Consider the following 59898-nt stretch of genomic DNA (forward strand, 5'->3'; position numbering starts at 1 on the left):
CATAAGCAGTTCCGTTATTTTTTCCCTGCGTTTACAGTGTCGTCTGCGTTCTCTTTCTACGTTGGATCTCTTTCTGGCTTTCCTCAAAGGAACATGTTTCAGACAGACTTGATACGCTTCCGAAGTCAGTTTTTCTATTCCTTCTGTAGGACTTGTATTACTTAGAACAGTTTCCCATGGAATGTTTGTAAGTTCCCTGTTATTATCTCCCAGTCTATCCTTTTATTATTAAAATTGAATTTACTGAATAGCCCCTCTCGCTTTATCAACGTTTTAGGTCTATTCTAAGTATTGATGGTCGTTTGCACTTCAATGAGCTTGTGATCTGAGTATGTGGTATCTGATATCGTAATGTGTCTGATAATGTCTTCATTGTTCGTAAAGACCAGATCTAAAATATTTTCATTTCTCGTTGGCTCCGATATCTGCTGATTGAGTGAAAATTTGTCACAGAATCTAAGTAGTTCTCTAATCTGTGGTTGGTTAGGTCCTGATAGATTTCCTGGTATAATATTATTGTTTGCTATTTTCCACCTTAGACTAGGCAAGTTGAAATCACCTAGGAAGATAATATCAGGTATCGGGTTCTCCAAATTATCAAGGCTATTCTCTATTTTGTTTATCTGTCCTTGCCTAGGGGGACTAATATTGTAATAGTCGGATGGAAATACACGGTATTTCATTAGGATTTCATGTTTCCTTTGGTATTGGGCGATAGGTCCTTCAATCTGTTCAAGGTTATTAAAGAAACTCAAGTGCTTACAAATCAAGACAATTAATGTTGCTACTAAAATATAAAAAGTCTGCCCTTTGAAGCTTTCAGTTGCAACGTTTTCTTTTCAACGAAGGATTTCACAGAGCACGCAGTAGTTATTATGTGCAATATAACAGGCAGACACATGGTTATCGTCTGTCTAGGACAAAAGTGTTCTCAGTGCAAACAGCAACTATCAGATATGTTGTCTCTCACAATGAAAAGCGTATAGAACACGTAACAAAATCAGCAGAAAATCAAACTCAAATCAAAATCCTATGAAGAAACTACGTAACTGGTGTCGATCCAACACAATCAGAGAACCAAAGAGTGAAGCCCAAATCAACCATAAAAAGCTTAGAAAGAAGAGTCAAACACTTGTAATGTGACGTAAACGCTCTCACAGACGATATACCAAACCTGAAATCAAACGAGACCAAATAGAAACAACTGCTCCAAAGTTTTCAACATGTTCAACAATCAGTGTTCAAATACAATATTCATAAAAAGGAGAATCCACACACACAGTTTCAACTGTAGATATTATGGAGCCCCTACCACATGACAGTTGAGAGGCGGAAACAATGAGCCGAAACTCAACCCCTGCGCAAGCACAATTATACAAGTCGAGTTAGGTCAGCTGACACAGGGAATGACGAATATTGTAGTTGTGGCATTCAGATGCAGCGGATGTTGTAGTAGATGTTGTATTATTTGTTGTATTGGCTCTTTCATTGCTTGCTGTAGTAAGTTTTAAATTAGTTGGTGACAATGTTATTACAATTGTTTGGTGCAAGTTAAATATAACAACTGTACTTCAACTCTGAAACCAAGTAACGTTTAACTCTCAAATGAATGTACGTCTTTGTGTGTGTGTGTGTGTGTGTGTGTGTGTGTGTGTGTGTGTGTGTGTGTGTGTGTGTGTGTGTGTGTGTGTGTGTGTGTGTGTGTGTGTGTGTGTGTGTGTGTGTGTGTGTGTGTGTACTCACCTAATTGTACTCACCTAAGTGTGCTTGCGGGGGTTGAGCTTTGGCTCTTTGGTCCCGCCTCTCAACTGTCAATCAACTGGTGCACAGGTTCCTGAGCCTATTGGGCTCTATCATATCTACACTTGAAACTGTGTATGGAGTCAGCCTCCACCACATCACTGCCTAATGCATTCCATTTGTCAACTACTCTGACACTAAAAAAATTCTTTCTAATATCTCTGTGGCTCATTTGGGCATATATATATATATATATATATATATATATATATATATATATATATATATATATATATATATATATATATATAATATATATATATATATATATATATATATATATATATATATATATATATATATATATATATATATATATATATATATATATATATGTATAAACAGTTTTCCGACCTCTAGGCTCCCCTCCCCTCCTTCCTTCTCAATCCCATCACGCACTTCTCAGAGTAAAAACTCGTTCAATTTAAGAAGCACGTTGAGATATGTCCAAGTCGCTGGTCGTACTATGTGCCCGTGTCAGCAGCTGCCACACTTCTCTCTCAGGTCCGGGATCGTTAGGTTACTACTTCTTGCAATAATTGTGGCAAGAAGCTAACTGTCTATTGCCTCCCTCTCGTATTCACCTGTTGAGCACATCACACCCAACACGGGAACAGGTTTTTTTTTATACTAATGCGCCAATGGGACAGACCTCAAGGATGGGGCAGACCTCTAGGATGGGGCAGACCTCTAGGATGGGGCAGATCTCAAGGATGGGGCAGACCTCAGGGATGGGGCAGATCTCAAGGATGGGGCAGACCTCTAGGATGGGGCAGACCTCAGGGATGGGGCAGACCTCAGGGATGGGGCAGACCTCTAGAATAGAGGGAAAAAAATCCTCAATTTGGTATACGTGGTTTAAAATAGAATCAACGAATTAATAAACGAATTAATAAATGCCGTCACGTAGCAACCATAGTGAATGCTAAACAGAGGATCGCCGGACATTCCTGGTCTCGTCTCCATTCTGCAACATGTTATGTAAAATATTGTCCTGTGAATCATGTCATATGTGTGACATGTAATTCCTTAAATACTTATCATCAAATGCTGAGCCAGATAGAATAACGAGTAAAAATTATACATTATAATTGTTCAGTTTATACTGTGTTATTCAGTTTAAACTGTGTTATAATATTTATTATATAAATTATGGTTATAATATGAACTGGCTTTATATGCCATGAATTAATACATTTATTTATTTTAATATAAATATATTTAACACGCCATCCTTAAGACCCTTACAGTACATATTTAAAATATATCAAGATGGCGAGACACAATACGTATTCCTCTGTTCTTATTTCTATAAATAAGCAATAACACACAAACGTACGATGAGAACTAGAAGACGCCTGAGAACTGAGAACTCTTGTTCTCATGTCTGAGAACTAGAAGACCATTTTTCCATTGGTCTATCCTATGCAATAGAAAACGGCCTCTGGATACATTCCTGTCTGCAGCTGACATATTTCGACCATCTTCCACCTATATCTGATAACACTGGCCCATATCAGCAGCCTACCTCTCTCTCTCTCACATCTCTGGAGCCACTGATACAGATCGGCCTCCCTCGTCCTCTTACAAGTTAGGTCATCAAGTGAATGAAGTAATCATTAGAGTAAATTAGCTTCAGAATGTAATCACGTTAAAGAATGGCCATCAGTTTTGCCTGTATACGATTCTGATAACGTGTGGAATCTCGCTTTGCTCAGATACTAGTGACATATCTTGTGATCAATGAGAAATGAATCATGAAAAACATATTTTGGAGATGAGTATTCGCACCCTTAATACACATCATGTATATGTTCAGCAGAAGTAGAAGTAGCACTACTAGCATTTGTAGTAGTAGTAGCACTACTAGCAGTTGTAGTAGTAGTAGCACTACTAGCAGTTGTAGTAGTAGTAGCACTACTAGCAGTTGTAGTAGTAGTAGCACTACTAGCAATTGTAGTAGTAGTAGCACTACTAGCAATTGTAGTAGTAGTAGCACTACTAGCAATTGTAGTAATAGTATTATTCATAGGTGTAACAGTAGTAATACTTGTTGTAATAGTAATTCTAAAACAAGTAGTTGTAATAGTAGCAGTAGAGCTAATAGTAGTAGCATTAGAATGATTATTACTAGTAAAAGTAGTTGCAGTTGTATTAGTACTAGTAATACTTGTAATATAAATAGTATATCAGAAAGTAGAGGCATTTAAGTGCTAACAGTTGCAGAAAATAAAGTTATGATCAACATTTTAATCATCATTTGCTCTGATAATTGCATTTAAAGTAATTAATATATACATAAATATATTAAATATTAAAAAATCAATGTTACAATATTGATTTTGCATATTATTATGTTCATCTGCATCAGCTTCAAACAAAGCAATACTGACCTTAACATCAGATTCAAACAAAGCATTACTGACCTCAGGATCAGGTTCAAACAAAGCAGGATCAGGTTCAAACAAAGCATTACTGACCTTAACATCAGGTTCAAACAAAGCATTACTGACCTTAACATCAGGTTCAAACTAAACATTACTGACAACATCAGGTTCAAACAAAGCATTACTGACCTTAACATCAGGTTCAAACTAAGCATTACTGACAACATCAGGTTCAAACAAAGGTATTAACATCACACTGCACAATGAGAAAAGTTCTTGCCCGAGATGCGCTGTCTTGGCTGCTGATAACTAAACCCAGATATTCAACGCAACAATATCTTGTTAAACAGGTTTCACGTGGACATTCTTATATTAAAACTAATTACAGTGCATCTTGTTCCCACGATTTTGACCAGGTCATGTTTGGAATGCTGTTTCTCTCCCGCAGCGTAAGAACCCAGGACACCTAGTAGCATTAGTCCGGCAATGGGCTAATATTGCTTTACTATAAATTTTGCTATAAAAAACTGTACTATCAATTTACTCAAAAACGCCCCAGAATATTTGCAGGAATCGTCGGTAGGTTCAGAATTGCGGTGCAGTAGGTGTGAGGACAGGTGTTGGTAGCCTAAAACAACAGCTGAAGATAGATAGATAGATAGATAGATAGATAGATAATTGGGGAGAAAGCGTCAAGCCTTTACGACTATATGGCACTGGGAAAGGGGTCAGGATAGGGATTTGGGATGGGACGGGGGGGAAAAGAAATGGTGCCCAACCACTTGGATGGTCGGGAATTGAACGCCGACCTGCATGAAGCGAGACCGTCGCTCAACCGTCCACCCCCAAGTGGTTGGGGTCACGGCTGAAGATGTAAAAAAAGATATATAAATGACAAATGATTCGGTTTGGTGATAATGGATTATAATGTGTTTTATTAAGGCTTGTTCATCGTATATTTTGATATATTTGTTATTTTCGTACAAAATCATTATTAATAAAGTTATTTTTCCAAAATGAATGTGAATCATAATATACATAAGTGAGTTTACAGTTGCTTTACCTCCGGCTTGTGGAAATATAAAAAACTTTTATTGTCAAGAGCAGCAATTAATGGAACTGAGAAAAAGGGAGTTTAAATCAAGTAAAGAAAAAAAAGGGGAAAGGAACTGGACAGAGCAGGAGACGAGGGTCAAGCAACTGGTGAGAATCGTTCAGTTTAGCATGGTAAACTTACCTCTAGTGAGGTAAGCAACCCACAGACGAACACTCACATTCAGTGCTTTTGTAATGCTTTTTGCGCTACCGCTCACAGGATGAGTATGGGGTACACAATAAACTAGTCGCCTCCGGCGGCAACAATTCAATTCACGAGGAATATATTTCATTTAAAACTACACCGCTGGTTTACCTTATCCAGCCACCTGAATTGGTTAATAAAATCACGGCCTTGTTGCTTCAATGGACGGGGTTCGATCCCCGATAATCCAGGTGGTTGCTTACAGGGCGAGAATTTGATCATCATGTCCCTTCCAAGTATTTTATTCTCACACAAGTATATTGATTTATTTTGATAATTATCTTACCTTCACCTACTTTACCTGGCCAACATTTCCCGGGTACAAGACTCCTGCTAGGCTTACCGAAATTCTCCTAGTTACGGAAAAGCCTGTCTGAGCGATCACCATTCAGTCCTGGTCAGACACAGTGGTGCTTAACATGACTAAGAGAGAGACAAACACAACATAATTTGCTTCACACTTATGTCTCCAACTTCATAAGAACTTGAAAAAACAATTAATTCTAAGTACTTGAGGAAGAGAGAACGTCTCCCTGCACTATATACCAGTGCCAACTCAAGTATCCTGGAAGTTGCTGTGCTACAGCACAGAACTAAACAGCCAACATAACATGGCACAAATCTGTGTCTCTCAGTTCGGCGCAGCTGTGGTATAAAAACAAGAAAGTCGTGTATATCTTGATACTAAAAACCATTCCTGGTTCGTATTAGGACTGTAGGAATGAGCGTAGAGCTACCAGACCGTGTCCAGTCGTGAATATTCAAAATGCTTAGTTTTAACTTCAACCATGTAGAGTGCTTCGAATAATAACTTTCCATGGACTCAAAGTTTTAATTTTTGAATTGCTTTGCAGTTGACTCTTGATAATCAAGGCAACGACAAGCAATTGACACATGTAATGCTCACAGGTGTCACTTCGATTTGTGTTTGACTATAAAGAGACTAATCTGCTGCCATTAGTAACTTTTTTCTAGGTTTCTTGGGCTGCTACTAAAAATTAAACATCCGGGTGATCTGGCTTTCACATTTTTTGGACATTAGGACACCTGCAAATTTGTTTTTAGTGCTTAACGTAAATGTTTAATTAATTTTAAGTGATCACTAGCACCAGTGGAGCCATTCCTTTAGAAAGGAACTTGAACTATATTGACTGTTATGTATAAGAATGTATTTTTATTTGTGATATACAAATCTCTCAGCTAACCTAAAATATGAAAAAGAATTGTTTAAGACGTATTTACCTTCTAGGTGTTTAGACCAAGAATGGTGTGAAATAAGGAAGAATCGTCGCTATGGGTAAACTACCCAAATGCATCTGTGTGCAGCATTACTTTTAGGAAGGATAACGTCCCATTCGTAATCCTTATCCTGACCCCTTCCAAGTGCTATATAGTCGTAATGGCTGGCCGCTTTCTCCTGAGAGTTCCCTTCCCTTCTGGGACGGATAATGGCTGACATTGAAAAAGGAAAACAAGCGACTTGTTTTATCTGTAAGCAACGCCTCTTATTTACGGCAGCGTGAGGATGTGGACCTTTCTCCAAGGATGACACATTTTATGTACACTAAAGTGGACCGGTTACTCAAACCACTTACCTGTCAGCTTCCGAGATCTGTACCCTTTATCTCTATCATGGCTTCTTAATCCGTATTTACTAAACAGTTTACGAGCACCCGAATACTAAGAGGTCGTCCTGTACCTAAGTTTATTATTGTGATGGACGACCTCGGACGTTAGTGCTGGTCAATGAACGACCTCGGACGTTAGTGCTGGTCAATGAACGACCTCGGACATTAGTGCTGGTCAATAGACGACCTCGGACATTAGTGCTGGTCAATGGACGACCTCGGACATTAGTGCTGGTCAATGAACGACCTCGGACATTAGTGCTGGTCAATGGACGACCTCGAACAATAGTGCTGATCACTGGACGACCTCGAACACTAGTGCTGATCACTGGACGACCTCGAACACTAGTGCTGGTCAATTATTAGATGTTCATTCACGTTCATAACGAACAAATAAATCTTCGACGAAATTTAGTTTCCTAGGTCTTAGACAATATTTTCCCCTAACAAGCGTACGAAATTAAAAGTAAAAATTTCCTCTAACATGATGGCACTCGCAGGGAGATATCAACTTCATTGTGGTAATAAGGGACAGAGGCTTCCACGTATCACTGTTGCTTCATGTGAAAGCATAGAAATCTTTGCAAAGGTTGAACAGAAGGCTAATGTTGTACACAAACTTACGAGAGAAAAATTCAGCAGACACGAATTTACGAGCACTGAAAAGCATAAAAGTCAATTCCTTATGGAAATGCTTAAAACGCATGAGCTCTGGTGAGATATGTTCCATAAATGTTAGCAAACAAGGGAAGCAGGCACCAGTTAAAGACAAAGGAAGAGTTACTGTAGGACAAGGAAAGTGTGTGAAGACAAAGAGAGAGGTACGAGACGCCTGGAATGCAAAAGGCGGTCTCCCATTTCTTGGGAAATTCCTTCTTTTAAATCGTATGCAGGTAACTAAAGCAGGTAGCATAAATTGTGTGCTTGGGCAGTAAATGTTTCACGTGTATGTGTGTGGTTTACCTATTTGTATTTACATATTTGTGCCTGCAAGATCGAGTTGTAAGCTCTTGGACCCCGCCATTCTAACTGTCAGTTGTCTGATGTCTCACGACCTATTTTATTTGTCATATCTATTAAATATATTTTTCTCACGAATATTCCTCTCACAAATATTTCTCTCCCACACAGTAGCAATTGTCTAACTGCCAGGTACCCATTTGTTGCTAGGTGAATAAAGGCATCAGGTAAATGTTACTCTGCCATTTGTTTCTGCCTCAGCCTGGATACGAACCTGGATTCGTGGACTGCGAATCTCGAATTCTGTCCGCTTATCTTTTTGTGTGTGAATATGTGTATGTATATGTGTTTTGTGTGTGAATATGTGTGTGTGTGTGTGTGTGTGTGTGTGTGTGTGTGTGTGTGTGTGTGTGTGTGTGTGTGTGTGTGTGTGTGTGTGTGTGTGTGTGTGTGTGTGTGTGTGTGTGTGTGTGTGTGTGTTAATTAACGAAATTTAAGTTGAAATCATTCCACCTAGGTCAAAGTGCTATAAATGCCGTCTACCAAAGCCACAATGAGACAGACGCCGTCCACCAAAGCTACAATGAAACAGACGGTGCTCACGAAAGCCTCAGTCATACAGATAATCCGCCGAATTCCAAGAACGACAAACCCCAAACGAAGAAGCCGTCAGGAACTCCTACAAGCCGAGTTCTACAGCGTGGATCATACTGGCTCCTGACTCCCACGGCTCACTGCCCAGCCACGTATTCTTCACCGCAGGTATGCCATGACAGGTGGCAGTGCCGAGCTGCAGTCTCTTCTTGTGCTAATACCACGGATCACAGCACACAGTGGAATCCCCATCACTGCCTTCACGGCATTGCTCTGGCTCATCACGTTCACTGCTTGGCGGAGACGTTATGCTAATGGATATATATCAATTTCATCTCTGAGTGTATTGAGTATTTACGGTATATCTCATTAATCATTTGCTACGGGTTTGTTAAGGTGGTTTTCCATGAGTGACTATCGGCCTGATTGTGGGCATGATGCCAAGTTCCTCAAAGAGAACGACTGTCATAAATAGCTGAATATATGATTATATGAAATACATGCACCAAAATAATAATAATAATAATAATAATTGGTTAAAATTATCGTCGTGCTGCTGCATAGGAGAGCGACAAGTAACCAATCAAATGGAACCTTATTGGGAATTATATATAAATCACATACACATACACACACACCCACACACACGCACACACACACCCACACACACACACACACACACACACACACACACACACACACACACACACACACACACACACACACACACACACACACACACACACACACACACTTTTTTTTATTCAGTTGGGTACGGGAATTGACGACTTCTGACCGCTGTTTTAAGACTGAGAGCTTTCCCTTCCCATAGCTGATGGTAAACCTTACCCACTAGTTTGCCCTGGAATACGACCCGCCAATCAGTTAACAACCAGGTACCCAGTTACTGTTGGGTAAACAGAGGCGAAGTGTTCAAGACTAGCCAATCCAGGAGCAAAAACAGTAGCGATTTAAGGAGTATAAGTGAGTCTGTAGCAACAAATTGCGAGAAGATATTTTATATTTTCAAGCGGCTGTTTGATGGAAGGATTTATATATACTGGGTGAGCTTGGTAGTTACCTAGACACAGGTATACATTTGAAACCCAGGCTTTGCTTAGTATACTCTAGATGGAGTAACGTAATTGCACTCTACCTCTGAACTTTACGTTTAGTGACCACGAACGGTGAGTGAGGAAACAGCACTCTGAGGAACGGCCGAATATGAGTGCGTTTATGATGCTTTAGTGACTAGAGCAGCCTACACTAGAGTAGAGAGTGAATTCGAGTGAATTTGATGGAAAGAGAAGATAGGCGGACATAGGAGTGTGTTAAGAAGGGAAAGTGAACAACTTTCGGGGTATTTTATGGGATTACTCTGAATGGAAACGGAGCGAGTGAATGAATATCTTTACTAAATTCATGAGGATCATTGATTGAGTAATAAAGATTAAGCCACCCAAAAGGTGGCACGGGCATGAATAGCCCGTAATGAAGAACATTTTACACTTGGTCATATCAAGCGGTTGGCTGCTGGCTGCTGGCTGCTGTGGATGTCTGCTGCAGTGAGGTGGAGGTAATTTATCAGTGATGCTATAGGGAATTATGTCATTAATTGAGGAACAATAATAGTTTTGTTTACTCAGTTAATATATGTCAACTTATATTTACTCTATTGATCATTTCTGTCTCCGGGCTGATGCCTCCTGACCCCAGGCAAGCGGAAAACGGGTCATTGGTACACTATGCTTGCTGTTATTAAAACTTTATGTTATTATATTAATGATAGACACATGGTAGACCATTCCATTCCCTCTTTACACTCACTATTCCATAACCTTGCTGTCCCACTATATACTCCTTCTTTCCGCTCTCCATATCCCGTTCCTCCCAAAATCCCTCTCCCTCCCATCGCCCTTTCCACCCCTCTCAGCTACCTGACCCCTCCATTTTTTTCATCTTTCCCCTCCGTCTTCCCTCCCTGTTCCACAACCATAACCCTTTATCCAACTCCCTATCTAGCCCCATCAGCTTTCCCCTTCCCTCTCCTCACCCCCAACTCTCTCCTCCACAGCCCCATGTGTGCTCTGCAGCATGGCAATAACCCGGATATTATGGCGTTGCGCCCGTAAGCAACACTGGACCCCACTGCTTATGTGTTTTTACCTGACATGGCGCTTGATTCACCACTTTAGAACCGGTCTTCTTTAGTGGCGAGCTCTCGCAGTGTGTGTGTGAACTTCCCTCGGGAGAGTCATCCCACGCTCAGCTAAATTTTTTGCTAAATTTTGCCCCGAGGGGCGAGTTTATTGGGCTCAGCTCTGCTTCAACTACTACTGTTCTGGGCTTGTTGATGGAGTACACTTTGCTACGGGAAAGAAAGACTCTTTCTCATAAATATAGACATAAATCATAAATCTAAGTACTGAGGTACTTAGATTTATGTTTATATTTAAAGATCCCAGCTGCAAGTAGAAGCACTGAGTCTGGTGGTCAGTACGGCACTCCAAGTACTGACTTCACGATGGAGTTGGGATATGAATTTAGTTCTTCTCATTGATTTAAACGTTTTTTTTTAATTTCATCTTCAAGGGCTTTTACAAATGTTATTATTCTTGTTGACCAAACCACAGAGACGTTTCGGTCCGTCCTGGACCTATCCTGGACCGTCCTATCCTGGACCTATCCTGGACCGTCCTATCCTGGACCGTCCTATCCTGGACCTATCCTGGACCGTCCTATCCTGGACCTCTCCTGGACCGTCCTATCCTGGACCTATCCTGGACCTTCCTGGATCAAGTCTACTGTTCCACAATTTGACCTAGATTGTCAGTATGTATACTGACTACTCCTGTGTTCTCTCTCTTTAAATGCTCCTGTATTTAAAGAGAGAACCGGTTGAAGAACTCATTGAAAGCAGGTCACATTTGTCCGGTTATTGGTGGTACTTTACCACTGAACAACATATTTCTCAACTACGTGGATGGCTCACAATAAACCACGTGGTTGGCTCACAATAAACCACGTAGTTGGCTCACAATAAACCACGTGGTTGGCTCACAATAAACCACGTGGTTGACTCACAATAAACCACGTGGTTGACTCACAATAAACCACGTGGTTGACTCACAATAAACCACGTGGTTGGCTCACAATAAACCACGTGGTTGGCTCACAATAAACCACGTGGTTGACTCACAATAAACCACGTGGTTGACTCACAATAAACCACGTGGTTGGCTCACAATAAGCCACGTGGTTGACTCACAATAAGCCACGTGGTTCCACCAGGGATACGTTGCCCCGTACTAATAAATACGAGCATCAAGATCACTATAGCTCCAACTCCTGGAATTAATTTCTTTTGAATATCATATTTCCTTGAAATGAATTGACAATGTATTTAGATATTTTGCTAATACCACACTTCTATCTGAGGGTAAAAAAGGGAACAGCTAATACCTCAATAACTATCATGAATCATTTATTGAAAATTACATTTTAATAATACCTATTTCCATATAATCTAAGGGTCCCAAGGCAATTGCAATGCTACAATTTTTGTCTCGCTCGCCAACGACTGGCTGAGCTGGTCTGGAGGAGTCTAGCTTAAGGTCGGACTGGTAGAGAACATTATCTCACGCAACAGGCCTAAGAATTTGTAATTTTGTTCCAAATTCTGGTGTATTAAACCTGGTCGCAGACCGGGTCGCGGGGACCCCATTGAACCCCGGAATCACCGCAAGGTATGAATATTGTTATATATTACCATTATAGCGAGGCGTTACACAGTCTAAAAGAATGTTGCTGGAACGTAAAAATTCAACACCATAAGTCAAATAATGAACAATATAATATAAATCTCTTCCGGTATGCGACAGGATACACACCATAATCAACTAGAATACCTGCCGATTTTACGGTCTCTTTTTTTCGATTCCGGTTACTGCCATTGTTACAGGTTTTTCTGATGCGTCTGATCAGACGTTCAGGCAGACGAATAGGCTTGTGCTAGCTTGTTGTCAGACGCACTCCGAGACGCGACTGCTAGTGTGTGCGTTTCTGTAGGCTGCGTGACCTGCAGTCATGCATCTCAAGAACGGAGAGGATTGTATAGTATCCTTTTGTTTTTAAAATGCAGGAAGTACGAGGCCGTGGATGACTTGCGTTATCTTGAGGTTATCTTGAGATGATTTCGGGGCTTTAGTGTCCCCGCGGCCCGGTCCTCGACCAGGCCTCCACCCCCAGGAAGCAGCCCGTGACAGCTGACTAACTCCCAGGTACCTATTTACTGCTAGGTAACAGGGGCATTCAGGGTGAAAGAAACTTTGCCCATTTGCTTCTACCTCGTGCGGGAATCGAACCCGCGCCACAGAATTACGAATCCTGCGCGCTATCCACCAGGCTACGAGGCCCCTACGAGGCGTTGCTTTAGCTCTGTGAGTGCATTAGAGGTGGGGCGAGCACGACCAAACGACACCTCGTAAATGATACGTAAATCTGGATTTTTACAGTGCACAATTACACTGATTACGTGTTACGGTGTTATTATGACTTTTCTAAGGTAAATAATGTAGAGGAATTTTGTGTAAATTAACTCAATTACAAGATGACAAACAATTATGAATAGTTTTATGAATTTGAGTTTGAGTTTGATTTGTAGAAGGTAGAAGTTAGCGACGTATTTTGAAGATTCTTGAATGTGCACTTTAAGACATAAGGGAAAATTTATGAAAGACCCCTGTTGATGATGGATATTAAAAAGAAATTAAATATTTACTGACTTTGTAATATGATTATGTGAAATTACCCCTGAAATGCTCTTAAGCATTCAATCTTTTCTTTATATCAAATATATAGATACAAGACTTGCTTAACAACTCTCTTTGTACGTCTCATGTAAATTCCAGAATTATGTTTTTTCATATTCTATTACTGAACGTAATTTCAAATTGTTTTGTATCTTGAGATGATGGCACGCTGTTGCTAAAAAAAGAAAGCTGAATTTCCAATTAATCATCAAACTGGTTTTGGAGGAAATACGCCAAAAAAAGAGAGAGTATAAACTGGTTTTAGAAGTAGATGACCACGAAATCTTTCTTGAGAATGAAGAGGAAAATGTTTCTCCACATATTATACTCGCAGGCACATACATACAGGCAAAGCACAACATTACGCAAGCAAGGCCATGCACGTAAAAGAGATACACATAAATAATGACATAACAATACAGGGAACCGCAGAAGGCAGTTTATCTTTAATTCATAGTATCTTTAACATTGTCTTTTCCTTGTGTTTCATTGTCTGTTATACAATGGTAGTTTGTTTCCTGTATGAGTGGGTTCTAGTAGCTTTCTCTCTTTCTTACTCTGCCTCGCTCTCTGTCTATTTAGCTGTCTGTCTGTCTATTTAGCTGTTTGTCTGTCTGTCTGTCTGTCTGTCTGTCTGTCTGTCTGTCTGTCTGTCTGTCTGTCTGTCTTTCTGTCTGTCTATCTGTCTGTCTTTCTGTCTGTCTGTCTGTCTGTCTGTCTGTCTGTCTGTCTGTCTGTCTCTGCTTTTTTAGCATTAACTCAATTGCTGAAAAAAAATCAGATGGGAATGCTGAGAATCACTTTTGATATTACCTAACGTTACCTAATTCAAAACGTTCATCACACTTGCAATGTTGGTAATAAAAGACATTTACGAACTGTGGAAGGTGTAGAGAGTCATTAGGGTGAAATGACTGCCTGAGATAACTGGTCGCACAGTGTCTAGGCCAATGATCATTAGAGTAAAAACAGGATATGAACCCGTGGATGACGCGCGGGTCACTCGAGCAGTCAGGTTCAACACATTTGGTCTGATCAGATAGAGAAGATAATAGATAAATAGAGAAAAACAATAAAGGAACCTTTCCAGGCTCGCTGCCGTGACTTGCGGTTACCATCATGACTCGTATCAGACAATCTTGTAAAAAAAATTCACCTCATTTTTTTTCATTCATCCGCTTAAGTTCCGCCTGGTTAAAAACAGCAAAAAATTAAAATTTGATCATCAAATGAAAATTTAGGCAAGGAAACTGGTGTTAACAAATAAAAATTATATATTTTGTATTTAATATTCTGCATTTCAATATGAAAAATAAGTGAGGCCGTAACTTGTCAAGGTAAAGAAAGTTTAAATGTTCCACTCTTTATTTTAAACTGCATCCCCTGATTATCCCGTGTGTGTGTGTTCTTATACTTTCTCCTTTTTTGTCCAGTTTTGGTTGAAATGCATAGTCACAAGGCTCCATACACACACACACACACACACACACACACACACACACACACACACACACACATGGAGTCAGCCTCCACCACATCACTGCATTAGGAAGTGATTGGATGGAGGCTGACTCCATACACAGTTTCAAATGTAGATATGATAGAGCCCCGTTCTTCTCTCAGTTACATTCCACTTGAACAAATATTACGTTGAGTAATAGAATAGGAAAAAAATATAATTCTGGAATTTACATGAGAAGCAAAAAGAGAGTTGTAGTGTTACATTCCACTTGTTCACAACCCGTACAGAGTGCGTTTATTTCCTTACATTTCTTCGACTCATTTGTTTTTCCAGCTTCCAGTCATGTCCTTTTGCCCTGCTTTCTCTAGCCTTATAGAGGCTGAGCTTGAACACCCTGCGGACTATTATCATGTGCAACAGTTGATATTTTATTCTGATGGGATCCACATAACTGAACGTATCTCCTGCCTATCTTCGGCACCGAGAAGTTGCTCCACAAGTACCAGAACGTGACCTTTGCTCCCAAGGGAAGTGTTTTTGCGAACCTCAGTACCATGTTCATATTCCCAAAAAGGCCCAAGGTGGCATGAAGCCATTTTCTAAGGGGAATTACTGATTAGATTTTTGTATTGTTTTCTATCCATCTGTGTTTTCATATGCTTTTATTATGTTCAATGATAACTGCAATTCGTAATGGTTTGTTTTATCAAATAATAGCTTACAATTTTTTTTAAATATATTGCATTATATTTCTGATTAAAAAATATTTTGCATAATTACTAAGAAATATATAACTAAAAACTGCATTACATTCCCCGTAATGGTCATTGTGAATTAATTACATGTAGATAAAATGAATGACAAACCTGAAGCTCACTTACTTACTCTTAGGAAAGCACATTGATGATGTATGAATGAGTGGGTGTGTGTAATATTGTATTTATACCAAGGTAATTGTTCCCTCCACATCCCACAGAGAATGTCTCCTTGCCTTCATCAATGTCTGCCAAATTGTCAGTCTGTTTATCTGACTATTTCTCTCTCTCTCTGTCTGTCTCTCTCTCTCTCTCTCTCTCTCTCTCTCTCTCTCTCTCTCTGTCTGTCTCTTGACTTAAAATTATTATTCATTAGTAGGCTTACTGAAAGTAATATATATGTCTTGTACATTTTTTATTCATTCTTAGGTGGTTAGCCTTAGCAAATAAATATTCTGTAGTTTCTTAAATAAAACAAACAATAAATATTATAAATAATAGTTAATAAATAACGACTAAAAATATAAAAGTTTAGGCCTAAACAATAAATAAATAATATATTTACAGCATAACTAATACATATTATAATACAATTCTGGATACTATGTGGCGTTGCCATTGCAAATAAGCTTTAAAAGTACTCTCTAGTGCAAGTTAAAACATCTGAAGTACGACATCTACTGAAACTGATCCTTACAATAAAGTTATACAACTCAAAATACAACTCACAATAAATCTGCTTCCTACAGCTTGTTACAATGTTCAAGATAAAACTCCGATAGATAACACCACTTCCTACAGTTAATTATATAATAAATTTTACATATAGCTTTCCAATTGCTCCCTACAGCTAATCCCAACATTCACACAACATATTACTCTCACTATTCTTCAACAACATTCACAACAAATAACATCTTAATGTCTAACATTCACAACCGGCCACTGTTTTTTTTAACGATCTGGGTTCTAAGTTCATCGAAACAACAAAAAACCCAAGAGTCACCAGCCTCGGTATGGCAATACAGAGGAGAGAAACACACACAACATCCATGCTTGCTGCCCGTCATCTGAGTAGCTGATGAAACACGACACCTGTAACTCCTTTGTACCCTGTATGTAACCAATGCTATAACCTATTTTATGTAATCAAGTTTCAAATTAAATCATTATAAATACATATATATATATATATATATATATATATATATATATATATATATATATATATATATATAAATATATATATATATATATAAATATATATATATATATATATATATATATATATATATATATATATATATATATATATATATATATATATATATATATATATATATATATATATATGTATGTATATCACGAAAGTAAACACGTGATTAAAAATGTGACAATGTCAGACCACGGAGGAAAAATGAAACAGGAATTTCCTTAAGTACTTTCGTATATTAATACATCTTCAGAAGGAGTGATTTTACAGATCGAGTGATGGGTATAAATAGGCAGGAGAGAATGGTGAAGTGAGGTGAGGTACAATACGTGGACAGCGCAGACGGCCCATTGGCCCATGAGATGCAGCCAATTGGCCCATCTGATGTCGCACAATGGCCCATCTGATACAGCACACATACGCAGGCACAATACATAGATAATTATAGCAATAAAATGGTAAATATATACAATGAATTAGTGAGACAAATGCGTTCCAACGATCCTACTTAAATCGTCCTTTAACTGATCTATTAAAAATGGATCTAAGTTATATAGACCACTGCTAATATTCAAATTACTTTCTTTTGTGATCTGTATCAAAGCAGATTCAATTATGTTTCTGTTATAGGTGCTTTTACAATTTGTTATTGAAGAAGCACTCTCCCAATCAATTTGGTGAGCATTTTCTGACAAATGAACAAACAAAGCATTAGACAATTGGCCATGTCTTACAGAGTATTTATGTTGCGATATTCTACATTTTAAATCTTTAGATGTTTGCCCGACATAGAACTTATTACATTCCTTACAAGGTATTTTATAAATGACGCAAATATCACTACGAGGGCTGTTCCTAACTAATAGCTTACCAACAGTGTTTTCGTAGCTAAACATTACATCTATATTAAAAAGTTTCAAGGCCTTGACAATATTCTCAAACCCAGAGAAATATGGTAAACATAACACATTCTTTGGGCGAATCCTTTCACTGCATACATTATTATAATATTATTATTAAGGAAATTCCTGTTTCATTTTTTCCTCCGTGGTCTGACATTGTCATATATATATATATATATATATATATATATATATATATATATATATATATATATATATATATATATATATATATATATATATATATATATATATATATATATATATATATATATATATATATATATATATATATATATATATATATATATATATTTTGGGATGCACGGAGAAGACAATATGTGAGCGCAAGTCGGAGACCCTTAAGGCTAACCCCGGCTGCTGCTGCTACCTCGTTGGTGGAGTGCATATTTCCAGATCAAGTCATGACGTGTACTGAAGCAACAAAGACGGCTAATGAGGAGGACGAATACAGGCTGAGAAACATGTATCGGCCCTCGGCATGCAAAGTGCGCATGACTTGCCCACCACAGAGTCGCTGGACAACTTCCGTTTCCCCATGTACTAGGAGAAAGCTTTCGCTGCACTCTGAGTTGCTGGGTACGTAGGCACCCCAGATTCGCAGCGTGAGACCCTTGTTCCCAGTGGGAGCCCGAACGCGCCACGTTGAGATCCAGTTACGATTACCTTGAAAGCCCAGAATCGTGACCGGAGCACCCATTGCAACATCCCATACACCCTGAACTTCTACTCTCTCGTACTGTAAGTTGAACCCAGTCTTGAGGCCCAAACTACTACCGGAGAAGGTTACTGTAGCTGGGCCGTCCAGCTGTATGTAGCTTGGTAACTGTAGCGTACTTACGGTGATAACACGTTCGAGATCTGCAAGAATCAGGGAGTCCAGTTTTGGTTGTATATCAAGGTATGTGATGGTAATGAAGAGAGGGTTCCTGGAAGTCCAAGCACAAGTGAGAGGCCCAGTGAACACATCAGGATAATTCGGAGATGACAATTGGCCCACTGAGCCTTCTAGTACCACCAGCTCTCCTCCACACCCACTTGCACGGTAAGAGAATTCCACAGGTGGTAACGGAGGAGCCCTTACTACCAACAATACGTCTTGCGTAGACAACACGGCCTGAAAATCATCACCTACACAATATCTTTTACCGTCACTCAGGAACCCAGTGGTGGTTATCACCACACTACCTGCGTGACATTTGGTACCTCTCTCCCAGTCTGGTTCTTCTGTGGGCTGGACACTTGTCCCTGGCGAGTGTCCTCGCTCTTGACGGCTGCTGGACTCCTTCAGGGGAGATATGGACATCACGCGTCCTTGGTTGGGTCGTAGACGAAATAAACAATAATCAGTATTTGGGAAAGAATCCAAAGTACTAATTTTGCCTTCCTCTTCGATGCCAGTGTCAATGTCTCCACCGCAGCCAGATACGACAGCCCGAACACTGAAGACGAACCCTGAACTTACGTAACGTGAATCGGACGTAAACACAACCTTTAACTGATTTCCGACACTTCGTATTCCCTGGTTAGCAGCAGAGCCTCTGAATATGACGACAGGATCCTTTGAATACAAAGGATCAAACACCTCAAACGAATCTGATTCATGAATATCAAACTCAACGATCTTCAGCTTTACCCTATCGCTTATGTTGGTTATATTCGTCTGGACAAGCCACACACACTGCATGTTTACTGGATAAATGTCACCATACCCAAGGGATTGTATTGTTACAGCTGTATCATTATTCAACATTACTATGCCTCCACATTCATTGACCTTATAGCGTATCTTGTAACCTTCATATTTATTGGCAGTCGTGGTGACGAACCGGAGAGAGAACGGTGTTTCAATGAGCAAAATTTGATTCAAGGTCGGCAGCCGTGAAACATCAATAACAGTACTCACTCCATCTTTAATTATGCACAGCGAATCTAGCGACGTGTTTAAAGGAAGATCGAGATATTCGACTTCCATAATAACAGTTCTGTTTATATTTTCAGAATCAAATTTGACGTTGCAGGTTAATCCAGAGGGATAGGTGGTGTCGTGATGGGAACTGGGCGACTTGACCACCCCTTCGCTGCCCGCCTGGACAATTAAGCAAGAGTGGCAGGGGGATGTTACTGGAAGATCTCTCGACACCTGAAACATGAAACTCACACTCCGTGGGAAGGGCTTAACAACGACCAAGAATTCCGTCGTCGTTATCAACGAAGTTGTAATCATAGAAGACAGCTGCTTTAGGGTGTGGAAAGACCCATCGGTGGAGACACTGAGGTAGGTAAGAGCTTTCTTGCTTCCCGTGGCCACATCCAACACAATTCTATTACCACCGCTTAAAAATCTGTAAACACAAGTATATCTCGCGTTTGCAGTTCTGCTTCTCACGATAATGTTCTTTTCTTTCACGTCAAATATTTCCCCACATACGTATTTGACTGGTTCCACAAGAACCATGAAACTGCTTGGGATATCATCGTCTGGAATGATAGGGTTTATGAGCAATTTTTCGCTTATAACTGAATACGTATTTCTCCAGTCTTTGATACAAAGTGTGCTCTTTATAGCTGTTTCGGCGTTGATGACCTCTAGAGGGCAGGCAGAGGGATGTGTCGTGGAGAGCAACGTATACTGAATGGCAGACACCACTTTTCTGCCGTTGCTTGAACTCACCACCTGCGAACAGTGACGGTTACCTGAATTTTGTACTATTACAGGTGCCGTTGTTAAGTGAAGGATTGAATTACAGTCTGAAAACGTGGCATATGCGTTGGCTTGAATCTTTACATTGTTCTCTCTGGTGAGGATCATATATTTGTCAGAAGGTTGAATGAAATGTAACGTTCTGGGATTATAACTATAAATATCACTATACAGACCAGTTTGTGATACTCTTGTATTTTCCACACGCTTAAAGTCCAGAACCAGAAGGCTGTTTTTACCCTGTAGGACCCAAACACAAATTTTCTCCAGCTTTTTAAGAGGAGGAGAATGTAGGTCCACACCCTCTCTGGGTCTCAGTTCGTAGTTTCCTCCACAGTCAGAATCATAGAAAGTCCTGAATTCCACCTGGAAGTCTTCAGAGACGTCATTCCGTTCTGAAGAATAGAACAATTTTATGACGTTTCCAGCAGTAATAAAGGTATGTCCTCCCATTCTTCCACAAAACAGCTCCGTTCCATTGACGCCCTTGTCTTCTATTGACAAGTAGCTGCCTTCGCTACATGGTTCCCGTCTTTGGAGATTGAATTTATTAAAGCGGACACTGAAGCGGTTTGCTGTGGTACTGTTGATGGTGATGGTGCAGGCAGTGTAGGCCGGACTGTCCATGAAATGACTGGGGGACTTTATGACCCAAGTGTCTTCATCCGGCCTCTCAACACTGCACTCATCTCTTCTCATGTCCTGTGCCGAGGCATATATGGAAAAACCTTTATGAGAGTGAATATTGAACGAATCACTCTTGAAATGGAGTTTCAATTCTTTGCTCTCAGTCACATACTCAAAATTTTTTTGGGCTCCACAAAAATTCTTCTTTAGACCAATCGCTTCATCAATTATCTGCAAGGCGTCATAGCGACAGTTAGCGTGCTTCTCTATGTCGAAGTCTACGAATCGTAGACTTGAGACGTAGCTGCTGTTTATGTGATATATGATTGTCCACCAGCAGTTGGATGAAGGTTCGTAGCCATTTGGATATCTATTGGAGTTTATTACAACGGACGAACTGGCAGTTACAGTTAAAGTGTTGTCACAAGATTGTGTTTTAGTTACTGGCAATAATTTAAATCGTAAACCCGGACGAAGATCCGGATTCGGTGGAATTTTCTTTAAAAACGAATTAGCAATAAACGTTACAGAGAAAATGTATGATAAATAAATATTCTCCTGTTTGTACGTTTCATATGTTCCAAATAAGTTTGTAGAAATCAATAAGGAATCCGAATTTTCTTCTCCATTTTGGTGGTTAATCAACTTCAAAGCCATTTCTGTCTTTGAGACAATTAACCAATGACAGCGAGAATCAGTCGGGTATGTCAGTGGGAAATTTGGGGTAGAAAAAATTAATGATTCATTTCCTATAGTTTTATGAATCATTCCACAAGTGGATTTAATCCCCTGCACTTTGATTACGAAACCTCTTTTGTTGATTGTATTATCACTCATAAATGCTAAGGCTAAAGAATTTCCCATGGAGATGAAGGTCTCATTGTACTCAGCACCACAGTAGACAGCTGTTTTACCCACAGCGAGGTCTGTGATCTTGAGGGAATCACTGCTACAATCAGAGCCCTCGAGCTCAAAATCTTGAATCCACACTTTGACTTGATCATAATTACTGTCTTTATGGGCAACAACAGTCCAGATGCATCGAGAGTTTGCCGGGTAGTTTGAAGGGTAATTTGGAGATTTAATGGTGTGGTAGTTGCTTGAGGCAGTAATAACACCACCACAATGATCACTCTTGACTGGTGTTGCCAGGGTCGAGGCTGGAGGACCGGCGTAGCCTCGGGAGCTCATTGAGTCTTTAACATCCATTGTCTTGGCCGCCGTCAAGTCCCGACTGCCGTAACTCCTAATGAACTCATCAATGAAAATATTAACAGAATTCGGCTGTGCGGAATCAGTCCTCTTCAAGTTATTTGCTATTTTCTCCTTCACCAAGTCCGTGTGAATGGCTTGGGTGCTTTGCATATCTGTGACTCTGGTCTCTGGAGCTGCGTTCTCAAGTGCGTCATCTAAACGTAGCTGATATGAACTATCCTCCTCAACAGCGCCTCCTGACGTTCTTTCCTTACCATCTTCCTTATCATCTTCCTTATCGCTTGATTGTGTAGATCTTAGAATCCTAAGGTTTTGCGCGTTCTCAATAGATCCAAGTCCATCGTTTTCTCTGGCATCGATGCCGGTTTTTTTCTTCTCTTCCTCGACAGCATTGGGTTTAGGGACCCGGTGGGTAGTATCCTCGCTGGTGCTGGCGTCTCCCTGTGATGAACCAGCAACCACTTGAGCTGTTGAGGAGATTAACGTATTGTAGATTAGCTCATTACTGGAAGATCGTTAGTGGCAAAATATATATAAGTTGTACATAAATTGTAAACATTAAAACATGAATTAAATACATTTTTACATAATAATTAATTGCATATCATTTCAAAATAGATCCAAAAAATGTAATATTATTTATTTGCATATTATCGTGCATTAAATATAGTAATAAAATAGTTTTTGAAAGATTCTTGCTATCCATATATATATATATATATATATATATATATATATATATATATATATATATATATATATATATATATATATATATATATATATATATATACATCCAGGGTTCCTGCCCGCCATCTGAGGAGCTGGAGGAACTCGACAACCTATGACAACCATCTTTGTAACCTATATGTAACTCCTTTTTTGTAACAAAGTTCAAATAAAGTAAATATATATGTGTACATACAAAAGAATGGGGGTGGTAGGAGAAGATAATATTAGTGTTCAGTGAGAAACCACAAGGTCTCCTCTGAATACTTTTTATTTTCTTCTCCGAGGCTATGGGTCCCCACATTGGCACCAGAGGTGGTACCCTATATATATATATATATATATATATATATGTCGTACCTAGTAGCCAGAACTCACTTCTCAGCCTACTATTCAAGGCCCGATTTGCCTAATAAGCCAAGTTTTCCTGAATTAATATATTTACTATAATTTTTTTCTTATGAAATGATAAAGCAACCCTTTTCTCTATGTATGAGGTCAATTTTTTTTTATTGGAGTTAAAATTAACGTAGATATATGACCGAACCTAACCAACCCTACCTAACCTAACCTAACCTATATTTATAGGTAAGGTTAGGTTAGGTAGCCAAAAAAGCTAGGTTAGGTTAGGTTAGGTAGGTTAGGTAGACGAAAAAACATTAATTCATGAAAACTTGGCTTATTAGGCAAATCGGGCCTTGAATAGTAGGCTGAGAAGTGCGTTCTGGCTATTAGGTACGACATATATATATATATATATATATATATATATATATATATATATATATATATATATATATATATGGCACGTATGTATTTGTTTGTATTAAATTTAGCTATTCATCTCAGTTTCATGTATTGTGTGTGTGTGAACCTGCAGGATGCAGTTCTAAACATTCTTCAATATCTACAACAAAGAGTAGTAATAACAGGACTCCACTCATTACTGTACACCTGGGTTACCTAGGGAACACTGCCTCAGGTATACACCCTCCGAACAACTATCATCACACACACACACACACACACACACACACACACACACACACACACACACACACACACACACACACACACACACACACACACACACAAACACACACACACACACACACACACACACACACACACACACACACACACACACACACACACACACACACACACACACACACACACACACACACACACACACACACACACACACACACACACACAAACACACACACACACACACACACACACACACACACACACACACACACACACACACACACACACACACACACACACACACACACACACACACACACACACACACACATACACACACACACACACACATGGAGTCCCGCTGGGGTCAGTCCTTGGACCTATATTGTTTCTGATATATGTAAATGATCTCCCAGAGGGTATAAAATCGTTCCTCTCATTGTTTGCTGATGATGCAAAAATTACGAGGAGGATTAAAACAGAGGATGATAGTAGGAGGCTACAAGATGACCTAGACAGACTGAATGAATAGTCCAGCAAATGGCTACTAAAGTTCAACTTGAATAAATGCAATGTGGTGAAGCTAGGCAGTGGAAACAGGAGGCCAGACACAGGATACCGAATGGGAAATGTACTTCATGAAACGGACAGAGTGAAAGATCTAGGAGTTGATATCACACCTAACCTGTCTCCTGAAGCCCACATATAAAGAATGACATCTGCGGCATACGCGAGGCTGGGCAACATCAGAACAGCCTTCAGGAACCTGTGTGAGGAATCATTCAGAACCTTGTACACAGCATATGTAAGACCAATCCTGAAGTATGCGGTCCCAGCATGGAGCCCGTACCTTGTCAAACATAAGACGAAGATGGAAAAAGTTCAGAGGTATGCCACTAGGCTAGTCCCAGAACGAAGAGGCATGAGTTACGAGGAAGGGCTGCGTGAAATGCACCTGACGACACTGGAAGACAGAAGAGTAGGAGACATGATCACTACCTACAAAATTCTCAGAGAAATTGACAGGGTAGATAAAGATAAACTTTTTAACACTGGTGGTACGCGAACAAGGGGACACAGGTGGAGACTGAGTACCCAAATGAACCACAGGGACGTTAAAAAGAACTTTTTCAGTGTCAGAGTAGTAAACAAGAGGAATGTATTAGGCAGTGATGTGGTGGAGGCTGACTCCATACACAGTTTCAAATGTAGATATGATAGAGCCCAGTAGGCTCATGAATCTGTACACCAGTTGATTGACAATTGAGTGTCCGGACCAAAGAGCCAGAGCTCAACCCCCGCATGCACAACTAGGTGAGGAAAAACTAGGTGAGTACACCGACGACGTTGGTACAACTTCTTACCACCTCAGACACGCTTGGACACCTTCAACGTTTTTTGTTTAACAGTTTTATGATGTCAGTCTTTATGCTCAGGGATGGATTGTTGACCGTGGGAAATATGTCACATATTACTTCTTCCAAGACTTTTATCGTCAGGATTACTTGACGCCGGCTATTCCCCACTGGCTAATTTAATTACGTGGGAACCAGGTACTAGAGTGAAGTACATTTAATATGTGATTACACTCTGCAATGCTTAACACTTCTTTTTATATTGCAACTGTTACCTCTAGTTCTATTGCAAATTTTATTACCATTACTGTAAGCTAGTTACACCTGTTTGCTCTCGTCATGAATTGTTGGATGCAACTTGTTTAATTAGAATTTATTATATAATGTTAGTATCTAATAGGAGCCGGGAACCACCAATATATATATATATATATATATATATATATATATATATATATATATATATATATATATATATATATATATATATATATATATATATATTTATTTATATTCTACAAATCAGCTTTTTTTTTCAAAATAACGTATTAAATTTATATGGAAATTCTGAAGTTTCCTGAGGGTTTGTTGGGTTAGAGCTGTGACCTCAGAGAGCCCAACTGGTTACTAATACACGACCGCAGGAGGATGAGTTTCTCACCTCCATTGTGTTGGCTGAACTATTCCAAAGGTTCTTAACAATATTGATCACTTCCAACAGTGAAGCGGATTCAGGAGTCCCGTTCCCCACCAGTAAGTCTTTCCTTAATACCTACACGATATGAATCACTTTTCCTCATTCTCAGTGATTCCTCAGAGAATTCAAGTTTAGGTTGTTGTTGTTGTTGTTTTAGATTTAGCTATTCAGAACGAAGTGTCCATGTAGCACGGGTTATGGTGAGCCCGTAATGCCAAGTTTAGGTATTTGTGTCTGTTTTGAGTCACCCAAGAGGTGACACAGGCATTAATAGTCCGTGATCCTAGCACGGGCTCATGACATATTTATCTAGCATTTACCCTCATTTATTTAATATTTATCAATGTTTACGTAATGTTTATCTACATTTAAGTAATATTTATACACATTTATTTAATATTTATTCACATTTACGTAATATTTATCCGCATTTACCTAGTATATATCCATATTTCCTTCGTATTTACTATGTTTACTTAGTATTTATCCATATCTACCTTGTACTGTAGGTACCATAGTTTTAACTGTTTTCTATCTTTTAGTTCATCATCAACATTTTGAGTAACATACTGCCAATGTTTTTAGTTTTAAATCTTCATTTTCTCTGGCTTAGATGTCTTGTCAGTAGTAATTCCCTCGTGTCTGTATCGTGATCCATATTGTAAAGTAATTGTATCGTATGTTACTTTATATTCAGTTACTCCTTATTATGTATTTTTTTCTAAGTATATTTTAAGTATTAGTATGCAAATTTCTTTCACGTGATCATGTAAAACCCTATTCACCCAATTCTCGAAAATACAATCCACAGAGATGTAATATTGCTGGAGATTCTACTACTACTCTAGTAGTAGATTCTCTACTACTCTAGTAGAGTAGACTAGTACTCTACCTGCTATTGACATTTATTTCATGCATTCCCTGTTTAGGATTCATGAGGCTGTTAGCATTCTCCTGGTCATCGTACCGACGGGCATGTGTGTGAACTGTTGGCTCTGTCACTTCTGTTCGTATTCTCTTGGTTCTGCTGCTTGAGCAGATATTTTATTCTGCCAATTGTTTCACGTTTATGCTTCACATGATACTGTTTAACCCTTGCCATTTTCAGCTGTTTATGCTGTTTTGTTACACATTATTTTACTAAATAAACTAAACTCACAAGCGTTTTATATTTACCCAATCCGAAGTTAGTATATTTTTTAGAACGTGCCATCATATGGGTATTATTAGTAGTGTACCTGATAATAAGGTAGTGTACCTCACACCTGGTGTAGCCAGGTGTGGCGAGTCAGTACCTTAAAGACTCCCTTTAGCGCTTAAATAATTATCTGACCTGCGAGCTGCTCGTGTGTGAGGAATTCGTGAGGTGCCTTGCGTACAGGAGATAAATCGTGTATGTTGAATTAAACTTGATTTTTTAAGTCAATATAAATAATGCGTGAGTCGCTGAAATGCTTATAAATAAAAATATTTGTCTTGGATTCGTGTCTGGTGGTCTAGTACACGAAGGGAACATGTGTCTTAGTGTTGACAGATAAGGAGCGAATCCATTTGTGTGAGTTATTAGTGATATTATCTAGCTTGGGGCGCGGATATGTGCTATGTATTACATCATGGCTTAAAGATTGGTGCAATATATTCTAGCCTGGCGCGGAGGTAGGTATAATATACTCCTGACTGGGGCGTAGACTGGAATAATATAATATTGACTGGGGCATAGACGGGTACAATATACTCTAGTCAAGGGGTATATGGTAGAGGAGTATGCGTAAGGTGAAGGCTAATATACGTTGAATCCAGCGGCAATCATATTATATTGCAAAGCATTTTCGATTTTTCTCAAATTACTGCACGAGAGTAAGTCATTTTGAGATGGTGTATCGGCCAATTTATTCCCGGAATTTGTGAATCACAATTTTTCACAGCCAGAAGTACACTTGTACACAGGCAGGCCTGGCAATAACTAACATGACATCTTACACACTTTTGATTGGCAAGCATGGCAAGCTAACTTTTTAGCAAGCTTGCCAATTAGCTTTTTGATTGGCAAAAGTTGTGTTAGCTGACAGATGCAACTCGCTATCCCAAAATGTATTTGCACAGACGAAAATACAACAGTATTTTTCATATAGCTTAAGAATACATATATCATATAATAGGGGATATTGAAGAAAACCTTTCGTCCTTATTCAACAGCAGCTCCTGCTTACATTCAACCAAACTCCCTTTAAATACATATCCCCTAACCCACCCCTCAAACAGTGTAGTGATTCACGTACGTGACTCAAAAAACACACTTAAATTATCAAGACACTTTAGTAGTGCAAGCAACCCTAACCATATCATACATGCAGGATCAGATTTAACAGCTTGAGAGTTCCGCCAACCCCAGCTGGGCTGCGTGACCGATATTCACGGAATCCATCCTGTCATTTGCGATACACAAGCGATAATAACATATATCTTCGACATCCGGAGGGCAGGTTGTTGGCATCCTGTTTCTGGGAGCAGTGGAAGTATTAGGGTGATCTGAACACACTAGCAGTATCAGGCGGGGCATTTGCAGTATCAGGGTGATCTAGTGGCGGTATTCGGATGATCTGGGGAATAACTATAGTATTAGGGGTGTTCCAGAGGCATTATCGGGATCAGTGGGATGTCGAAGCATGAAGGGTATCCAGAGAAATCTGGGTTTACGGAAAGCTTCTGTTAAGGCTTCATCGTCGATGATGAATCACAAAACATTAATCTGTACAGGGAAGCAACAATGGTAACTCTGTGTGGCCTTAGTCTGGAGATAACTTCCAATATGTCATCAATGTGGCTGGGTGGATAATTACGAAACATTTACTGAAGCACGTAAGAGTCTATCCAACTGGATGTCACTACTTTTCTAAGCATTTATCCGATGCCTAATTACCATTTCCAGGCATTTTTATGGCATATATTTGAGGAAATGGCAAGAGATAATTAAACTTTATTGAGGAAGTATATAATCGTCAGTACTCGGACTGGAAAAACCCCCCAAGGGTGATGAGAGAACAAGAAACTAGAGCAGACGAACCGGGTTCTCTGATGTATCGGTTAATATTAACTAATTATTATTATTATTATTATTATTATTATTATTATTATTATTATTATTATTATTATTATTATTATTATTATTATTATTATTATTATTATTATTATTATTATTATTGTTGCTGTTCTTATTACGTTATATCCTTTCCAAGTTACAATTTCGATCGAAAATATTCATTACAAATTTTGGGGGGTCCTTTTTTATATAATTATGTATAAAGTTCACATATAACTTGACACAGACTATGAGCACTGTGTAATGACAAGTGTATTGGAATAATACATTATTAATACAGCAATACCTTGTACTACAACGGTGAAGGAAGACACAGGTGTTGCCAGCGAGATGATCAAGGCACGTTAAGGATGCTGCCTTCCGCTACAGCATCCCAATTACGATGCCTAGATAGTTTTTCTTGTTATTAGAGGGTCAGCGTTTGTGACCTTTCTGTCTCTGTCTCTCTCTCTCTCTCTCTCTCTCTCTCTCTCTCTCTCTCTCTCTCTCTCTCTCTCTCTCTCTCTCTCTCTCTCTCTCTCTCTCTCTCTCTCTCTCTCTCTCCTCTCTCTCTCTCTCTCTCTCTCTCTCTCTCTCTCTCTCTCTCTCTCTCTCTCTCTCTCTCTCTCTCTCTCTCTCTCTCTCTCTCTCTCTCGGTTATCTCTGTTTATTCATGTTTATCTTTGTTTATCCCACTGAAGCCCCGTTTATTGTCGAAAATTATTTTCTCTCTTATTATATTGTACTGTCGGAGATTGTATTATATTGTTTTTCCCCTCGCCCATTGTAGGTTTCTTTGACTAGTTGAGTTACGATATTTTTAATTACGACGACAGAATCACATTCCTATGAGAAAAAGTCTTAAGGATAATATATTTATGCATTGGAAGACACCGTGAAAACCGGCTCTGTATTAAGTGGGAGGACAGGCTGGACCAAGCCCAACAGAGTGCTGAGTTTATACCTAGAAATTTTAAGTATTTTAACACCAGGAATAATGTTGACACTGAAAAGCGCATCACAATTAAATGAACTATCAGGGAGAAAGCGCCAAGCCATTATGACTACATAGCACTGGGAAGGGAGTCAGGATAAGGATTTGAGATGGGACGGGGGGAAGGAATGGTGCCCAACCACTTTGACACCATTCACCACTTGGACATTATATATCACAATTAAATGAACCTTTGTTTAATCTTCAGCAATGACCGTGCTAAAGGGTAAAGTACTCACCACTGGTAGCACAGCACACCAGGAGCAGCAACAGCAGTAGCAGTAGGTGCAGCTGGCTCACACAACACCGTCCGGCTCCCAGCTGGCTCACACAACACCATCCGGCTCCCATCGTCATTTTCCTTTCGCCGCAACAGTCTGGATTATTCACACTAGCTGTTCTTTATTGCACGCGATCTGTTCTTTACCGCTAAATAAACAGAAAAATTATGTTGTTCACTTATTTTCTTTTATGTTCCACAAGCTGCATTCCCGTTCACAGGTTTTGATGAGAGCTTCTCTGAAGTCTTCAAAAAACGCTATTTATGTTCTCATTGTTTTGAAATATTAATTGTCTTTGTAGATTCATTAATTTCTCACAATACACGTGTTTTCAGACTCCTTCGGAACTATGTGATCAAAGCAGCATTTTCGGGTTGTGTGATCATTCTAATAACAGCTTGTTTTGTTTACGAGAAATTGGTAATAATCAGCTGAAAATCAGGTGGCTGATGTATATAGCCCGTGATATACACGGGCTATATACGGGTTATATATATATATATATATATTTGACGCAGCTTCGTATATACAAGCTGGAGGTCACGGACGGAAAACGTTTTACGCTCTGTCTTCTAACTAAAGAGGAGAACAGAGATCCAGATAAGAATGGGACACTGCTTGACACAGAGACCATTACGGGCGTGCATGGTATAGTGGATGCACCGAGGGCAAGAGAGCTGTGGGTGGGAAGGTGCGTTCACTTGCAAGCTGCACCTTGGAGTGAGGCGGGGGCCTTCCCTCCCGTCGGGGTCAACCACACTCACCCGGCAACATCTCGCTTCCCTTTCCTGACACGGCGGTCAGAAGTAGGCCACAGAGTTAGCGACTGTGAGAGGTAATATACTAAGATTATAACCTGCGTAAATATTTTAGCTCACAGTCGACTTGAGAATGGTCCAGGACGGACCGAAACGTTGTCGGTGAGATCAGCACCAAGTAGCACGGGCTATGGTGAGCCCGTAGTGGACTTACCTGGCAGAGGAAGGGGGCTGCAACTGAACACCGTGCAAATAACGTTGGAAGACTTACAACAACGAACTCCTGCACTATTTTGTTGATTTGATGTTGGTAAGAAAACGATGAGTAGTTTTCAGAATGTTATCTGTGAACCATCTTGGTTAGCCCTACCCTCTGTGTGCCGTGTTTATCCTACATTAAATGCAATGTTTGACTGGAGTTTTTTTTTTATTTATGAATGTATATAACTGTATATTTAAATGTTTATGTTCAGATGTTCAGTTGTTTGAATATATATATTATATATATATATATATATATATATATATATATATAACTGAAAACTCACACCCCAGAAGTGACTCGAACCCATACTCCCACAACTGGTATGTACAGGGACGCCTTAATCCGCTTGACCATCACGACCGGACATAAGGAAGTGATAGCCGAGGCTATATGAACCACTTCCCCGCCGGCACTCGGATGGTAATCTTGGGCATAGCATTTTATCAAATCACCTCATTCTTTGGGGCACACGTGAGGAACACAAATGCAAAATGTCCGGTCGTGATGGTCAAGCGGATTAAGGCGTCCCTGTACATACCAGTTGTGGGAGTATGGGTTCGAGTCACTTCTGGGGTGTGAGTTTTCAGTTGTATATAGTCCTGGGGACCATTCAGGCTTGTTTGCATATATATATATATATATATATATATATATATGTGTGTGTGTGTGTGTGTGTGTGTGTGTGTGTGTGTGTGTGTGTGTGTGTGTGTGTGTGTGTGTGTGTGTGTGTGTGTGTGTGTGTGTGTGTGTGTGTGTGTGTGTGTGTGTGTGTGTGTGTGTATGAGGCCCAAATGTATGTATATGTAGCCAGAATGCACGTATGTTTTATCTAAATAGTTATAGTTTGCATATATGTATTATAACTCAACAATATTTTTTGGCCATTAATGCAAACTTGTATTCTAGGAGAATACAACGCATATATATATATGTATGTATGTATGTATGTATGTATGTATGTATGTATGTATGTATGTATGTATGTATGTATGTATGTATGTATGTATGTATGTATGTATGTATGTATGTAGTGACCTGTTGTGTTTGCGGGTGTTAAGCTTTGGCTCTTTGGTCCCGCCTTTCAAACATCAATCAACTGGTGTACAGATTCCTGAGCCTACTGGGTTCTATCATATCTACAATTGAAACTGTGTATGGAGTCAACTTCCACCACATCACTTCCTAGTGCATTCCATTTACTAACTACTCTGATACTGAAAAAGTTCTTTCTAATGTCTCTGTGCATGAATGTATGCATGAATATACACCAAGGGCTACCGAGGTACTTACAAACACGTGTCGTTTAAATAAAAAAACGATTATGTTAGCGACAATTATATCTTGAGGTTATCTTGAGGTTATCTTGAGATGATTTCGGGGCTTTTTTTAGTGTCCCCGCGGCCCGGTCCTCGACCAGGCCTCCACCCCCAGGAAGCAGCCCGTGACAGCTGACTAACACCCAGGTACCTATTTTACTGCTAGGTAACAGGGGCATAGGGTGAAAGAAACTCTGCCCATTGTTTCTCGCCGGCGCCTGGGATCGAACCCGGGACAGGATCACAAGTCCAGCGTGCTGTCCGCTCGGCCGACCGGCTCCCTATATATAAACTTTCAAATTTTTTCAGTTCCCAGCGCGTGAGTCTTTGTTGAAGCTTAACGAGAGAGAACGAGGACCATAAGAACAGGAGGCCAGACTCATGTAAACACACACTCCAGCCTCATAACATACATCCATTCTCCTGATAACAAGGTACACGACTATTCCAAATTTTGTTGCCCAACCACTTGGGCTGGACGGTCTCGCTTCATGCATGACGGCGTTCAATCCCCGACCGTCCAAGTAGTTAGGTATCGTTCCTTTCCCCACCCGTCGCATCCGAAATCCTTAGCCTGACCTCTTCCAAGTGCTATATAGTCGTAATGGCTTGGCGATTTCTCCTGATAATTCTCTCCTTGCATATTTCGTTCTTTAAAGCCTCGTTCATCGATAAAGTATAAACATATGTGTGTGTATACTCGTTATAGAATATATAACAATGAAATTATTTTCATCATTTACTTCTTATGTCTTGCGTTCAGTTCATTATTAGAACCTAAACTTAATTTAATTGTTTTACATTATAATCTGAGAGCTTAACAACCGGATGCAGTTATATTCACTGATTCAACTCACTCCTCCTCACTGAAGAGTATTTAAATATATTTATGTCATTACGGAAATATTAACAAAATGTTAAATTCAGAACATATAAATCAGACGATAACACTCAAGACAAAAGTGTAAAGTATTATGAACTCCTGGTGTTTATATGATGCCTTCGGCTCCTCACTGTTTTCGGCAGCAAAACACTTAGAAAGTGAGGAAGTGCAGGAACTTTCTTTACCTGCATTGAAATGGGCGACACTTAGCGAGTTCATTGACGTCTAAAAGTCACGAAAATTCTAACATTTGACGATATCATCAAGCAGTATTTTCCTCGGCTGTAATGAGATGATACCCACAAGAAGTTGTTTTTATATCATTCGTAACCAAGCGGTGCTGCAATGTTACATATCCATGTGGTATACCCAAATGGTGTAGTCAAGTGTCAATGTGATATACTTATGTGGCTAACCCAGCACTTAGAGAGAGATGAAGCAGTTTCAGATTTTGAAAGAAATTGTGTTGAAATCACAAAGCAGATGCTAAACATTGCGAAACTGTGTCCAGAGGAAGGCTTGTGGAGCGGAAGTGATACTTGAGTTGACTGTCTGGGGCTCTTAGACAAACTGGCGCCCAGTGATACGCTGACAAGCCGCCGTCGCTGCAGGTGTGACACCCCCGACACCATTTCCGCCTATAGCTGCATCGTGAGGAAACGTAGTCAATGTAAATACTCGAGTATAAACATGAAGCTCCCGAGACTAAAGGGAATGTCACCTACGGTAGCAACAGACTGCTATGAATATCCAACACAGACTGACGAACGGTGCATTTAGTGCTAAGTTCCAGCGACTCAATAGCACATGCTATTTTTCATGTGTTGTAGACATCACAGTGCTAGAACCCAACACATTGATCTTCGTCAAATGATCAGTCAACATCGTACATCCATATCAGTAGGGAGTAGCCTACTACTACTACTTGTAAAGTAAAAAAAAAAAAATACGAATAAGCTTAATTCTTTCATTTCAAACGGGGTTATCTTGAGATGATTTCTGGGCTTTAAGTATAACAGTAACACAGTAGGAGTTGACCATAACCTCGCTCTCCAACGGAAACTACATTGAAGGCAACAACATATATGACGGACGTCAAAACACCAGAGTTTGTCCTGCGCAACTTCCCGTCATAACATCAGACTTTTAGACACAGCTCCTCACCCGTCTGAGATCTGTTCATTCCTGTCTCGCTGTGCATCGCTATCGTTTCCGGCTGACAGACGTTTCCTCTTACCAGTGGTGCCCAAACCAGGAAGATACAGTGTAAGCATCTCAGTCACCACTGCCCGCGACATCAGTGGACCCTGAAACGTTTACAAACCATCCGCCACACTATTCCCGTTTTCTAAGATGAAGTTGGTGAGAGAGAGAGGAACATAAGACAAAATTATTCGACACACTTTTATTAATTGAAGAGGCTGCGAATGATTTATCCAAACGACTGTGGGCTCCGTCTTGCTGCATTGGAGCCCACAACCGAGAATATAGGAAACTGCAGAAGTCCTGTAGGCCTATGGTAACTAGCTCTTAGTTGTACTGACCCAAATTTCATATATATATATATATATATATATATATATATATATATATATATATATATATATATATATATATATATATATATATATATATATATATATATATATATATATATATATATATATATATATATGTGTGTATATCACGAAAATAAACACGTGATTAAGAATGTGACAATGTCAGACCACGGAGGAAAAATGAAACAGGAAATTTCCTTAAGTACTTTCGTATATTAAATACATCTTCAGAAGGTAGATACGATAAATACGACCTTCTGAAGATGTATTTAATATACGAAAGTACTTAAGGAAATTAAGGAAATATATATATATATATATATATATATATATATATATATATATATATATATATATATATATATATATATATATATATATATATATATATATATATATATATATATATATATATATATATATATATATATATATAATTCGTTTTTATATGAGAAAGTGGACTAGTGCACAGAAAAAAAATGTTTTAGCCAAATGCCGAATTACTGCAGCACAATAGTAACATTTCAGATAATGGGTATATAAACCACGTCTTAGAGTTAGGATATATTTTCACGAGAATATAATGAAAATGGAGACACGTCTTAAAGCTTGGAGGTATATACGTTGTATAATATAATTGATATAGATCTTTTGAATTATTATTATTAACAATCTTTGGTGTGCTGTTCACTGTTATATATAAGGTATATATATAACATATATATAAGGTATATATATTGACCAGAGTATCGGTCAAGAGTTAGCTATATGTTCATCTAATATTCACATTGCACAGGATGAACATTGCATCACATCACATGATACATGGAGTTAGGAAGAAACATGAGATGCGAGTGAAGTCTTCTAGCCAGCATTAGCATCACGAGAATTTCTTCCAATATCCCTGAGTGTATGAAATAGTTTCAAAGCCAAATGTATATCATACTATTTGGATTAAATCCATTGATAACTGTTAAGTCACAAGTTTGGTGTTGAAGAGGGTATGTCACAGCTCTGGTTCGAAGAGTTTAAATTCAAGTGCTCACTTGCAGGCGATGAGTCACAATAACGCGGCTAAAGAATGTTGACCAGACCACACACTAGAAGGTGAAAGGAACGACGACGTTTCGGTCCGTCCTGGACCATTCTCAAGTCGACTGTGTGAGACTGCCAGTCAAGTGCTCACTTGATTGGGAGTCTCACTGCTGGGACATTCTTCACATGCAACCGTCCGCTATAAGTAACTCCAACACGTTACCTAGAACTTAGAACTTAGAACTTGGACGCTTCTTCTTCACGTACAAGCACCCATGAAATCCTGAATCGAGCACTCGCGTACACAACACATAACTCTGAGGTCCCTAAGGGTTAGAATTTCTGAGTTTACATTTCTCTTCACTAGAGAAGAAACAGAAAATCTTGGGTAACTGTTGGCTGTTCTGACCTTCCTTGAGTAGACTTTTCTGTTGGACACATCATTTTTAAAGCTGTTAAGCGAGCTAAGGTGTTCTAAATGTTCTTGCGCTCCTCTGCGTTCGGAAAGCCCGCCTGGAAGATAAAATAATAAAAGTTAAAAGGTTATATCAAGCAAGAGGAATACAAAATAAGAGGAAGACAAACTAGGACAGTCGAACAGCTGTGAGAATAACGAGAAGAAAGATAAAGAATTCAAAGCTTTCACAGTACACCGAACCATGAAGTATATTACCTGAGGTCGACGTTTCACTGGCGGCCGGAGCAGGACCTCGAGTGGACCGTCGAGTGAGGTTGCAGACGGCATTAGCCGCCTGCAGGATATCTCTGGTCGAGCAGATCCTTCCAGTCCTCCTGGTGCGTAGAGATCGCGAGTCAACCACCACCACCATCACCGTCACTACCACTAGCAACACTGCGGTCTGGAAACTCATCATGGTAACTCTGTGACGCGGAAGTTCAGGAGGAAACTATGCAGGATCGGATACTTTTGATGAGAATTGATCTCCTTTTGACGGCGAAAGGTTACTCTTGTTCAAGGCACACTTGTTCAATATGCAGTTAACAAACGTTGGCTGATTTTTTTGAGGTTGAGAGGATATCAGGTCACAGCTTATGGAGAAGATACTGAAGAATGATAGCAGGAATATTGCTAGAGGCTGTGAATGTGTTCCGATATGCACTAGAGCTTATCAGTGTTCGGATATGGATTAAAAACTTCGGTGTTCCGTGTTAATAAAGTTACTTTCTGTTCTTCATATTCATGTTGCCTCTGGAAAGAGTAAAACAATATTATTAAACATTTAAAAAAAAGTTTTGAAAATTTACACTAGAATTTTGTTAAAATATAAGACAAAGATTAGAATTACTGAAGAAGATGTTTGACATTAGAGAAATAGGGGAAAATATTTATTAAGCATTTTTTTAATAAAATAAAACAATTAATTGTATTAACATTGCAACATTAGTGTGCAATGCTGATAAAATTAAGGTCAAGTTCTGGTCCAGGATTCATTTAACACTTATGAGATCTATCTCTTTCTCTTAACTCGATCATGGATGCATAGATTCAACTTACGTAACACTTTGTAAGATCCAATGCTCTATAAGGTCCCCATAACACTGATAACATTAAACTGAGAACGACCTCGTAGTGCTTCTAAGTTCGTAAACTGCTTAGTAAGTAAAAAACTTACCCTCCAAGACGGAGACGAGAGGTACAGATCCCTAAGCAAATCCGGAAGAGCTTGGTTACGTAAGACTTTTCTAGACGAAATAACACCACAGGAGACCAGGAGGCACGGCAGGAGGTGCAAAACAGCCCCGTTGAAAAATAGAGGTGCAGTAGGCGCGTTGAGAGAGAAAACTAACATTAAAAAGACCCCAAAACTTTTATAACACTCTACACATAAGGAGGCATAACTGGCCGACCTTTCACAGTGCTCAAAAACATAACTTAATAAACGCCATCGCAGGATATCTGATCAACCAGGCTGTGAGTCATATGTTAATCTGCTTGCCGCCGGGTCGAACGGCCTTATTAACCAGACTACTAACCATGAGGCCTGATCAGGGACCGGGCTGTAGGGACGTTGATCCTCGGAATCATCGTAAGGTAAACGAAAAATAAACACTGTCTAAGTGTTGTTGTGTTGTGAGCCACGTGTGAGTGTTGAGTAACGGTGAGGAACGCGCACCACCTTACTTCATCACTCCTCTCTTCCTGTGTCACACGTGTCTCCACCCAGAGGCTGTATGCACTTGATAACTAAACCAAAATATCTATATCTATACTTCTGAGAGAATGATATGTAATATAGACCTATAAGAACTACCTTATTCTCCAATAAGGATTGTACTAATAGCAACTGCTTAGTCAAACGTACAAAAATGAACTGTTGGAGCCCGAAAAGTTTACATTTCGTATTAGTAAGTGAGCCCAAGTGCAAATCTAGGTAAGGCTAGCCCCGAGCGTCTGGTCTCCAAATTTAGACAGACAGCCATTCTCTTTTGTCGTAAATATATATATATATATATATATATATATATATATATATATATATATATATATATATATATAATATTCTAGCCTCGACACCTCACTCACGACTATCAGAGTACATAATATCTCAACGTTAATTCTGAAAAAATATAATAAATAACCACCTAAATTCTAGGGTGTAGATACATAGAAACGATTAAATCAGTAGAGTACAAACTGTCACCTGTCTCATTCAGTTTTAAGTACATTTGGGGCCGGGCGCTGCAGCGATGTCTTGAGCACTCGGGACGCAGAAGAAAGACTCCAGTGGCTGTGGGGGAGACTATTGCTCGTCAGAGCCTCTCTAACCAAGAGCCTGGGACTGATAGTGTCTTAACCAATGGATACGCTGCGTATTTAATCCTCCCCGTCCATGGCTATAGCCAGGCTGCAAGACGCTGCTGTTCCACTTGACTTGCGACATTAAAAGCATTCTAACAACTGTCGTATTTCTTCTGTATTCTCGTTTCATCCATCCACTTTATAATTTCCACTAGTTGAGATGAATATACGGTTTGTGGCATTATCAACAGGCATTTAAAACGACAAAAAACGACTAGCTGTTGAAGGTAGTACACTGAGTATCTGGCAATGAGGCACACAACGAGGTAATGTTTGTAAACAAAACTGAGCTGTCAAGGAACCCACCCTGTGCGAGGAAATGCTCCCTCCCCCCCTTGCTGAACACCGATTCTATATTTAGTATCGTCTGTAAACACAATATTCTTTCTCCTATTTTTCCATTAGTCACTTGGGCAATATCTAATATACATTTAAAGCTGTCTAATGTTTATGTGGCTTATTTGGATTCTATAAATTTCACCTGTTTCCTGCTTACTGTAGCATCCATCACAAACCCAGAACCTATCTAATGACCAAACCACACACCGGAAGATGTGTGGACCGAAACGTCGGACCGAAACGACGACGTTTCGGTCCGTCCTGGACCATTATCAAGAACCTGTCTACCTTATAAATTTCCCTGAAAATTTTGTAACGTGTAATCACATCTCTAATCATTCAGTTTTTAATTGTGATGTGAGGACTAATTCCATTGTTCTTTCCACGTGTGTATATGTACTCACCTAGTTTAATGTGTGTATTAACCTAGTTGCATTCACCTAGTTGTGCTTGCGGGGGGGGGGGGGGGGGGTTGAGCTCTGCTCTTTCGGCCCGTCTCTCAACTGTCAATCAATCAACAGTCTCCGTGGTGTAGTGGTAAGACACTCGCCTGGCGTTCCGCGAGCGCTATGTCATGGGTTCGTATCCTGGCCGGGGAGGATTTACTGGGCGCAATTCCTTAACTGTAGCCTCTGTTTAACGCAACAGTAAAATGTGTACTTGGATGAAAAAACGATTCTTCGCGGCAGGAGATCGTATTCCAGGGACCATAGGATTAAGGACTTGCCCGAAACGCTACGCGTACTAGTGGCTCTACAAGAATGTAACAACTCTTGTATATATCTCAAAAAAAAACTGTTACTAACTACTAACACTGTGTATGTGTGTGTGTGTGTGTGTGTGTGTGTGTGTGTGTGTGTGTGTGTGTGTGTGTGTACTCACCTAGTTGTACTCACCTTGTTGTGTTTGCGGGGGTTGAGCTCTGGCTCTTTGGTCCCGCCTCTCAACCGTCAATCAACAGGTGTACAGATTCATGAGCCTATCGGGCTCTGTCATATCTACACTTGAAACTGTGTATGGAGTCAGCCTCCACCACATCACTTCCTAATGCATTCCATTTGTCAACCACTCTGACACTAAAAAAGTTCTTTCTAATATCTCTGTGGCTCATTTGGGCACTCAGTTTCCACCTGTGTCCCCTTGTGCGTGTTCCCCTTGTGTTAAATAGACTGTCTTTATCTACCCTATCAATCCCCTTCAGAATCTTGAATGTGGTGATCATGTCCCCCCTAACTTTTCTGTCTTCCAGCGAAGTGAGGTTTAATTCCCGTAGTCTCTCCTCGTAGCTCATACCTCTCAGCTCGGGTACTAGTCTGGTGGCAAACCTTTGAACCTTTTGTGTGTGTGTGTGTGTGTGTGTGTGTGTGTGTGTGTGTGTGTGTGTGTGTGTGTGTGTGTGTGTGTGTGTGTGTGTGTGTGTGTGTGTGTATGTGTGTGTGTGTGTGTATGTGTGTGTGTGTGTGTGTGTGTGTGTGTGTGTGTGTGTGTGTGTGTGTGTGTGTTGGGCAACAAGTGGCGTGGTGTGTGTGTGCTGTAAGCCAGCAGGGAGAGGGGGTGAGAGGCCAGTATCACCCCGTCATGCCGAGTAGTAGACTTACTGTGCCTTGGCTACCTCGCCCTTGCGCGTATCACCAGATAAGATAACTTAGCAGTGATAACACGTACATGTAACCGCTTCAAACTTATTGCTAAAACGTTAAACATGTAGTAAACAAAAACGAGTGAGGTACACGTGGTTTGATTGACTGCAGTGGGTTGAAGCTGTCTGGAATAATATTCGTAGGTGAAATCACGAGACCTTGGTGTGGTAGAGGAGGGGGAGGTTGAGGTCGATTGTGATGAGTAGATCGTCTGGACAAACAACAGCATCACAGCTCACCAACACAACGACCGTGAAGGTGCTCGGTACAGTGTCACTACCGTCCGATATTTACATCTCCACAGTAAAGTGTTACGAATATTTTAAAGAGTACAACTCTACATTACAGTGTAACTAATCACCATGGTATTCGAAGAACCCCACAGTGTAGTGCCTCCATCATTCTATACGTACAGCACAGCAGTGTAGTGCCACTCATCATCATCATCAATGTTGAGGGACATACAGAGATGCAATTAAAATAAAAATTTGTGCCCCATGAAGTGAATATGAAGAAGCAGGTACTCTTACAATATCTGTACATACTGTACATTGTATGATAGAATAGTTGTGTCTATGAAAAAGACACAAGTAGTGTATTATTATGAGATCTCGTAGTGTTGGCGAGTAAACATATCTTACACATAATGAGCTCGGGAAGAAAAAAAATGAAGATTCCCTATTTATGAAAAATCCAGTTTTATAGTATTAAATTTTAAAAAAGAATCACTGATTCTATTTTAAATTTAAAATATTTTAAATTTATACTATTTATTTATATTTTAAATGATTTACTGATTCTTTTAAAAATACGGAAAGTTATTATATTTATTGGAGATTATCTTTCCAAATACACAATTTGATAAAGGCTAATAGACTCAGGAATATGTACCCAGTTGATAAACAGTTAAGAGGCGGGGCCAAAAAGCCGCAGCTCAACCCCCACAAGCACAACTAGGTGAATACAACTTGATGAGCATAATACTGTACTGTATTAATATATGTATTAAATGCCTCATATATACATAGTAATTATATATACATAGTTATGGTAAAACTAATAATAAAAAATAACATTTCATCACACGACAGTAAGATTAGCATTAGAAGTGTAGATAAGACGACAGAACCTATGTCTTGATAAGCACAAACCGGCTCTACTTCTCTTTATGTGTCCATTATTCTAATAATCACTCAAATATGATTTAATTGTGCTATATTTGCAATAAAGCAAAATCAATTTAATTCATATTGACTACGAGGATGAGTTAAATATATAGGATAATAACTATTATTTTGTAAATAATCATACTGTGAAGATCGCTGCGTCAGGGCAGTATGTAGGGCACTGAATATAACCTGTGTGAACTCAATTGCTGCGCTGTGAGTTAATTTCAGACAGTTCAATATACGAGTACCTGGCATGAGAGCCCTGTGGCCCTACTGGAGGCATAATGTGATGCTTGAGACGGTGGACGGTGGAGATAAGTCAGCTCTTTTGAAACGTCATGGTTAAAGTTCCCCCAATACTGTTTCTACCTCCGCAGGGGATCGAACTCGGACAATAAGGACTACGACCCCCGAGCGCTATCCACTCAGCCGCGAAGCACCCACTGCTGTGTGTGTGTGTGTGTGTGTGTGTGTGTGTGTAACCAATGTAATTTATAATGTATTTTTTCATGTATTTTATAAGAATGAATAATAGAATTTTATGAACAAATTGAACAATAATTCATAGTGTTCCAAGTTTTGCCTTCGTATGAGCTGTCAAATGAACGCAATTAATGTTTGTTATCATCTTTCAGAAAGTGGTTACCAAGGCAGCAATGGGAGCCACAACTGCCATCCTCTTTGTCTTTGTTGGTTGTTGTAGTAATGTGGTGTTTCTGGAGCTTCTGGTTCAGTAAGTCAAGAGAGAGAGAGAGAGAGAGAGAGAGAGAGAGAGAGAGAGAGAGAGAGAGAGAGAGAGAGAGAGAGAGAGAGAGAGAGAGAGAGAGAGAGAGAGAGAGAGAGAGAGAGAGAGAGAGAGAGAGAGAGAGACAGAAAGACAGACAGACAGAGACAGAAACAGACAGACAGAGACAGACAGACAGAGACAGAAACAGACAGACAGAGACAGAGATATAAAGACAATGATAAAAGTAATAGTAATAATAATAATTGCTATTGACATAATTACAACATTTCTAGAAATAATAACAAACATTTTGTAATTTGTAACAACAATATGGGTCTAGACATATTATTACAACCTGTTTATTCTCGTGAGAATGCAGTGATCACTGTTCACTTATATGTGCATAGCTTCACTGTAGCTTCACTGTAGCTTCACTGTAGCTTCACTGTAGCTTCACTGTAGCTTCACTGTAGCTTCACTGAAGCTTCACTGCTGCATTCCAGGGATGAACCCGCGTGTGGAAGCCTTCTTACCTTCGCACAGTTTGTCTTCATCGCCGTGGAAGGTTTCGTTGTAACTGTTGACTTCGGCAGAAAGAAAAATATCATTCCTATAAAGTAAGTGGCTTCATATCATCCCCGTGAAGTAAGGGACCTCTGAAGTAATTGGTGTAATGAAGTAATTAACCTTATAAAGCAAGTGTTGTCATATCAGTATGACAACATGATCAGTATGATATGATCATATGACAACATATGATCAGTATGACGCTTCCGTGAAGGGGTGTCATATCATTCCTGTTTGCATATTTATTTATTTAACTGTGATATTATTAAACAAACAACTGCATTCATATTAAGATCGAACAATTAAAAAAGTAAAGATGTTTTTTACTGAGATTTGATTCCATGTAATTAATCTTTATTAGGCTAACTTATTGATACCTAATTAGAGTAATTAAATCACTCCATTTTTAGATATTTTCGAGAATAAATGTTGAATTTAAATTGATAAACACCAACACATAATCAATCAAAATTGCAAAGATATATATATATATATATATATATATATATATATATATATATATATATATATATATATATATATATATATATGTATATATATATATATATATATATATATACATATATATATATATATATATATATATATATATATATATATATATTAATGTAATATTTAGTGTAATAAATAGTATTAAAAGAAAATAATTTTTTTTAATCGTTTTCAGTTACGTTCATATCATGGTACATTAAGGTGTACCATGGTTTTAATTACGTGTAATCTTTGTTACTTAAGGTGTTAAGTATGGTTGTAATTCCGTCTCATCTTTGTTATGACTTTGAATTCTGTCTTATCTTTGACCTTTGACACAGAGACTACCTCGTACTGGTGTTGATGTTCTTCGTGGTCAACGTGACAAACAACATGGCCTTCGGCTTCAAAATTTCTATGCCACTTCATATCATCTTCCGCAGTGTAAGTGTGGCCTGTTTGATGGTCCGAGTCTGGTTGTTATGTTATGGTCCGTGTCTGGTTGTTTATGTTATGGTACCCACTGGTAAGTGATGGTACGTGTCGTGGTGTAGAGAGATGATTGACGATGTCATGGGGGGTGCTTATGGATGGACAAGAACTGATTTTAGATTCTTCTTCTTTGGCAGGGTGGACTGATAGCAAGTTTGGTGCTGGGGATTCTGATTCTCGGTCGAAAGTACAGCGTTACCAAGTACCTGTCTGTCGTTATGATCACACTGGGCACCATTATCTGCACCTTCGCCTCAGCTGAGCATGTGGTCAGTCTGCAGAGAGAGAGAGAGAGAGAGAGAGAGAGAGAGAGAGAGAGAGAGAGAGAGAGAGAGAGAGAGAGAGAGAGAGAGAGAGAGAGAGAGAGAGAGAGAGAGAGAGAGAGATAGAGAGAGAGAGAGAGAGAGAGAGAGAGAGAGAGAGAGAGAGAGAGAGAGAGAGAGAGAGAGAGAGAGAGATAGATAGAGAGAGAGAGAGAGAGAGAGAGAGAGAGAGAGAGAGAGAGAGAGAGAGAGAGAGAGAGAGAGAGAGAGAGAGAGAGAGAGAGAGAGAGAGAGAGAGAGAGAGAGAGAGAGAGAGAGAGAGAGAGAGAGAGAGAGATTACAAGATACACAAGAATGTATAGAAATTTTTCAGATTATGTTTAGAAATTGATAATACACACACACACACACACACACACACACACACACACACACACACACACACACACACACACACACACACACACACACACACACACACACACACATATATATATATATATATATATATATATAAACTCACATATTATCATTTTCATTGTTGAGGAGGAGCAAAAGGCTGAGTCTTTAGAAGGAATCTCGAACTTCACTACCTGGTTGATGGGTATTGGTATCCTGACCTTCGCCCTCTTCATGTCGGCGAGGATGGGCATCTACCAGGAGTGCCTCTACAGCAAGCACGGCAAACACACCATGGAAGCACTCTTTTATATCGTGAGTTAAATCAAGTTTTTCAGGTGCCTTACCTCGTTATTTCTGCTAGATAACAGTTTGGCTTTTTGGCTCTGATAGCTGATTGAGATTAATGGACCCATTCTGTCCTTGAGAATTTTTATATAGGTCTATAGAGGTTATGCAATTAAATGTATATTTAAACAATGATCATTAAATCATAGAAACTATCACACATAGAGAAACACATGCGCCGCAGAAGCCTACCTAAACACCCCACAAGCTCTGTCTCACACGCGCACATACACACATGCACACACACATACACTCGTACAAAAAAATCTTCAAAGTTGACCAATATAATAGAAAGGAGAATCAAACTATAAGCCAGTATGCATTCCCTTTCTAAGGTATGGGAGATTCACTTATATTCACTATAGTGAATATATAGTCACTTATATATAGTCAGAACTTGGCCCCAAACGGTGTACATCTGTCAGGAGAGTCCAGGACCCATGTGGTCAATAAGTATGGCAGAATATAATACGATTCAGTCAAGTTTATCAATTGGGGAAAACAAACTTTGTAACTATGGGTTCAAGGTGGTTCAAAACTCTTTAATCGACCAAATATAATTTTACGTCAAGATGGCAAATAACATGACGAGTGTTCAGCCTGTGTTATCGTGTGATCTTCAGGAGATCGATACTTGGATCTCAGTTCCAAAATATGTATAATTCTTATAATAATGACAGACTCATCAACTGAGGATTATACTTATATCTATGCTGGAGTCGCCAGTGATGAGTTCATTCTCTGATCATGAAAAAGCTCATTCACATCCTAAAAGTTCTCTGACTCTCTCTCCTTAACTGATTACGATTAGCACTGCCTATTATGAACCATCCGAGGTCCCGGGCCAGTGTTAACAAACAGTGCAGGCAGCCGGAGTCTAGTCACAATCAGTCCGTGAGAATTGCTTACGTCTTAATGATGCAAGCAGATGTTGTCCAACGGCTGTCGTTATGTCTAGGTGTGGTGAGCCTTTGTTAATCAGGCTACTAGAGAGAGTACCCGCTGTTGCCCAGGTCTCTGTCTCACTTTCTCCTCCTCCCACCCATTCTCTCCCTCTTTTTTTCCCATTCTCCCTCACTATCTCCTGATCTTTTCCTTGCCTCTTCTTTCCTCCCCCCCCCCCCGTTTTCTCTCTCTTGATCTCAAAACATGCAATATACTCAGCAACAAACACTCAACGTTATTTTTTAAATTGTTACGTTGATGAAAATTTGTAACAGCTGTAGTTACGTGAGTGTGATGATTTTTGTTTTAATAACACATTTAAGTACATCTGCATTTGTGCAGCTGCCCTAGACTATATGAAGGGGAGTACAGAGTGTGTCAAGAAATTAGCTACGTGATGCAAAAATCCCCATCACACATAGAAATAGAAGACAATCGTAATTAAAGAGGATTGGGTCAACTCTGATCCATCTATGACACTCTACATACAAACACAACTCACCAAGTTGTGTTTGTATGTTCTTGTTTGGAAAGTTGCTCGAGCCGCAAGTATCTGGCCTCCAGCCTCGGACAAAGAAACATAGATAATCTTTTACATATTTATATATGACTTCAAGTTCAAAACTAGTGAGAGTCACAGATAAGGATCATTACAACAATGCAGGACTAACACCTGCATGCTTGCAATGATATAAGTTCAGAATAAAATCATTTATATATTGACTTTCATTGTTATAGTTTGGCGAGGAAAATGAGTACACAACTTTGTGATAAAGTTTTACCATGCACGTTCCTAGGGAATAAACATATTTTGCTCGTACTACTGATTTGTGCACAATGTAGCACCAGTTGATACAAGGACACGTGTGGAGGGGGGAGTCTATTCTGCTGCTCCTGTCTTTTGGTGGTTAACAGATATAACTGTGTTGCAGATCAATTTTGTATGGTGAATGTTGCATGGGGGGGGGGGGGGGAGATGCAACCAATTTTCTGTAAGAAAATCTTAATTGACATATTTTCTCAATTAATATTAAATCAGAGAATCTGGAGTGTTATGTGCTAGAGTGTAAGGAGGAGAAGGCTCTTTATTGCTTTATAAACAACAAGACAGTTGAGAATAATTACACCAAACGGTTAACGGTGAAGAAAGTGGGTCCTAGGAGGTGGAGTTCAATACCGGAAGAACATCCCAGTAAAAAAAACACACAAATAAACAGACACCTGGGTTCTAGGAGACTCGAATCCTGGACCCCAAGCGTGTGAGGCCGAAGCTCTATCGGGGACCACGGTTCGAGTCTCATAGAGCCCAGGTGAATGGATTGTTTATTTCCCCGGAAGTGTGGATGACAATTTATTCAAATAAACAGAAGAAAAAGATACAAAAGTACTAAAAGGGAAGGAAGGGAGTTATTAGAAGAAAGCGCCAAGCCATTACGGCTATATTTTATTTATTTATTTATTTATTTATTTATTTATTTATTTATTTATTTATTTATTTATTTATTTATTTATTTATATACAAGAAGGTACATTGGGTTTGTGAGAATACATAGCATAGTATTTACAATCTTGTAAAGCCACTAGTACGCGCAGCGTTTCGGTCAGGTCCTTAATCTAACAGATAATTTTAAGTAGGTAAATTCTAGCAGAATTAATAAAATGATAACAGATACATTGCAAGAATAAAAATGAGATGAGAGAGATTAGTAAGTATATTTAAGCACATTGGTATATTAAAGCTCTGATTGATTACATTTACAACTTGATTGGTAATTTAAACAAGATTAATAGGCACCATACAGCAGATTAATAGCACATATAAGAAGACAGCAATGATCACAATGGTAAAGATGTTCGGACTGGGAACATAAAGATTGGGAGATTGGGTAGCAACAGATACAGTGCAATTTTAAAGCAACAAGGTAAAAAACTATGAAGATGAAATTAGGTACTTTTTAGTTTTGTTTTGAATGAGGCAAAAGTTGGACAGCTTTTCAATTCATTAGGGAGTGAGTTCCATTGAATGAGTCCCTTTATTTGCATAGTGTTTACACAGATTAATACAGCGCTTGGAAGGGATCAGGATAAGGATTTGGGATGGAACCGGGGGGGGGGGGGGAAGGAATGGTGCCCAACCACTTGGATGGTCGGGGATAGAACGCCGACTTGCATGAAGAGAGACCGTCGCTCTACCCTCCACCCCAAGTGTAAATATCTACTCATATGGCTGATGGATAAGTAAATGTTGTCTTTCTCTCTCCCCAGCACACCTTGTCGTTGCCGGGGTTTCTGTTGACGTGGTCCAGCATAGCGGATCACGCGGGGCGCTTCAGCAGGTCTGCGGTGCTGCCTGTCCTCGCTGGGGTGCCAGGCCTGGCCCGCGTACCCAGGCACTGGATCTTCCTGGCCGGCAACGTTCTCACACAGTATCCTTTATATGTTTATTTTTGGGGTCTTGGAGTTGATGAGTCAACTGGGTGGACAGCGCTTCGGATTCGTAGTCCTGAGGTTCCAGGTTCGACCCCCGGTGGAGGCGGAGACAAATGGGCAAAATGTTTCTTTCATCATGATTCCCCATGTTACCTACCAGTAAATAGGCACCTGGGATTTAGACAGCTGCTATGGGCTGCTTCCTGGGGGTGTGTAACAAAAAGGAGACCTGGTCGAGGGCCGGGCAGCGGGGATACTAAGCCCGAAATCCTCTCAAGATAACCTCATGAAGATGACCCATCCACTCTCCCTGCAACTCTTCCTCTCAACTAATGCGTCTCATTATGTACTTTATGATCCCCAGTGTACACATTACAAAGTACTATCAATAGCAGCGGCTCACAAAATACCTACGTTTGTATGCATCGGAAAGTTAGGTTTGGTAGGCTGCTTGGGTTGATTTTGATTGTTTCCGCCGAAGGCGGCTAATTTATTGTGCACCCCATACTAATCCTGTGAGCGGTAGCGCAAAAGCATTACAGAGGGCACAAAAGGTCTTTATCAGACCTCATCTTTGATTATTACATAAACAATTTCATCTATCCTTCACACCTTTTAGTTACAATGTCAGCTAGTTACAGAGAAAGTGCTATTTCAAGAGCTATATATTTACAGTAAGTCATCATACATTAATGGTAGGTCTTATCGCTAATACATAATAGTTTGACCAATGGGGATATTGCAGAGTCATAGGGGAGCTTCTGTTTATTATTAGTCCTCACAATACACTACTTGTTTCTGAATCTCATATGTCGTTCATCTACTGGAAGCGAAATGTGGGTACAGTGCAAGAATTTCAGGTAATTTATCCATGGTAATAAGATAGGTTGCCATATCATACAGAGTGAGCTTAGATTTATCTCTAAATGGCTCAATTTTACTACAATCCAAGATATAGTGTTCGAGTGTGTGTCCCTGTCTTTATCCACACACTTTACACTTTACTTCATCTAGATCCCTATACAAGCCGAACTGCCAGAGATACTTGTAGCCAAGTCTTATACGAGCTGTGACAACATCTGTTAGTCTACTGACGTTGTTACTTGCCCCATACACATGTTTTACTTCACACATTTCATTGTGATGAATAATGGACCTGCTAGTTCCAGTTTGCACAGTTCTACTTTCTTCAAATTCATCCAGGAGTTCTCGTCTAATGACACTTTTAATGGTGTCATTTGATAACTCAAGATTCCGTTCAATACCGTCTTTATTTACTGCAGCCTTAGTAAGGGCGTCAACTTTGTCATGTTCCTGCATGCCAATGTGAGAAGGAATCCACAACATTTTTATATTTACCCTCTTGCTAAGTATTCTTATATATCTACGACTAGCTTCCAAGACAAGCACGTTATTACTTGATTGCAGACTGTTTATTGCTCGTAATGAGGAAAGGGAGTCAGAAATAATTAAGCTGTCTACTTCAGTGTTGTTAATAATTTCGAGTGCTACCAGTATTGCTACCAACGCGGCTTGCATTGTGGACGCCCAATTACTAATTCGGATATTCCTTTGAATTGTGCTGCCATCGGGCTGATGAGCAAGAACAGCACTTCCTGCCCTCCCTGTAGCTGTATTGGGTGATCCGTCAGTGTATATGGTCTGTGCAATGTTGTTTTCAGCTTGTATATTGTGAATGTGTTCTATGGTGCTTAATTTAGCAGCAAGCTGAGCATGAGGGTTGTTTGTGATTAGTTTCTTAGTGGGGTATGCAGGGGTCAAGATGTCAAATGGTACTATCTGCCAGGGTGGAAGGAAGTGCTGTACTCTTTCATCTGTATATACATCGTGCAGTCCCATCATTTTAATATGAGTGGCTGTTCTTTGAATCCATTTAGACTCGCTAGTTCCATTTCGTATGTGTTCTAACAGTGCAACTGACACAATGTGGTTTTTGTTATCTCGCAGAAGCTTTAGTCCCATCATAAGATTAATTTCAAATATTCTATCTCTAATGCTAAGTATATTTAATTCTTTCCGTATGTTGAGAACTTTGGTAGTTATAGGACAGCCAAGTATAATTCTGAGTGCTTCAATTTGCATTTTTTCCAGTCTATCAATACTTTTGCCATTTTGCAGGACCAAAGCTGGTGCATGATAGTCTATCAGAGACCTTATATATGCTAAATACGTCATTCTTGCTATTCTAATATTAACACCATATATCGGGCTGTACCCCACTACAGTTCTGAGAGCCTTGAGTCTGTTATACGTTTCGGTCCGTCCTGGACCATTCTCAAGTCGATTGTGAGAATCGACTTGAGAATGGTCCAGGACGGGCCGAAACGTTGCCGTCCCTACACTTTCTAGTGTGTGGTCTGGTCAACATACTTCCGCCACGTTATTGTGACTCATCGCCTGCATTGGGTTGACACGCTAAGGATAGGTTTGCTCTATGTATCCCGTACGTTGTGGCAAATCGAAAGAACGGGCTGGCCACACATACTAACATTGCCAAACTGCTTCCTCCGATCTCACCTTAACCCTTATACGCCAGATACCTGTGTGTGAGCTCAGTGTTCAAGCTGACCTCTGAGTGCACCGCCCTCACCGTGGCGCTGGTCCTCACCCTCAGGAAGTTCCTGTCCCTAGTCTTCTCCATCCTCTATTTCCAGAACCCCTTCACCCTGCAGCACTGGCTGGGGACCCTGCTGGTCTTCGGGGGCACGCTCCTCTTCATGGACGTGTATCAGAAGACTCGCGAAGCCTTGGGGGCGAGGCGGCCCAAGGTGGACTAGTCAAGGAGGGGAATGTATACTGTGTTGCGTTAGAAGACGATTTAGAATATAGTCGACGTTTAAAGGAGTAACATCAGCATTCTTTTCAAGAATGGACAATGGACATTCCAAAGTTGAAAAATGTTTCGCAGAATACTAATATTATGCCAGAGTGGCCTCATATATGGGAGCAATCAATACCACTTTTGTTACTAATTCATTTCAGAATTCAATACAGCCGTCATTTGTTTCTCAAAACAGACACAAGAGATATAATACTTAATATATTTGAAGAAGATGACAAAGTTTAGGGAGTAATTTACTGGAGGATCCTTAAGACACCTTAGAGGGTTGCTTACAACAGAAGAATTGCTGAATTACCCATCACTACTCGTTCCACTTGTGCAAGTGCCACGCTCACGAGAAGGATTATCCAATGACATTGATATGATCATATACATTGGATAAAAAACACTGAAAATTTACTTTAATATAGAAATCTGCTCAGGACAAAATTATACCTACTAGCCAGGCATTTAGCTTTCATTTCATGGCCTAAATATCCTTCCAGAGGTTCACAGATCCTTAATATCCCTTCAGAGGGTAAAAGGCCTAAATGAATAAAGAGGTTGATATGCTCCAAGATCAGACCCAAGCTGTTCTGACTGGTTACTCCTTGTGTGTGGGACAGACAAGAGTCGAGACTTCTACTCGCCTATGTGCAGAAGGACAGAATATTTTTAGGGCCGAAAGGTTATGAGATCCATAACCTTTAGGCATTTGTCTTGTATGTTTTGTAACCTTTAAATACACAATAAAGCAAAAAAAAAAAAAAAAGGAAGGGGGTGGTAGGAGAAAAGCACACAGAAATTGTATTGGAGGGGACCTACATTCCCTCCAATGCGTTATGTGTGGTTTCCTCCGAGGCTATGGGCCCCCCTTCTTCCAGCCAGAGGTGGTACTCCCTTCCCCTTTTTTATTTAAATATATATATATATATATATATATATATATATATATATATTATATATATATATATATATATATATATATATATAATATATATATATATATATATATATATATATTTATATATATATATATATATATATATATATATATATATATATATATATATATATATATATATATATTAATTGTGTAATTAATATGTTCATATTATTCTCTCAGTTTTGTATTTTAATTTGTAAAATATTTTAAAAGTCGTAATGCATAAATATGTTTAACTAAGTTATTTTATTTATAACCAAACAAATATTTTCGTAGATGGGATAAGAATAATTTCGGGAATGTTTTGAAATACAAAATACAAAATAAGACTGAAACAAGCTTTGTTTTCTGTTTCTTTGTGTAATATTAAGGCAGGAGGTAATATATTGAAGATTTAGTCTTACATAGGTAGAAAATAAGGTTAAGGAGGCTCCTTTGTCAAAGTTTCTAATAGGTAACCCGGATGTTGGCCAATCTGGCGTATACTACTGATGTTCTTTTGCTAATGTGTGCTTCTGGCACTTGATTGGAATTATTTTTACTTTCAACTGGTTTTCATTTTCTGAAGAAGACCGCTGTTTCCTTCATATCCTGAGCTATATTTGGGGTTAGACTCGCGTGTGTATGTGTGTTTGACAATTTATTTTACACTAAATAACAGTAAAAAAAACACTGTTTACCTGTTCAAGGCCAAATTAAATTTCATGTTACATATATTTATTATTTTTATTTTGCAATATGACACATATTTTCAAGGAATAGAATGAACACTTATCGAACACTAAGGAGAAGTCGTCGGCGAGTGATCATATCAACAAGGCATCACACTGGCTGCTTCAGTTGTCAAATTACCACCTGCAATCCCTATCTATTGAACTCTACCAATAGACAGAAATTCAAAATCCAACAGTTTTAAACTTACCAGAAGAAAATTCGAACATCAACGCCACTCTCAGAAATCTGTTGTAGATAATGGAAGTGGTATATTACCCAGATCAAGTAGAACAGTGGATGGGTTGAGCCTACACTCCTTGACGTAGAGAGTGCATCCCTACACAACCCAACATACAACGTAAGAGTGACGAGAGACAGCATCTTTTATCTTCAAAAGGTTCAGCATTTAATTGTCCTTAACCTCAGTCTTAACTTTGACGGGTGTTACAATGGGTGTGACGAGGGGGAAGCCGCTGCTGTAGGGAGCCACGAAGCTTGTAGTGGGACTCGGGGAGCTGATAGTTGGGACGCTGTACGTGTAAGGGAAGCTGTAGCCAGCGAAGGGAATGTTGGTTGCTCCAGTGGGAGTGGCGGTGTATACCTGAGGAGTACCGGTTTTCGAGTATATCTGGGGGATGCCGGTGGAGTAAACCTGAGGGATACCGGCGGTGTAGACCTGAGGAATACCGCTAGAGTAAACCTTGGGGATATTAGAGTACACCTGAGGGATACCAGCGGAATAAACCTGAGGGATACCGCTGGAGTAAACCTTGGGGATATTGGAGTACACTTGAGGGATACCGCTGGAGTACACCTGGGGAATTCCAGTGGTGAAGACCAACTGAGGATCAGCATCAGCATCTGCTGAGCGCTTGGTTCTCTTGTCTCCGACCCCCTTGAAAATCCCAGCGGAGTAGGTCAAGGGAGTGTAGATATCGGCACCGTAGGTCTTGGGAGTGTAGGTGCCGGCTGTGAAGGGGAAGCCACGAGCAGCGAAGGGTAGGCCGGTGTAAGGATAGGCCGCAGTGTAGGATGTGAGGCTCGGAGATCCTGCAGCAGTTTTCACCACCAGTGGAGCGGTGTATGGAAGAAACTGAGGCCTGGCGGAGGCCAAGGCTACAAGAGCCAACAGAATCTGAAACGATATAATGAGACTATTTTATAAATGAGATAAAATAGTGCTGTCATAATGGCCAAAAGCCATTGGCTAGAATCATCTATCTTGAGATGATTTCGGGGCTTTAGTGTCCCCGCGGCCCGGTCCTCGACCAGGCCTCCTACCCCCAGGAAGCAGCCCGTGACAGCTGACTAACACCCAGATACCTATTTTACTGCTAGGTAACAGGGGCATAGGGCGAAAGAAACTCTGCCCAATGTTTCTCGCCGGCGCCTGGGATCGAACCCAGGACCACAGGATCACAAGTCCAGCGTGCTGTCCGCTCGGCCGACCGGCTTCCTCATACAGTTATTCAAAGCAGAGACACTTAAGTGTAAGCATGTGAAGCAGATAAAATACATAAAATATTAAATATATATATAAATAAGTAAAAGGTTGTATATAAGAACACTTACCAGTAGGAATATGAACAGATTAATTACGGAAATGCACAAAGGAACGATATTAATCCGTACCAGAAACAAAATGTAAACATTACATATAGAAAAAAATAGAATTTAGTAACTCCTTCTTATACTCAAAACAAAAATACTAAATTTAACCATATTGGAATTTTTCAGTATCATCTAAAAGGGTATTCAATCAGACATTTTAAGTTTGAACTCAGTACATTGATTTGTTTAAACTTAGACTATCCTTGCACATCTGTCTTACGTGAAAAATATCTCTCAATTATTCAGTCAAAAACAAATCTTCTTCAGCTGTTTGTTAAGATCACTCTTCCAGGTCTATTTTAGAGTCGTTCTTTGTGATGCTTAGTCAGGTAACTAGTGTTACTCCCTCTCTTGTTTTGTCTCTGTCTGTCTGTCTGTCTGTCTGTCTGTCTGTCTGTCTGTCTGTCTGTCTGTCTGTCTGTCTGTCTGTCTGTCTGTCTGTCTGTCTGTCTGTCTGTCTGTCTGTCTGTCTGTCTGTCTGTCTGTCTGTCTGTCTTTTGTCTCTCTGCTATGTCTCGTACTCACCAAGACCTTCATGATGTCGGAGAGGCGTAGGCTGAAGGATACAAGGTTCTGTCTGTGTCGGTGTCTTATATACCTGCCTCTGTCCAGGCCAACCCTGTACCTGCCCCCCTGTAAGTGGTCAGTGGCCACGCCTACCACCCTTCCATTCATGGTCATACTGCCCTAACTCTGTCCACGTTGATGCATGCACCCCCCCCACACACACGTGCACACACACAGGTGTGTGGAAATAGGTGAGTACAAAGGCGGGACCTGTGGCTGAGTGATCAGCGCTCTGGATTCGTAGTCCTATGGCCTGGGGATAGATTCCCGGCGCCAGCGGAAGCAAAAATGGACAGAGTTTCTTTCACTCTGATGCCCCCTGTTACCTAGCAGTAAATAGGTACCTGGGAGTTAGACAACTGTTACGGGCTGCCTCCTGGGTGTGTGTGTGTGTGTGTGTGTGTGTGTGTGTGTGTGTGTGTGTGTGTGTGTGTGTGTGTGTGTGTGTGTGTGTGTGTGTGTGTGTGTGTGTGTGTGTGTGTGTGTGTGTGTGTGTGTGTGTGTGTGTGTGTGTGTGTGAACAAAAATAGTTAGTAGTAGTTAGTAACAGTTGATTCATTGACAGTTGAAAGGCGGACCGAAAAAGCAGAGCTCCACCCCCCGCAAGCACAAGTAGGTGAATACAACTTGGTGAATACAACTAGGTGAATACTAAGGTTGTTGGGCCTGACAGAATCTCACCATGGATACTAAAAGAAGGTGCAGAGGCACTAAATGTGCGACTCTCTATGGTGTATAACAGGTCACTAGAAACAGGAGGCCTACCGGAAAGCTGGAAAACGGCTAATGTAGTCCCAATATACAAAAAGGGGTGACAGGTAAGAGGCACTGAACTACAGACCAGTTTCTCTAACTTGTACACCATGCAAGGTGATGGAGAAGATCGTGAAGAAAAGGCTCGTTGAGTATTTGGAGGGAAATTAGCTTTGTAACGCACCACCAGCATAGGTTCAGAGATGGTAAATCGTACCTCACAGTTTTAATAGAATTCTACGACCAAGCAACACAAATTAGGCAAGAAAGAGAAGGGCAGGCAGACTGCCTTTTCTTGGACTGTCAGAATGCGTTTGACACAGTACCCCATAAAAGGCTGTTACGAAAGTCGGAATAACAGGCAGCAGTAAAACGGTGCTCCAGTGGATAAGGGAGTATCTAAGCAACAGGAAACAGCGAGTAACTGTGAGGGGAGACACATCAGAGTGTCGAAATGTCACCAACGGAGTCCCACAAGGCCCTGTACTTGGACCCATCTTGTTTCTTAAATATGTAAACGATCTTCCAGAGGGTGTAGACTCCTTCCTCTCAATGTTTGCTGATGATGCAAAAATTATGAGAAGAACCAAGACAGATGAAGATGACTACAGGATGACCTGGACAAACTGGAGGAATGGTCTAGAAAATGGCTTCCAAAGTTCAACTCAGGAAAGTGTAAAGTAATGAAATTAAGGAAAGGGAGCAGAAGGCTGAACACAATGTTCCATCTGGGAGGTGAAATCCTGCAGGAATCAAATAGAGAGAAAGATCTGGGGAGTTGACATCATACCGAACCTGTCCCCAGAAGCCCACATCAAAAGGATATCATCAACGGCATATGCCAGATTGACCAACAAAAGAACTGCCTTAAGAAACTTGTGTAAGGAATCGTTCAGGACCCTGTATACCACCTATGTCAGAACAATCCAGGAATATGCAACTCCAGCTTGGAGTCCATATTTAGTTAAACACAAGACAAAGTTAGAGAAGATTCAGAGGTATGCCAGCAGACTCGTTCCGGAACTGAGAGGTATGAGCTACGAGGAAAGGCTAAGGGAACTGATTGTCACGTCCCTGGAAAACAGAAGAGTCAGAATAACCACCTACAAAATTCTCAGGGTGGTTGACAGGATGGACAAAGACAAACTCTTGAGCACGGGTGGAACACAAACAAGGGGACACAGGTGGAAACGTAGTACTCAAATGAGCCACAGAGTCATTAGAAAGATTTGTTTCAGTGTCAGAGTAGTTAACAGATGGAATGCATTAGGCAGTGACGTGGTGGAGGCTGACTCCATACACAGTTTCAAATGTCGATATGACAGAGCCCAGTAGGCTCAGGAGTCTGTACACCAGTTGATTAACGATTGAGAAGCGAGACCAAACAGCCAAAGCTCAACCCCCGCAAACACAACTAGGTGAGTACACACATACACACACAGTAGTTGGTAAGCCAATAATTTTAAAAGCTTCAATACGGTGAATGATGAATGAAAAATCGATGAATGTAAAAAAAAAAAAAACAGAAAAATGGTGAGAACGTAGCTGTCTCAAACAAAAGAAATACAAATTTGGGAAAATTTATAATATAGAAGTTGTTGAACTTGCAGATATCATTACAGGAACAACAATAGAATCCGGAAAGAGTAAGTGAAGGTGATCACCTGCAATCCCGCAGCAGTCAGAAGAAACAGCCTGAAATACGGTTGCAATAAGAGGGGCAGCTTGGACATTATTCAAGGAGCAGTAGAAATAGCTGGCAGTGTATACCGATAAACAGGGTGCACCCCTCAGGGCATATATCCCTGCCAGAGATTCAAAATAGTGCAACTATATTAATACGGCATCAACTTCGCTATACTTAGGCTCAGGAGCGAACGTAAGTATATACCCCGCCTCCCACCTGGTGCTCAAGCAACCGGAGTATGTTGGGGGTATACTGACCCTGCCCCAAGGCACAGCTTCCACAAGTTCGTGTGTTATATATATTTGATCATACTTCAGGAATTTTAAGATATACTTAGTTTACCCAATACAGGAATGACCTATACTGTCAAGCGGCAGAACTTCTTATGATATTACTTGAACTCTTCCATTCCTATATGGAATAAAAATATAGTTTCAACCTCTGAGTCTTCATGCTTCGATACTTCTGGTGCTGCCACTGATTTATTCTGTACGTCACACACACAGGCGTTTTATTAAGTTACGTACGATAGTTTTAATGTATCGTTTTTAGTTCGTCTTCTTGTGGGCACCAAAGTGAATGATAATTTCGAAGAATGATTTTTTCATTGCTAATAATTACAGTCGGCAAACAAGTTGTTTGTTCTGAATAAAAAAAGATAGACATATGTTTCATATGTTTTGAATAGTTTTTTTAAATGCTCATTAAAATAGCTGAAACGTTAATACAATCCAAGTTTGTTTACAAATTCAACATATAATTCATTTTAACAAATAATAATAGGACAGAGAGTGCATTTTTAATATTATGCTTGTTTAAAGTGCAATATTTCAAAATATATTACAATTCTTTGAGAATATTTATGGAGCCGGTAGGTGTGGTTCAAGGCCGGATGTATTTATCTAACAGTGACTGCGAGGGAGTGAGGTCTAGCTCATTATTCACTGCCTAATAAATATTATCACTGCAGCGGACCTTACCCTTCATCAGTGGACTATATTACTCTAAACTATTGCAGTTAACTTTTATTTTAACACTTATTGTTGTGTTATTTTCTAGAATGTAGCATAATGGATAGATAAGTCAAGGGAACCTTTTTTACCGAACATATGCCTCACATTCTTTATTGAGAGTGCACAGGCAGTCAAGGTTGTACACAGGCTTGTACACAAGGTTGTTCACAGCTAGATTCCCTCATACCTGGAGGCTTGCTACCCGACCATCAACCTGCCACCTTGTTCATAACTGTGTACTCAGATATACCTCACCTGGCAACAGGCTTTTATCATCTTCCCCTGACAGTCAGGTCTGATCCACCTCTAGTAGCCAGGCCTGATCCATCTCTCTCTTGGTAACCAGGCCTGACCTACTTCTCTTGGTATCCAGGCATGATCCACTTCTCTTGGCAACCAGGCCTGATCCACCTCTCTTGGTAACCAGGCCTGATCCACCTTCCTTTGCAACAAAGTCTTTTACTTCTCTCTAAGCAGCCATGATAGACTCCCTCTCTTCCATGCATCCAGGTCTGGTCACATTCTGATTCAACGTAGCTTTTATTGAGACCGAAATAAGGATATCGGTATGTCATTATGCCATGAACAGCCGACGACTTACAGCACCCCTTCAAGTTATCTGTACTCCTTACTTGGAGACCTATTTGAACCAGTCCTTATAACTACGTATCTAATAGAAGCAATGCGTTTTAATTTATCTTTTCGTGGGCATACAATAGGGTGTGGTCACAAGAGTTTTGTGTGTCCGTTATGTTACAGCTCCTGGCCTTGGAGAGGAGTGATGACGCACTTATCAGACAGGGTGTGGTC

The 59898-nt window shown here is 39.9% G+C and overlaps 4 protein-coding genes and 1 long non-coding RNA gene across 21 annotated transcripts; 1 reads left to right on the forward strand and 4 right to left on the reverse strand.

Moving 5' to 3' along the window:
- Positions 1-3593: 3593 nt before the first annotated feature.
- On the reverse strand, positions 3594-8951 carry LOC138358387 (uncharacterized). The gene is made up of 2 exons (XM_069316223.1): positions 8833-8951; positions 3594-3969 (listed from the first exon to the last, which is right to left on the reverse strand). The coding sequence occupies exons 1-2, from the start codon at positions 8949-8951 to the stop codon at positions 3594-3596; spliced, it is 495 nt and encodes a 164-aa protein (XP_069172324.1).
- A 9214-nt stretch (positions 8952-18165) lies between these two features.
- LOC123768785 (cubilin-like) lies at positions 18166-30566 on the reverse strand. Its single transcript, XM_069316224.1, has 3 exons — positions 30466-30566; positions 24782-24867; positions 18166-22846 (listed from the first exon to the last, which is right to left on the reverse strand). Exons 1-3 carry the CDS (start codon positions 30564-30566, stop codon positions 18231-18233), a joined length of 4803 nt encoding a protein of 1600 aa, XP_069172325.1. The 3' UTR covers positions 18166-18230.
- A 5279-nt stretch (positions 30567-35845) lies between these two features.
- Positions 35846-39115, reverse strand: LOC123768625 (uncharacterized). Its single transcript, XR_011225402.1, has 3 exons — positions 39010-39115; positions 36997-37533; positions 35846-36836 (listed from the first exon to the last, which is right to left on the reverse strand). It is a non-coding gene; the product is annotated as an uncharacterized lncRNA (long non-coding RNA).
- Positions 39116-41057: 1942 nt separating this feature from the next.
- Positions 41058-52569, forward strand: LOC123768626 (UDP-xylose and UDP-N-acetylglucosamine transporter). 17 transcript variants are annotated; one of them, XM_069316413.1, is made up of 9 exons: positions 41134-41150; positions 42670-42742; positions 42928-43025; positions 43523-43636; positions 44420-44522; positions 44708-44839; positions 45380-45547; positions 48791-48951; positions 51513-52569. In XM_069316413.1, coding segments are annotated over exons 1-9 (1092 nt in total). In that variant the 5' UTR covers positions 41134-41148; the 3' UTR covers positions 51754-52569. The 17 variants fall into 17 exon arrangements, with proteins under 17 accessions (XP_045615206.1, XP_069172514.1, XP_045615201.1 ...); XM_069316410.1 differs by lacking the exon at positions 41134-41150 and adding an exon at positions 41163-41388 and having other exon boundaries at positions 42670-42779; XM_069316411.1 differs by lacking the exon at positions 41134-41150 and adding an exon at positions 41163-41388 and having other exon boundaries at positions 42670-42746.
- An 886-nt stretch (positions 52570-53455) lies between these two features.
- Positions 53456-55629, reverse strand: LOC123768786 (uncharacterized). The gene is made up of 2 exons (XM_045759571.2): positions 55594-55629; positions 53456-54592 (listed from the first exon to the last, which is right to left on the reverse strand). Exons 1-2 carry the CDS (start codon positions 55603-55605, stop codon positions 53864-53866), a joined length of 741 nt encoding a protein of 246 aa, XP_045615527.1. The 5' UTR covers positions 55606-55629; the 3' UTR covers positions 53456-53863.
- Between the last annotated feature and the right edge of the window lie 4269 nt (positions 55630-59898).

Source organism: Procambarus clarkii, chromosome 83 (genome assembly GCF_040958095.1).
Source record: "Procambarus clarkii isolate CNS0578487 chromosome 83, FALCON_Pclarkii_2.0, whole genome shotgun sequence".
NCBI lineage: Eukaryota > Metazoa > Arthropoda > Malacostraca > Decapoda > Cambaridae > Procambarus > Procambarus clarkii.

Excerpts from the sequence above, each read along its gene's own strand:
- LOC138358387 (XM_069316223.1), bottom strand. The coding sequence starts at position 8,951 with ATGAGCCAGAGCAATGCCGTGAAGGCAGTGATGGGGATTCCACTGTGT. Across the intron at positions 3,970-8,832 it reads CCTGTCATGGCATACCTGCG|TATTACTAGTACTAATACAA; the intron begins GTGAAGAATACG and ends TTATATTACAAG.
- LOC123768785 (XM_069316224.1), bottom strand. The coding sequence starts at position 30,566 with ATGGTGTTGTGTGAGCCAGCTGGGAGCCGGACGGTGTTGTGTGAGCCA. Across the intron at positions 24,868-30,465 it reads GGTGTGCTGTGCTACCAGTG|GTTCCTGAAGGCTGTTCTGA; the intron begins GTGAGTACTTTA and ends TTCCTCACACAG. Across the intron at positions 22,847-24,781 it reads GGCTTCAGGAGACAGGTTAG|CTCAAGTGGTTGCTGGTTCA; the intron begins GTGTGATATCAA and ends TCTCCTCAACAG.
- LOC123768626 (XM_069316410.1), top strand. The coding sequence starts at position 41,322 with ATGAGTAGATCGTCTGGACAAACAACAGCATCACAGCTCACCAACACA. Across the intron at positions 43,026-43,522 it reads TTTCTGGAGCTTCTGGTTCA|GGATGAACCCGCGTGTGGAA; the intron begins GTAAGTCAAGAG and ends GCTGCATTCCAG. Across the intron at positions 48,952-51,512 it reads GCCGGCAACGTTCTCACACA|ATACCTGTGTGTGAGCTCAG; the intron begins GTATCCTTTATA and ends CTTATACGCCAG.